General features: G+C 36.1%; 3 protein-coding genes across 3 annotated transcripts in view; all 3 read left to right on the top strand.

The window, feature by feature from the left end:
• Positions 1–11475, top strand: part of LOC144440712 (angiotensin-converting enzyme 2-like) — a 12932-nt gene extending 1457 nt beyond the window's left edge. The window contains exons 2-13 of the mRNA XM_078130096.1: positions 1564–1725; positions 2413–2506; positions 2865–3008; positions 3863–4069; positions 4597–4694; positions 5311–5483; positions 6590–6813; positions 7664–7808; positions 8165–8263; positions 8875–8997; positions 9736–9959; positions 11393–11475. Of these exons, the coding sequence (XP_077986222.1) occupies positions 1564–1725; positions 2413–2506; positions 2865–3008; positions 3863–4069; positions 4597–4694; positions 5311–5483; positions 6590–6813; positions 7664–7808; positions 8165–8263; positions 8875–8997; positions 9736–9959; positions 11393–11475 (1776 nt within the window). The remainder of the gene's footprint in view (positions 1–1563; positions 1726–2412; positions 2507–2864; positions 3009–3862; positions 4070–4596; positions 4695–5310; positions 5484–6589; positions 6814–7663; positions 7809–8164; positions 8264–8874; positions 8998–9735; positions 9960–11392) is intronic.
• Positions 11476–20669: 9194 nt separating this feature from the next.
• Positions 20670–49973, top strand: LOC144440713 (transmembrane channel-like protein 3). Its single transcript, XM_078130097.1, has 19 exons — positions 20670–20905; positions 26974–27175; positions 33536–33673; positions 34985–35060; positions 36459–36540; positions 37345–37448; positions 38885–38983; positions 39670–39809; positions 40528–40675; positions 41061–41104; positions 42435–42591; positions 43617–43726; positions 44089–44158; positions 46137–46364; positions 46758–46886; positions 47570–47637; positions 48176–48415; positions 49284–49409; positions 49961–49973. The coding sequence occupies exons 1-19, from the start codon at positions 20887–20889 to the stop codon at positions 49971–49973; spliced, it is 2193 nt and encodes a 730-aa protein (XP_077986223.1). The 5' UTR covers positions 20670–20886.
• Positions 49974–50258: 285 nt separating this feature from the next.
• Positions 50259–56639, top strand: LOC144440714 (uncharacterized). Its single transcript, XM_078130098.1, has 4 exons — positions 50259–50336; positions 51667–51709; positions 52744–53131; positions 54213–56639. The coding sequence occupies exons 1-4, from the start codon at positions 50259–50261 to the stop codon at positions 55588–55590; spliced, it is 1887 nt and encodes a 628-aa protein (XP_077986224.1). The 3' UTR covers positions 55591–56639.
• The last annotated feature ends 8161 nt before the right edge of the window (positions 56640–64800 follow it).

A 64800-nucleotide genomic window follows, 5' to 3' on the forward strand; every position in this document is an offset into this window, starting at 1 on the left:
AATTAATGTTTCTGTCGTGAGAGTTTTGGCAACCTCAAGGTGCAAAATAATTGCGTGAGGAGTAATTGTCATTGCTGTTTTAAAAAAAAATCCGTTTTTAGATTATCAACCTCAGAGAATAATGGCCATGATACAAAATTATAATCGGACCTGTTATCATAGACTAACCGTATCTGATAAAAAAACTCCAACCCAACAACAACATAAGCTTGTTTGCTCATACTATATTTTGCTTATTTCTTTGACTATTACAAACAATCTTGTCATAGACTAAATAACACAAGTTCCTTCATGGAATAAAACGCCATAGTTTTAAATATTTGCATGTATATTTGAAAAACAAAGTTTTATAGGGGGAGACCGGTTTTCTAGACACGTAATTTGAAGGTCACAGAAATTGCTACAAAACGTCTTATCGGTACATAATCCATAACTTAATCAAGTGTTTATTTACTCAAGACATCTCCTTCTTCTAATTCAAAATTAACACTTTTTTCGTGCAGGAAGTCTTTAACCTCAATGTTTCGATTTGTATGTTTTAAATGAAAAATAATATATAATACAACACGTTAAACCTTCATATATGTACAATTCAATTTTGACTCTGCTGAATCTGTAGATTAAAAATTTTAAAGTCTTTAAAACACTTGACTACATGACAAAGGTCAATATTCGATCTCAGACCGCCATTTTCTAAAGTGGTCTGAGAGTATATGCGTTTGTGCATGCGCATTAACAACATAAAAAATATCGTTGTATTTGTGTGTTCAGTGTCTGTTGACAGAGGCTAGTGCTCCACCTTAAATAATGGCAAATGTTCTTAGGATCCAAGGCCGCAATATCCAAACATTCATAAATACTGTTTCACTTTAATGCCTACGTCATTTATTTTGTAATTTATTTATCTGTATTTGAACATTTCTCTTCTGATAACTCTAGACATAAATAAAACGATGTTTCCGACACGTGAACGAGTTGTGCTCGCCAGTTTGAATTAAAGAGGAACACTAGTTAAGGAAATATAAAGATAATTTCATATATTTTGTTTTCTGGAAAGTCATTTCACGATCTCACATCACATACATTTTTCGCGATGGATTACCACAAAACACTGAGTTGAAATTTGTTTCCCATTCAGTGTTCTAGATGGAAGTCCATACTTACTTAAGTTAACTTAGGTATTTACCGGGTGCAGGCTTCACAAGTGTTGACAGTTCCTTTGAAAAATGGCTTGTATGTGTTCTGTAATTTGGCTTTGTAATCATATTTAATGGCTTGCCCTCTCCAAAAGCACTGTTCAAAACAATGAATCGATGGTACAGTAACTACCATGTTTGTACTGAGTGAGGCAAATTGTTCCAAATTTCTACTATGCAGTTGGTAAAATGTGTATTCTCCTGATATTGACGTGGCCGATATTGTCTTAGTCATGGACACGCATTGCTTCATGGGAGTAAGCAACAGACATGCATATGTAATAGCAGAACATGAATATTCATGAATGTTATATTTGACCCTAAATGTGTCTGTATTCTTAATGCACATTATATGATATTTTTACAGCAAGCTGAAGGTGTGAAGTATGCAGCCTTTGCCAATGAAGCATATCACAACGCGTCGTATTTTATGGACGATTTGGAATTTTATAGCGACTCAGTGGCCAGAGAACTGGGATTCCTCACCGATATAGGGGACTCAATTTTAGAATCAGATGATTTTGATAAAGTAGGTTAACCTTTGACCGTTAAAAAATGCGTGACTGTACTTATTAATAGTCAAAATATAATGTAGGAATGAAAATGTACCAAGATGCATATATCATATTGCTTAATGTAACTACGGTCAGAAAACAGGCACAAACTTTCATTGGATTTTTACATTTTCCCGTTATGAGATGATATCAATAGCGTCCCCACGTGTCACTAATTAGAACTAACTAGTAGGAAGGTTCAGCTTTACAACATTCATCATTGCGGAGAATCGTAGCATGGAAGAATGCCAGGCGTGGTAGGGGTAAAACGAGTCTGAGCAAATTCACATCACGACTTGATTCCAGGTTAATTTCCATATACACAAGAAAGCAAGCTGGGGACACCATTTCGTTCTCCTTTGGTGTAGAGATTTGCAAATTTTCAGAAGTGAGTTTTTCGGGTTGGTTTTAGGACGAAACCCGGATGAACAACTAGTGCCCCCAAGTGGCACTGTACAAACAGACGCATAACCATATCTTATGGTTATTATAAATTCATACCTAACACAATAGTGGGATTTAATGTAAAAATTTTAATGGATTTTATATTGTATTTATACTAATAATGCAGGTAGATAACGGTGTGAAAACAACCTAACGTGGTGTTCCTTGCCGCTTTTTCTACCTCCATGTATGTTTTCATATTTTGTTTGTTGACACAGTTACAGAATGTTTTGTCTAACATGAGTTTAACTTACGCCTTGGGAGAGGTGTGCTTTCCTTGGGATGACAATAAATGTTACTTACAAGATCCAGGTGAGTGAAATGTCAAAATCATATTAATTTCCCATAAAACGTATGAAATTCCTTTTTCTGTAGTATTTTTGATATTTTCCCTGCTTTAGTTTAGATCGCATATGTGAAATAACAACTCTGCCGTCGGTTATTTAGAAGGGTGCACGCTGATTTGCCATGTCCATACTGATGAGTCTATACAGAAACCTTTCAATGAAAGCCTATTCTGGTAGCTTCTTTGAATCCATTCTGGCTGTCAGAGTGAACGATTTACGGAATTTTACCAATCTTAATAGCAATCTCGATATTTAATGATGATAGGAACTCCTCTGTGTTATGAGAACAGGCGTTTATATTCGTATTCGTATTATACCCACAGAGCTAACCAGCATTATGGCGAATTCTGTTAACTACACTGAACGTCTGTGGGTTTGGCAACACTGGAGAGATGACTCGGGTAGAAAAATGCGTAACCAGTACGTCGACTATGTGACTTACAAAAACAAAGCAGCCGATCTAAATGGTAAGTGCGTTTTACATTTGCTTGTACATAACTCGTGTTACACTTATATTCGCGATCGTTTTGCGTAAGTTTCAGATTGCGATTCCGAAAATTGCCTTATAAAGTCGAAGAACGGCAATAATTTCTGGACACTGTACCCTGCTATTAAACACCAAAGACAAAGTAACGTAAACACTCGCACCACATCTTATACTGTTCATATCGAAGATCATCGAAGCTTACCTACTCAATGAAAAGTGGTGTAGGATTCCTTATATGTAGATACAGATAGATCTATTTGAAGTGGTTTATATTTTGATGATTTAACAAACTATATGAAATTGTAACATTTAAAGGACTAGAACACGAAACATGGTAAATTTGCCTGATAAATTACTCCCCACACAGTTTGGTACAAGACACTTTTTTTGTTTTGAAACCAATGTTGCCACTGAATCTGGCAGACTGCCTGTCCTGCTGTGTAAAATGTTTTACTTTCACTTTAATAGATGTAGCTGCTTCATGGTACATGGGTTTTGCTTTAAATGTCGAATTATAAGGGTGCTTTGTCATCCATTTGATCCTAAGAAATGAGAAACGTCAATAAGCCTACTGTACTCAAAATGTACAACCTCTACATGAAATGGTTTCTTCCGGACTTGTAACTTGATTCATGTAGTGACTCCGCATCCGACAAAACTGGTATCAAAGTGACAAAGTGTGTACCTAGCTATATATCTAGGTATCATGCTACCTTAGCGCCTGGATTTCTCATGCTATGACAATAACTGTAAAGAAATAAATTGGTATGATGAATCTGACAACCACTGTAGTACTAGCAGAAACTACATATACATTTGTATATTGTTATCCAGGTTACGACGATTACGGTGCTTATTGGAGAGCAAACTACGAGAACGATATGGAAGAAGACGAAGATTTAGAAGCAGACATGTGGCAGATGTACATGGACATATTACCACTCTATGAAAAACTACATACATATGTACGTTACAGGTTGAAAGATGTCTATGGAGATAAAATAAACAGGGATAGAGGATGCCTTCCAGCCAACGTGCTAGGTAAGCTGTCTGTCTGTCTGTCTGTCTGTCTGTCTGTCTGTCTGTCTGTCTGTCTGTCTGTCTGTCTGTCTGTCTGTCTCTGTCTGTCCGTTCATCTGGCTGTTGTCTTTGTCTGTCTGTCTGTCTGTCTGTCCGTCCGTCCGTCTGCCTGTTGTCTTTATCTGTCTGTCTGTCTGTCTGTCTGTCTGTCTGTCTGTCTGTCTGTCTGTCTGTCTGTATGTCTGTCTGTCTGTCTGTGACCCTCTCTCTAGCTAAAAGGTTTATTTTAAGTATATTATTCTATAAAAAAAATTAGAATGCGAGCCCTTCCCAAAAAATAAAACCCAAAAGAAGGACAAAAAATTAATTTGTTGATTCCCATTACTCAGTTTGATCAGAAATTCAGGGGGCGTACAAATATTGAATTGTGCTATATGATTGAATCAAATAAGCATAAGGTATTGTCAGAATGAAATTGACAATTACTTAACAGATTCTGACATTTGTCAGAAGTCAATCTGAAACATCTATCATGATCATTTCTTCAGGTGACATGTGGGGGCGCTTTTGGACCAATCTGTACAGTCTTGTGGTGCCATATCCAGATGCAGCCAATGTTGACGTCACAGATGCCCTGATAGAGCAGGTAATGTGAATATGACATTAAGTTTGTCACTTTACTGTTTATATGATGCATTTTAGTAGGTTTAGTAGTTTCGAAATGATAAATTCACCGGGCGCCAGATTTTACGTCGGTGTGTTCGGGGACCTTTATACAAAGACAGCCTTGCATTTTCGTTCGAGGGAACTTTGGTCCACCCGACGATCGGCACATCAAAACACCGAAGCGTGGTTGTTGAAAAGCCGAGATCATATCAGCCGAGGTTCTCCATCCTAAGATTTACGTGCTTAGTACATACTATTAGGTTATTAGTAATTTCCGATATCATGTCTAGATATGATGCCAAGGAATCCCAACATTGTCATTCTACGCGCACCTATATTTCTGGTCGTTACTTTTGATAGTGTGAGTACTTTTAGGGATACGGGGTTTGGGTTGGGTTGGGGTTGGGTTAAGGGGGAGGGAAATTATAACAAATGTTATAAGTAACAGAAACAAAGTTGACGACTTTTTGCTACACGTCACATGAAAATAAACAGCTTGAGCTGGAAAAGCAAAGTCAGTTGAACGAGAATCGTCTGTTCTGTTTGGCAGAGAAATGTTCATTTCGTAAACAAAATGTATTTTCTGCTTTTTATAGGGTTACACACCTGTGAAAATGACTGAATTAGCCGATGACTTCTTCGTTTCCATGGGATTAATACCAGCTCCTCAGGAATTCTGGGATGAGTCTATGCTGACAAGACCAGATGATGGTAGACAAGTTGAATGTCATGCAACAGCTTGGGATTTCACAAACAAAATAGATTTTAGGTAAAACTTTTTTCAAAAACCCGAGGCGACAGCACTGGATATTGTCTGTCTGTCTGTCTGTCTGTCTGTCTGTCTGTCTGTCTGTCTGTCTGTCTGTCTGTCTGTCTGTCCGTCCGTCCGACCGACCGTTCGTCTGTCTATCAGTCAGTATTAACATTGGTAACCTAGTCATTCTTCTATGTGTACGTGGTTCTTATTTTTGTTCATCCTCTTTTTAACTTTACAGTGTACCTTTATGCCACTCGCATTTCACCTAATTGGCTTTATGAGAACGCCTAGCAACCGTGCTATATCATTACCTTGCCAACCAAGGGAGCCTTCAGTAATTAAAGTAAAGCAGGAATAGTTAGAGGGTCATATTTTACAAAGTGATTCGGGGGGACTATATTTTAGAAAATAAAATAGGGGGGGGGGTCACAGTTTACTTAGGTTCCTATTATCTAACTTAGCATTATTTTGTGAGTTTGACATGATCCCACCATTGCAATATCCAACCACTGCCACTATTGTACAATAATTTTAGAACATACCAGTCTTATTACTGCTGACAACCATGCAGTGAATCCATTGTTAGTTGTGGCATCATGGGGAGAGGTGAGGTGTCACCGGATGGCAGGGGAACAGTGTGGTAATTAAGATACATGTATATTGGTGATAGTGTACAGTTGGGGATTATTATCTATGTCTAACAGTGTTGACATTGCGCCCACTATCATTGAGTTCTGGCCAGCAGCTCTGCCATTTAGATCGAAACACAAGAATTAATTAAAGCATTTCCTCACACAAATTCACTGTGGCGATAGTTATGAGAAACAACGAATGCCTTTCATATTTTCAATGTGGTGGCAGGATGGGCAGGAACGGGGTCAAGTCCTTACCATTTATTCTGAGACCCGTGTTTCTTTCCACGTCTTACAGTATTTGTAACCCATATCTCTGAAATATTTGAGCAGGGGAGGCTTATATTATAGAGAAAGGAAAGAGAATGATGTCTACTTTTTAGAAATCGGGAGAAGGTCACAATTTATTCTTGACCCCCTCCCCTCCTTTGAAAATTGCACCCCAATAAAATGTTTTTGGGTAATTTTTTTTCTTCTGAAAACCAGGATCAGGATGTGTTCTGGTGTCAACATGGACGATATGATGACACTTCACCATGAAATGGGCCATATCCAATACGATCTACAATACAAGGAGTTACCTGTGTCTTTCCGTGATGGCGCTAATGAAGGATTTCACGAAGCGGTCGGTGAACTTATCGCTCTGTCAGCAGCAACACCACAACACTTGTACGACGTGAATTTATTAGATGAACTACCTGACGACTACGGTAGGAAGGAAGACACTATACACAATCACTTGCATATTTATTTTCTATTTGCGTAAAGTCTTCAAAATATTTTATTTTCTATGAAATTTTATTTGTGTCATATTCTGAAACTAATTTTAAATTTCCATACTTTGATCAAAACTTTTTCCTTTAGAAAATACGATTTAGCTCTGTCAGATTTTCTTTCAAAACCACGAAAACGGAAAATTCTTAAAAAATAACTTAGCCAAAGTGTCAATATGATTTCAGACTGAATATATAATCTGTAAGTCTAGAGATATGCCGTCGGATTTCAAATCTAGCGATCCTACACCAACGCTGGGTAAGAGAAGTTTGTCAGCATCAAAATCAGTTCTTAATTTGAAATTACCATCGAGAACTTCTGAGCGTTAATATCAACTGTCCATGTGTACGTGACATCCATCAGACTAGAAAATGAAGTTAGGTCGTAAACATAGCCATTTGAATGAAGTAACCCGTCAAAAGTGTCTGTCTATGGGTGATGGATCGCTACTGGCATGACGTGTCCTGTTGTTAATATGGTCATTCAGCATTTACTAAGGCGTATTCATCCTGGGGCATCAAGTGGTGAAAAACTCCTAGAGCTAAATAAGAGTTTGGGATAGATATAGAACCACGAAGTTAGAAGACAACAACATAACAGCTCCCACAGCTACAAATGAATAAACTTGGAATTTCTCTCTTTCCGTCTCTGTTTCCCCTCCTTCTTTCTGAAAATCGTTCCCCATATTCTCCTCGTCCGCTTTCTTTCCTGCTTTCTCTCCTCCTCTATTTTCCTTTTCCCATCATTTTTATCCTCCCCTCTGTCTTTTTCTCATCTCTTTATTAGAATCCGACATCAACTTCTTAATGAAGCAGGCACTGACTATGGTTGCAACTTTACCGTTCAGCATCGGTCTGGAGAAATGGCGATGGGAAGTGTTCCGTGAAAATATACCCAATGAAAAATGGACAGAAAAGTTTTGGGAATTGAAGTAAGTAAACTAGACGTTGGTAAAAAGGTTTGTGAGACGATATATTACTTATTTCAAATGATTGTTGAGATAAATAATAATAAGAATGTGCCATGATTTGTAACGTACCACAGATAAGTACTTATTTGTCTGTGATGTGCAGAGGAAAAAAGTGCGTTGAAAGGCGGGAAAATGGTTTATCACTTTAGAAAATAGAAGGGAAGAGAAATGGTCGGTCTACTTGTCTTTTTTATATTTACATAGTTGTGATTGAAAACAATTATTATGGTATGGGTGTGCTATGATATACCTCGTGCCACTAAACAAAGTGAAATGTTGTCAAAATGTGTGTAATATGTTATTTTTTAATTCTTAAGGCATAATATACTTGGTGTGGTTGAACCAGCTCCACGAACTGAACAGGACTTGGACCCCACTGCACTGTACCACGTGGCTAACGATTATTCATTTTTAAGGTAATGCAATCAACTGTACCGCAAACGTTTACGGTTGGTAGGGGAAGCATACTGACTCATCAACCATTACACTATCACATACATGATGTTACCACTGAAGCTGCCCTGAACGATTAATTAATAGATAGTCAATGCGTTTTTTGGCACATGACCCTACCGAACGAGTTGTCTGTCTTACTTTATACTACGGCGTGATTGGCTCAAACGGATATATAGGCCACATCTCTAAGAAAGAGTGGGTTATGTCTTCATATAACCAACCAAGGCCTCTGATTGGCCAAGTCGGTCTAGCCGTACATTATAATAACATTTATTGAACTCTGAAAGTAAACTACATGCATTGTAAACTGTTTGTTTTACAGCCTCTCATCTGTACTTCTCAAACTGTTTGGTTTGACCATCGATATGGAAAGTAGATGTTAGCAAAAACGGGAAAATGAAATAAAAACGTATGACGCGCATGATTTTTAGATGACACTCGCGAATACGAGAAACAAATCCCTTTATTTATTTATTTTTTTGGCATTAGTTAAGTTTGACAACTATTCTGAAAAACCGTCGTTGAGGGCGTCAGCGCAAAATACCCGTTTATTTGTCCCATGTCTTTTCAGATACTATTCCCGTACATTTATCCAGTTTCAATTCTATGAAGCCTTGTGTGCTGCCAAGGGATGGGAAGGAGAATTGTACAAATGTGATTTTTATAACTCTACTGAAGCTGGTCAAGTACTTGGGTAAGTATTAAAACAATATAGGATTTCTATATGGTTGTCTTCAAATGTATTAATTTACCTATTTTCGCATTTTTGTTTTGACTTTCAGAAATTTAGATATTTTGTATCAAAAGCTTTCTCGTAGAGCTGATTAGTTATAGATAGACAGGTAGGTAGGTAGGTAGATGGATGGGTGGATGGATGGATGGATGGATGGGTGGATGGATGGGTAGATCGGAGAATGGACGAAATTGTTCAAAGACGGGTTGCCCGCTTTGTTCTTAAACACTACACCAAAACAGACAATGTTACAGCAATGCTAAGGGAGCGTCATATCGAAACCCTTAGAAAACAGGCGAAAGTGTTCCAGGCTAACCATGGCATATAAAACACTACATGGAAAAGTTGAATTACCAACTGAACAATACTTCAGAGAGAGAGAGAGAGAGAGAGAGAGAGAGAGAGAGAGAGAGAGAGAGAGAGAGAGAGAGAGAGAGAGAGAGAGAGAGAGAGAGAGAGAGAGAGAGAGAGAGAGAGAGAGAGAGAGAGAGAGAGAGAGAGAGAGAGAGAGAGAGAGAGGGGGGGGGAGGGAGGAGGGAGAGAGAGAGAGAGAGAGAGAGAGAGAGAGAGAGAGAGAGAGAGAGAGAGAGAGAGAGAGAGAGAGAGAGAGGGAGGGGGGTGAGGAAGATAGACGAATTGTGAAAATGATCGAAGAAAGAACCACTTTCGATTACATTAAATTTTGCTATTTTTTTCCAGTGACATGTTACGGCTTGGTAAAAGTAAACCCTGGCCGGAAGCCATGATGGCTATTGCTGGCACAGACAAAATGGAATCCAGAGCATTTGTGGAATATTTCAAACCTTTGGATGAATGGCTCAACACACAAATTGCTGACAACGATCTTTTTGGAGAACTTGGATGGGATCGTGACTGTACATGGAGACCATATGCAGATGACGTTACACCAACTGACCCTGCAGGTAGTGCTATAGCTTAAGCAAACAATGTGACAAGTTGAAGTCATGGACTGATTATAACTGCGGACAACCAGCTTTCAGTTACCTTCAGACAATCAACACAACTAAAACTATTGTTGTTCAATGCAGTGCATCACACAAGTGCGTGATGATGCAATCAAGATAGCGTAAACACCGAAATGTTACCCTAATGTGAGTGTGTTAATACCTAGTGCAATAAATTATCTCAACATGTTACAACCATACTTTTAGATTGTATAATAGCTGGTTCTCCAAGGTCGTAAGTCCTCAAACAACATGACCATTTATAAACGTCATAAGTCAACGGTGATGTCATTGTCAACATTGCTGTGTATAATTGTTGACATCAAATACATGCATTTGACTTTGAACGTGTAACTGTGAATTGTTAGCTACGCATACAAGAATGGCTGTCATATAATGGCATTTTGTTTGCTGATGAATAAAATTACATGCATGATATAAATGGCTAATGTAGTTGTAAAATGATAGTTCCATTAAAATTGAATTAGCATTGATTTTTTTCCAATCTTCATTTTGTAGATGCATAAATCTCTTACTTATACACTGAAAGTTGATTTGATTCCAAAGCAACATTCGTCTACGCTATGTCTAAATTGAAACAACAACAAGTTGCCGCCCACGGGTAGCGATTTATTATCCGTCTGTGGACGTCTAAGACATGATCCTAAAAATTGTGTACTATAGCAAAACTTGTTTTTACCTGCACGTGATTATTTATTAAGGATGTGAAAACAACTATCACTTTATATTCTGAAACTTTGTGTAGTATCTTCTCAATTTCTGTATTTTATCAGTCGTTGAAGGTGGTGAGGGCGTATTTTATTCTACTGCTCAGTATATCACATATTACTTTCAGAGATGTAGTTTTACTAAATTAAATACATTAAGTTCTAAAATATTAAGTTCTAAAATATTCTCATTTTTCGCAAATTTCATTTGTCTAAAACTTTTTCCTTGATATTTTCCCCTAACGTTGCGTGTTTGAACACTTTCTCAGTAAGTAGTCCATGAAATACATCTCGTGAAATAAATGCTATGTTGGATAGCATGGACGATTGGACGTCATTCAGAAGACAGGGAGATAATAGATAGACAAAATAAAGGTCAACAAATGAATATATAGATAAATGGATCAACACGTTTATAGATATATATTTGTGCTTACGTAACACCAATACCTTTACGTGAATGCTTCAATAAACAAACAAACATACATACATACATACATACATACCTACATACATACATACATACATACATACATACATACATACATACATACACACACATACATACATACATACATACATACATACATGCATGATAAATGTACTACTTCCCTATAATTATACGATATTAAGAATACATTATTATTTTTCTTTATCCATCAGAACCTGCTGATGCTGGTTTCACTACTATTGCCTCAAAGTTGGTGACATTCATTGGTCTAACATTTGCAGTTCTCGTGATGTAGAGAGGTCAGAGGTCAAATCCAAACCAACTACAACAGCGAATCCTTTTTATCTCGTCTAGAGTTACAAATATCCATAATTTCACCCGAAGTGTAGGAATTCAGTTGTGCCTGAAGTCTGTTAACTGTTACCTTCAAAGTGTACTGATGTGTTCAATTTTAGAAATATATTAGTCAATGATGACGTCACTGGCATACCCTCTGTTGTAGCTTACACTTTTTAAATTTTTCCAATCCATGTTTTTCGATGAGACAAATTTTTACCACATTCAAATGTTGCTATGACAACATTTTTATACGGATAATTGTGTTTTTTATCTGAAATTTGTAAATAATTAAAAATTATGATAATAACAGTGGTCGACTTTTATATCGTATAATTTACACATGAAAATTTCAAATTTTGAATTTTAATTACGATTGCTATGAAAGTACTTGATAAACAAGACACAAATTGATAGATAAATACGTCAACTTATTCCTGATATCCACACCGGCCGAGGATCAGATGAAGGAATGTCGTGACGTTGGCAGACTGATTACGGATTTGGCAGACACATTTTCTGTTAAGCATTTTTGAATTAAACTTGCGATACATTTTACTTTTTTTTGTTTTGTCTGATTGGACGATAGATGTTATTTTTTATTTCGACAAATAAATGACGAATCACACTAATGAAATGCTCCATCCGCTGTAGTATTTTTGTCAGGAAGCGTAGTTTGGTAGTTTTTAGTATCCACAATTCAGGTTGGGATTCCTGTGATAGCTGTGTGTGTTGTTTATAGTGTATAGACGTGACGACAGCTCTTTGTAAACACATCAATAACAATTACTGACGAGACGTCAGCGAAACTTTGGAATAAATACTCTTCCAAAATTGTTTAACTCTATGAATTGGAGTCCATGAACAACAATTCGAGTAACGATGCCAAACGTTGAAACTCGGGATGAAAAAAATATATTTGTTTTGCCCAAGAGGACAGTGGTAATATTATAGTAACCTTAGACTGATGCTTTACACTTTTTTCTAAGTACCGCACCCCCCCCCCTGAGATTATGCAAATCAACTGCATCATCTCACTGTCTGTCAACGATGGTGACGTTACAAGGCAAAAATTTCTCGAGAATCGCCGCCACAACTAACATGAAGAGCTTTGTATTTGGAACTGAATAAACAAATTATAAAAAAAATATGAATGTTCCAGGATGTTTACATTTTCATAATGATTGATTGCTAATCAGCTCTACTAAAAATATTACAGCGATTTCCTCTTGATATTAATAAAATTTGCCATTTCTTAGAGAAAATGTAATTTTGTTTTTTACTGTATGCGAAAAACTCATCTCTGGCGTAAACATAATTAGCGTTGACATCCGGAGATCTCCTCTTCTTGTACGGGTACTAGACTAGTATATACATATATATCGAGGTATTCATTGCCATGACAACGTGAGCATTTGGAGATTCAAAACACGGAACTCGCGCATCCGCCAGAGTTGACTTGTGGATTTCAAAGTGTTCACGTGTACTGGAAACAGTTTTGAAAGCGAACGTATATTTACCTTTTGCAGGTGAAGCAACAATCGACCTTCTAATAGCTAATTTCAACTTCCCGTCTAAAGCATTTAATAAGCTTACTGAAGCGATCCATCTGTGTACGCCGCCATCATATATGTATTATGTATACACAGACACAAATACTATTACCCACTTTGCCGTGAGTAAGTGGACTGCTACTACTGTTCCCGTGTCTGCCTTGTGTACATCGCCACTTTCATAGTACACACGGAGCCACTTCGAACAGAGATAGGATACAATTTCTCAATTTCCTCGAGAAAGCAACATAAAAAGTATGTGACATTGGCAATGAAGGACGAAGACTTGCTGTGAGTATATGGTCAGTTCCATTGTCATTATCATTGATATATCAGTTATTTTTTATTGAACATGCATGTATGCATGTATGCATGTATGTATACATGTATGTATGTATGTATGTATGTATGTATGTATGTATGTATGTATGCATGCATGCATGCATGCATGCATGTATGTATGTATGTATGTATGTATGTAGGTATGTATGTATGTATGTATGTATGAATGCATGTATGCATGTATGCATGCATGTATGTATGTATGTATGTATGTATGTATGTATGTATGTATGTATGTATGTATGTATGTATGTATGTTCATCCGATCGCGACATAATAAGTGAAAGTGGTCATGGCGTACATATACTTCAGACGAAAAGAGGCTAGATGCAAGATTATAACATATATTCCGAAAAAAAAACCCACACCAACATGTTTACTTTCTGCGCGATGCTACTGCCGCTATATCGCCATGTACGGACACGTACGTCGCAGGCCAACACAAACCCAATTATTAGCTCGATAGGCGTTCACGTTAATCCCTCTATCTTTCCTCAGGGGAATTATTCTTGACTGATTATATATTCTTCTACTGACGTTAATTCCATCTGATTATGTCTCTTGATCACTCATATACTCAACAACCACTGTATTATAGAAAAACGGAAACGTGAATGGCCTTGTTACATTTGACGCTCAATTGGAAAGACGTTGATATTAATACTCGTATGATATACCCTTTCACATCTTATGGACTGCTCAATTTCATCGGTGGGGATGGGGGTGCAATAGTAGGGAGTCGCCCCGTAAGTGGGGTTGTCATCCTATTTTGAAAAAAAATTGAGGAGTCACTTCCTTCGACTGTGATGGATTCATTTATATAATGGTATAACCTTGTCTGAACTCTGGTATTTGTTCTTATCCTCATTATTTAATTGCGTTCTTTATCCAAGAGTGACGTTGAAACACTGCTTATCTACATATCCAGATATTACCTACCGTACTAGTTACTGTACATGTACTGTACAATACTATTAAAACCCGCACTACATTTAGTTTTACGAAGCTATAAATTATTACCTAATAAAGGGTTATGAATGACCTAAAAAATGCCTTAATAGAGAAAAAAAACCCAGAGCTTCCAAAGGGAGACCCCTAGGATCCCCTCCCCAGATGTGTTAGATGCACATAGCCAAGCAACATTCAGATACACTACCTTTTACTCATCAGTCATGATGTTATTAAGATTTTCTTGGGTATTGTTATCCTATGTATAAATGTCAATTGCTAATCTCTTAGATGGTACTGTCTTTTAAACTTGAGAAATTAATTCAAGACTATGGACAGTCTGAAAAGTAAAGAAACTCGTCAACTCTATCCCTCCCGATCACACAACCATCAGGTGCTCTGAACATATACTGCAATGCAATGTTATTTGAGTTTTTAAAAAGTTTATTTCTAGTACACAATGAATCTGTCTAACAATTGCAACCAAGAGTAAAATACCTCCAAAGCTTCTAGGGGAGCCTCCTCCCCAAGGGACCCCTCCTCCATGAGAGGTGGTCATATAACTGTATATAGCTATAGCTATATAGCTATGTATGTATGTATGTATGTATGTATGTATGTATGTATGTATGTATGTATGTATGTATGTATGTATGTATGTATGTGTGTGTTTGTGTGTGTGTGTGTGTGTGTGTGTGTATGTATGTATGTATGTATGTATGTATGTATGTATGTATGTATGCATGTATGTATGTATGTATGTATGAATATATTAAGGGGTCAAATGACATATACATATATCTGTTATATTATTGACAATCTATCTCTAAACATAGAATAGACTCAATTTACCTTTGCAAAGAGTATTTATCATACGTGGACGGTATTGGACAAATGTGATAACCTAGCATCAAACGACCAACTCCATGAAAAAAAAACACACAAAAGTAAAATAACCTAACTTACACATTTTTTAATTAAAAAGCCGTGTGTGATCAGGTGATGAACGCAAGCAGCTTAAAAAGTCATTTCATTGATTCTTGCTTCATAATTGTAAGGTAACTATAATAGCAATATCATGTTATTTTAACCCTTTCTATTCACGCCAATACCCAATGGTTAGTATGTAAACTAGCACACACACAGATGTATCAATAACATGTGTTACATTGCAGTCTCCTTGAAACTCACTCTCCATTGTTCACACCATTCAGTTGTCAGTCGTCAACATTTCATTAGTTTTCTAATCCTCCATAGCATTTTCTTAGAAATAAGTCCTTTGGATGTAGACACATTTAATTTGATATCACATTTCTGTATACTTTATTTTACTTTATTCATATGTTATTGATGATTGTAAAAAAATGTACTGTTTTGTATATGACCAGGCAGTCGTTCATAACGCGCGTCAAAATGTGGAAGGGTAATCCACTTAATAGGCATTACTAAAAAATCTCTCGCGTATGGCAACCTGACTATAGTTGGCATGGCAACCGACGCTTACGACGCTATTTGACTTATTGGTTATAATTTGGTATCTTCGCAAGGTTTTTTTTTTGACTTGCAAATAAGATGAAAGTGAAATGCTTTCAAGTAATTAGGGGTTTGAAGTGAATAGCGATGAAGCCTTTCATTATAGAATTATGTTGGGTTTTTTTCGTTCTTTTTTTTCTTCTGAAAATTAACTATGATTTAATCAGCTTATTATTTCAAATGTGTCGATACGTTAGACAATTAAAGCTGAATCGCTGCCACACGCTACCTAATCATTACGTGTATGAAGAAACCGAGGTGAATTTCTATAGCAGGCTACCTCAATTTCTGGCAGTTGCATTTTTTTGGCTTGAAAATTAAGGGTGTTTTTCTGTTACTTTTTGGAACATCGAAACTTTGTTTTAAATGTAAGTGATTGAAAGTGTTATCAATGTATGTGTTGGTGATAAAATTGCGGTTCTTTCCATGACAAAAATTCTCGTTTATCCGCGAATTGTTTGAAACACTCAAATTATTTAATACACGTTCTAGTTTGGCTATGACTTTTTGGAACATATTATCTTTATTGTAGACTGGAATGATAGAAATAATAGTTATTTGTGAATTAGTAAAAAAAATCCCGCCAAAGTTAGTTATCCAAAAATATAGTTTGGCTGTGACTTTTTGGAACATTTTGACTTTATTTTAGACTGGTTTGATAGTTAGTTATGAATTGATGAATAAAAAACATATTTTCCCGCCAAAGCTGCATATCACAAATTCTAGTCGTCTATGACATTTTTGGAATACAGTAAAATAAAAATTGATACTTGGCGCCACTTTATATATAAGTGGTAGTAGTAGTTATTGGAATCTAGTTTTGGAACATATTATCTTTACTTTACACAGGAATCATAAATAGAAATGAGTTATTTGTGAATTGATGAAATACAAAATCATTGTTTCCCGCCAAGGTAATTTTTTATTCAACACAAATTGTAGTTCGTCTGTGATTTTTCGGAACATATTATATTAATTTTAGATACGAATAATCATATCGACTGTAAATATATCGGATACGTAAATTGACGATAAAATTCTAACATTTGACAACAATAATCGTTTATTCGTATTTTTGATCATTCCAAATTTGTTATGGAAATAAAATAATTTTTATTCCAAAAAGAATTCGATAAAATTCTAGTTTTTCTGTGATTTTTCGTGACATACTAACTGTGTTTTAGCCTTGACGTTTATTAAAGCTTAGAAATGATAGATATTTGTGAATTAAAAAGAATATCAGTTCCCGCGAAAATTATTCATCAAAAAATATATATTTTACAAAACTTTTTGCAACGGAATGATTGAAATGGCACTTATGAATAAATTGGTGGCAGGTTTTATTTTAATGTCACATTACCTTTAAGTGATAACATTTCCAATCGAACCGCATACGTCGATTGCCTGAGGGGCTAAAGCAACACGTCGAACATAATGACGGAATCAATCGCCGCGTTTGTATTTTGGGTTTCTGAGTGAATCGTTGAAACAGATGGTCTGTTCAATCAACACTGAGCACACCAAACGAACCGACAATACAACACAACTAACTACAGTATGCTGCTTCATATTTAGCACACACACACACATAAAACATCATCTACTCATCTCAAGAACTTCAAATATTGATCTTTTATATTGTTCCATTCTGTAGAATGTGCCTACTCATCGCAGTAAGCGATTGACCGGACCAAATATCTCTACATCTCTCATTAACCTGTAGCGACAATATTATATTACAAATCATGTAAAATTAATCACAAAATTATTCGTTAAAAAAGGACGGAGACATCATAAAATCTCGAATAGTTTTTTTTTTCAAAAAAGAAAGAAAGCATAGTTTCTGAAAATTCCTTTTTTTTTTTAATTTTATGTTTATCATCGGATCGATACCGTCTGAATTCGCTCCGGGCGACGTTCATTGAGCTTCAGTATTCGTATACGAACACACTACATACATTACAACAGCCCATGCGGCACTATAGTAATGTTTACTTATCTTTCACTGTGTTTATTCCCCTTTTAAGTCGCCCATATACTGTTCACACTACGCATACAAATTCATATCTGAAATGTTTTCTTCAACGAGCTATTAACAGAACAAGTATATAGCTAGTACGTCACGCTCTAACGACGGAAGTTTGATAAATACAGAGTTTGGACGCAAACGTGCTGCGGAAATTGTATTGTTAGAGCAGTGAACCAAAACGTGTAATAAGGTATTTGGAATTCTAATTCATATTTTTTTGTTTGGTTGAAGGGCGTGGCGTGCTTTTAGCCTTAATTTGTAATACCTATCAATTTTCAAAACACACCTAAATTTTTTTTTCTCTCTATATAACACGAGCAAATGTTAACCAGAATAATCTGAAGGGATAACGAACGCTAAAACAGGTTAAAGTCTATGGCCCCGAAAACATTGCCATAAATTGACGGAAATGGTGCACACTCACTTTTCAAATTGAGCTCTCGGATGAGCACTTCATCAATTAAAGGTAAAACACGACTGAAAAGCGATCAGACTCGTGGAAAATAACTAAAAATTAATTAACAATTTTAATTTGTTCTAATTTCATGTGTGTTTAAACTATATACAACCTTTTACTTTTTCAATTTGCCTGTCTCACATCACTGGTCTTGACCTTGGTCTAATTTTGTTAATTCATCAATTAGTCTCTTGTTCTACGCAGTTTATTATTTTAAGCATAACCTCGTTACATTAGTTTGGAATAGTATGACGTCACACCTACAGTTACCACGGTAACCATAATATGTAAATCATGGGAGTTGAGATATTCTTTTCAGTGATCTTTCTCATTAAGCAGTATCACTTGACTAAACATAATTGCGCCCTAAAGCTTCCTCCAAGGCTGACTCCACACACTGTTCTACTTTTGACCCCAGTCACCATGTCATTATGGCAGGGGACATGATGCTGTTTATTTCCCAATTAGGCAGGTGGTATTGTTTAACAAAAATGACAACATTTGGCTCTTCTTTGACCAACTGAAATGTTGTTATGGTCATGATCGTGGTGGTGTTCATTATTATTATGATCAGGGTAATAACAACCAAACAAATATAACAAAACAACTAATTATGATGGATACATGAAATTGATGATGATGATGATGATGATGATGATGATGATGATGATGAGATGATGATGATGATGATCATGATGATGATGAGATGATGATGATGATGATGATGATGATGATGATGGTGATGATGATGATGATGATGATGAGATGATGATGATGATGATGATGATGGTGATGAGATGATGATGAGATGATGATGATGATGATGAGATGATGATGATGATGATGATGATGATGATGATGATGATGACGACGACGATAAGTTTCTGTTGGTGATAACTATTAAGTAATGTCAATATATTTGAGTGTGCTGACGTCACTTAGCAAATTGAGTCGATACGGCTCATTACCGAGTACATTTATAGGTTTTATTACATTTTTTTTTAGTTTGAGTCTTCTCTCATCATAATCCGACAAACCTATTGATAATGAAGTTAATGTCATAGAAACAAAAAAAATGAATTGGTGACAGTGATGGAAAGGCAATCATAGGTAATCGGACGACGTCTGGGCCATAGAACGATTATCAAATGTCACAAGAAGGGGGGGGGGAAGATTCTCTGTACGTACGTGGAGTCGTGTTTTTCAACGGTTTTGAAGCCATTTTGGCCCATTATCCTAAGTCCAAAAGCATCTTTGCAATACCTTTATTGCCCACTGCATAAATATGATGTCGTTGTATGTATTAGTGGTATGCTGACGGCGTTGAAGTGAAAGATGATTCGATTTAGCTCCCCCCCCCCCAGTTATCGCTCTCCACCTAAAATTAAGCCCAAAATTGATGAATTCAATGGTTCCCTGTAAGATAACGAGTATGACACCGCACCGCATTAGCTTTGGAGTAAAATTCAGCATTCATGTTGCAGTTTCGAAAATGGATAAACAATTATTAAAAAGAAAAATATCCTTCAGTATTTGCTAGGCCACCTCGTTAAACTGCTAATATAGTTGATTTTTTGCTATTGTTCAGATAACAAATGCAGGACGCCGGTGGCGACATTTCGATATGAGTCGATATAATTTAGTATTCACTATTTCCTTACACATATATCACAGGCAACATCACCTAGACACATCCGTCAACCGGAAAGAGTCGACTGGCCAAGAATTGGAAGGAAAGGCATGGTGTTGTTTACAGGACGCCATTCTGAATTTCTGACTGTTCTGGGGTTTTTTTTAACATGGGTGTTTACTTGCTGCGCATTACTGAGCAGCGAGGGCTTAATTTCCACGTGTTACTAAAATTCATTGTCAAATTTACACTACAAGGGTTGTCAGCCTGGGTAACTAGAAATGTGAAAAGAAAAGAAGAAAAACATGCCATTAAGTGATTAATGTGTGTAAACTGTCAGCTATCCATCTTTATATCGTCTACCATGACAACAGCTTCAGGCACGGAAAACTCGGGTTTCCTGCACTGCACGATGTACGCTATAGACACCTTACTCCCGACTCATAAATTCTACCATTTTGTCTGCATATCACTGATTTTATCAAAATGATTGAAGACTGTCGTTTTCATCATTAAAAGCTGAAATACATCTCGAATTATTCTCTCGTTTACTAAACCCCAACTGTTGACACTTGTTGACATCACACTTTCGTCATTACCCATGAACCAATGCGTTTGCAATGCAACCCACATTGAAACTAAAATGTTACTGAAGCGCGGTGGTTCGGTTTAAAATTGTGTACGCTAGGAGACATTTTAAATGACACACAATGGATTTGATATATCACTTTCTCTTTTTTTTAAGAATGAAAGACTAAACAAGCGAACTTTGTGCTTCTCATTTTGTGCTACAGCTTCGGGGAATATTTCGGATAACGGCTTTTACACAAAAAACGAAAGTTTAGAGAAACAGGTACGGGACAGAAAGGGCATTCACAATGGCGATATCAGCTCCGGGTAAGTTGACAATTCAATTTATTCAGTATAATATTGAACTGTTTTGAAATAACGCTTATCGCGGATCCCCACAAAATGGCGCTGCAATATTAATATTTTTTTATTTCCAATAATAAGTATACAGCAATTTCTAACCAGTTACGAATCAATGATGGCAATTAGTGAACGCGGAAATGTCTTAATTCATTTTCAATAACCAAACCAACATACCGTAAGTGTTATTTCGTATTCGTGTAATTACACGTCAACTGTGAAATTCGATCGAGTCAGATTAAAGCTGTGATCTTACCACCCCAATAGGGTAGTAGGAATATTGGATTTTTATTCACAGACGAAACTGTTTGTGAATTGCCGGATTTCATCAAAAGATCTCGGTTCAAAATAACAAAGTCGGTGCTGTTTTACCTCTAATTAGATTTTGTAATGTAACATAATCCCTTCCCTTTTCAAGAAAAAAATCTCCTTGGTTGATCAAACTAGATTTCTTTTTCAATGACACAAAATGTCACAATCGTTCATTACTTTGCGTATATATATATATATATATATATATATATATATATATATATATATATATATATATATATATATATATATATATATATATATACAGGTTTTGAAAATTTGAACCAAATTATATGCTATAGACCCTACAGAACTGTTTCGTGAGGTGCGTATTCCTCACTCATCAGGAATTTCACTCTACCACTGATGAGTGAGGACTACGCACCTCACGAAACAGTTCTGTAGGGTCTATAGCATATAATTTGGTTCAAATTTTCAAAACCTGTATATAATTCGCTCTACTACCCGTATTGAGCACTTTTATGTGGTTTTATCTACATCCAGTCAATTATATATATATATATATATATATATATATATATATATATATATATATATATATATATATATATATATATATATATATATATATATATATATATATATATATATATATATATATATATATATATATATAGCCAAAGGCCGAGGGAAATAGCATGTGATTCTGGTAACTCACAGTCACGAGGGGGTAATGAACGGGTGCTATAGCCCGAATATAGGCCAGGCAATATGTGTTTTATAATATACCTCATGCTGTGAACTCGCGGTGGCAGACGACATCGTCAGAAGCTGTCATTTTGACCTGCTGTGGACGCGCGGTGGTCACGTGACCATGTAAAAATCGATGGAACTATTTCCCTAGGGAAATAGTCATTCTATTTTCCTATCACGTGACTGATTCTAGCGAATCATGGCACAGCATTATCACTAGGTATATCATAAATATGTACTAGTATATCGTACAGCGCATAGCAGATTACTGTTCCCAGGGATCTGTTTGATATAACCTAGCACAAACCAATAAGTAACTACACACTCTACTGAGATTGCAAGATCACAATGTCTTGCTGTATATTTAGTGGATAACAATAAACCATCTAAACGTACGTACTACAACTAGATACAGACACGTGGGAGACAATATGTTGAAGTCTGCATTTGATGTCTAGACGGTGGCACTTTTATATTAGTTCATTTCATTTCGACAAAATGTTGCAAGAAACTGTATTCACGCAATCTTGTTATCTTAATAATGTAGCATGTGCAGTTTCTCAAGTTCTTTTTTTTTTAAACAATCTATTTACAATACAACATCACAACACAAAAACAGCACAATCCCAACTCCTCCGAAATTTTCTAATAGTATTTGTGATACTAGACTTGTGGCTTTCAGCTTCATACTGGTATCGGCGTGGTTTTTATCAAACACAGCTAGTGAACAGTAACCTGCAACACGCTGTAAGTGTGATCAATTTCATGCCATTAAATTAATATTAATCAAAACACGTTCGAAAATGCCTCACCGTCTCATTATTATTCATATTTTTTTCCGATATTTTTTCTATTACGCTTCATATGCAAATTGTTGTTTGCAATTATAAAATGCATACCCATTCAAGCGTAACTAAGCAATGGTCACGCCAATTAGAAATAGTCATGTTAACCTTTGCAATTTAGTCGTATTAAAATTGCGCTGACTATAATTTTTTTTTCACAATCATTGTTGGCAGAGCACAACAAGAAATTTGTGACATTTATTCATAGATTACACCGCAGGTGAAATTGACGTTAAAATCAGACTAACATTTGTCAAGAAATATTACCATGGTAATTGATGATCGCATAGGGTAAGATTTCTCTTGACCTAATCAATTTTGATAGAAAATGATAAAAAGGTATTTTTTGTAATAACATTTATACGCCCGACCCGTCACAATGTAATTGTATTGGCACTTCAGGAGAGCTCAGTTACCATTATAATCGCGTTTGTATGCTGTATTGACTTAGGACTTTTAACATACGAATTTCCCTGCGAAAGTAAACGAAACAAGAAGGGTGCTTGATATAGCGGACCTTTTGCCATCCTATGTGAATTTAAAATAATCTCTCTCTCTCTCTCTCTCTCTCTCTCTCTCTCTCTCTCTCTCTCTCTCTCTCTCTCTCTCTCTCTCTCTCTCTCTCTCTCTCTCTCTCTCTCTCTCTCTCTCTCTCTCTCATATGTGATTATGTATGTATGTATGTATATATATATATATACTATATATATATATAAATAAATACAACCCCCTCCACACACACACACACACACACACACACTAAGCAGTTTCATATATATAGCTAATATAAATCTATAACACAGATCATCAGAGTCAACAATATAAGCCTTAACCATTATCTGTGTCTGGTCTGGTTTTCCAGCAAACATCTCCACTCCCACTGGTAACTTGAGTCTAGTGAAAACTTATATTGTGTTTAACTATTTAAATATTGTCACTACCTCCTACAAACCATTCTCAACTCCCGCCCCCAAAAGAAACCACTCTCAACCCCCCCCCCCCCCTCCTGAAACCATCATCAATTCGATTCATCCTTCTAATTCTGACTATTGCTAGAACGGAGAACACAGAGAAAGCATCAACGGTACTGATTTAAATAACTCTGTCTTTAGTAAAAACATTTCCCCGTCATAACTTCGATGTGACCTGAATATTTATCTCGTTTTGAGTCATACTGATATAGCCGTGCAGACGTTCCCCTCCCCGCTAGAAACCAGACAGAATCGTTCCCGTTGTTAAATATAGTGCGAGGTTGGGTCTGTGACAAATGACTTTAAATGCAGTATGGTGACAGAGATGTATGGTGCGTGCAGCTGTAGTGACAATGTAACATTGCACCCGGAATAAGAGAAACTCGCAGCCATGAGTGATTACTATCAATTTATTACTAAAGACACGAACATTTATAACTAAAAATTCAATTACTCAATGACATTTAAATGCGCCTGTATTCCACCGTTGTGTTGTATTTAAACAGCGTTTACCATGAGTACTGGTCGTTAGCTTACAGAATAGTTACACATTGGTTATTTGTTGATATAAAGTTGAAGTGTTCAATCTCTCATACTTATATATGCCACACACCCCTTCAACTACTTTAAACCTATCACTGAGTGTTGCCCTAGCCTGCAACTTGAAGTTTTAGGCGCATTTCAGATTCGAACCATGCTTAGACAGGTACGAATAGAAGGGCAGCAGGGCTCCTTCCACAGGAGTTGGGATACCTGGTATGGCGGGTAATTAAGGTCAAAATTGAGACGGGACAAGTGATAAGTCAATGGAGACGACTCCACTGTCTATGGTCACTGTGACATACTGCCTGTGTGTATACACAAACGTGTAACAAAACGTATTGAAAACGGGAAAACACGTGTTGAATCTGTTTGTGACGAAATTTAAAAAAGACTGATTTTTTTCTTCTTCCAATAATGGCGACCGCACTTAATTCTATGTTTCAGCCCTATTTTGCTTTAATCTAGTGAAATAATAAAAAAAAGGTGACGTCCTCTACGACAGGATTCACAAAGCTTAATTCGATGTTGCTTATGACCTTGCTGGCGCTACATTTCTTCAAATGGGTGAAACATTTAAAAAAAATTACGCCATCTACGATAGGATTCACAACGTCACTAAGTTTACGATGGTGACACAACAAGAACGTATCTGAGCGAAAATTATTGTTTATCTTTGACATTTTGGATTTTTAGCACTAAAACAAATGGTTCAAACTTTCCTGCTGACTTTAATTGTCTTTTTTAAGTCATTCAGACTATTGAAGTATGATTATGAAATAAAAGTATCACCAACATGTACACATACACTTACATATGTTTTACTTTAAAAAATGTTTTAACCGACCGACACATTATTTTTATGATGTATGATAAGAAAAGTGAAATTAAGTACCTTTGACAATATTAGCATTTGTTTAGTCATAGTCGCTGGAGAGACACTCTAACGTCTACAGCCAAACCTATGCTTAGTCATAGACGCTGGAGAGACACTCTAATGTCTATAACCTACCCTATGTGTAGTCATTGACGCTGGAGAGACACCCTAATGTCTATAGCCAAACCTATGCTTAGTCATAGACACTGAAGAGACACTCTAACGTTTATAGCCTACCCTATACTTAGTCATAGACGCTGGAGAGACACTCTAATGTCTATAGCCTACCCTATGTGTAGTCATAGATGCTGGAGAGACACTCTTACGTCTATAACCTACCCTATACTTAGTCATAGACGCTGGAGAGACACTCTGACGTCTATAGCCTACCCTATGCGTAGTCATAGACGCTGGAGAGACACTCTGACGTCTATAGCCTACCCTATGCGTAGTCATAGACGCTGGAGAGACACTCTGACGTCTATAGCCTACCCTATACTTAGTCATAGACGCTGGAGAGACACTCTGACGTCTATAGCCTACCCTATGCGTAGTCATAGACGCTGGGGAGACACTCTAACGAATATAGCCTACCCTATACTTAGTCATAGACGCTGGAGAGACACTCTAATGTCTATAGCCTACCCTATGTTTAGTCATAGACGTTGAAGAGACACTATAATGTCTATAGCCTACCCTATGTGTAGTCATAGACGCTGGAGAGACACTCTAACGTCTATAACCTACCCTATACTTAGTCATAGACGCTGGAGAGACACTCTAACGTCTATAACCTACCCCATGTCTAGTCATTGACACTTGAGAGGCACTCTAACGTCTATAACCTATCCTACGTCTAGTAATAGACGTTGAAGAGACACTCTAACGTCTATGGCCTATCCTATGTGTAGTCATAGATGCTGAAGAGACACTCTAACGTCTATGGCCTATATTGAGATTGTGTATGGCTTTAAACCCCAATCTTTGAATCCCATGAGTTTAGATTACAATTATCCTATCAGTGGATCTATGTGGACTAAGGATTCTACTTTGTTCAGGATCAACGTTAACATCTGCTATAGCTCTACCAGATAACTGTTTTTCACACCCAAATCTTAATCTTAATAATAAAATAATTTACCCTTTTATGGGGAATACATTATTCATATAAATGTCTTACGGGAGAGAGAGCAGTTCTCGGTGCAATAATATTATTAGTAGCAGTCTGGAGCATTATAGACTTAATCCAAAAAAATAAGGCCTAAAAAATAATTGTTTGGTTCCGGTTCCTCGATCCAACCTAGCTAAACCTTGCCAGACCCTAAACTTTTTTTTATGTATTCAAGAAAAAAAATAATAAAATCGCAAAAAATTGAGAAGTCTCACGAGAAATAGTCGATGCGGTAACTGCCATTAACTTGAAAAAGACACTCTAAAACTGTTATTCCAAATAATAATGGCTGTACATCTGATAGGAAGAAGTAAGAACACAGAGACCATTTGGAAAACAATGGAAAACCTGAACTAGACACTCACACAGAAAACAATCCAATAATAAGTAAAATCTACCTACCCCCCACCTATTCTAAAATTGAGGATAGCCGGAACTACATAATTTTTTTTGTTACGCTTCCTCAGCGATCATCAGGCGACTGGTAAAATTCGAAACGTAAAGCTCCGCACATAGCTTGCAGGTATAAGCCAGGAGTATCGCGTTTACAATGTGTATAAAATATAAAATTTATTCTAATTTTTTTTTTTGAATCACAAATCTAGATGATATAGCTATAGTGGAAATGGAAGCACCAAATCGACGTCACTCCGTAGCCAGTCTGTCAGATATTGATGAAGATGTTGTGTACAAGAGTTTTACCCAGTTGAGACAAAGACGAAAATCTCTGACACAATCAGTGGGGAAAACTAAGAAAAAGGGCAAAGCTGAGAAAACAGAGGATGGATTTGATATAGACGACTACAGGTAATAACTTGGCATTTATATTTCTCTTTTTTAAAACCATAAGATAGATTTGTAGTTTTCAATTAACGATGATAGAATAATATGGATTACAGCGAAATTATAGTTAGCTTGGCCTTTCAGTTGTTTTTTTTTGGCCTGACGTTTCTTACACAAAACCAGATAACTTCAACTACAAAGTCTTTGACGAAGTAAATGACTGTAGAGGTACCCGTATAGTTGTGATGTCTAAACAGACAAGCAATCTTGTTACTTATCTGTAGAAAAGAAAACCATTAAAATCATCAAGTCCGCATGGATGAGCGTTTCAGCAGAATCCTTTTTCTACTAACTGTACTGTATAAGAATAGCAACGTGTATCACTTTTCAATATGATTTGGGTAAATGATCCTGCTGTGTGTGGGGTGTCTTTGTTATTGTTAGTCTGGATTGAAATGTGTCTATATTTTTTGCAAACAATGCTGTGTCCCATGAGTGGAAACACCAAGACAGCTCAAATTACACTGTAATTTTAGTAACATGAAGTTATTATTCATCCTCCCTAATACATGTGAAATGACATGTATCTAGAATGAAAGATCAAAGTTGATATAAATAGGACAGCAATTTATTTTTTTTAAATTTTATTGAGCACGCAATTTCTTTCAATCTTACAAAAAAGTACTATTATATTAAATAGCATTTTTTTTTTCAAAATGGCGAAGTAGGAGCAGCCATTACAGACTTTGAGTAAAATAATACAAAATATTTCAGTCAATACACTGGATTGTATTGTAGGCAGGTTATCATAATGATTATAGGGAGAACACGTCACTTCACATTCTCTGGATAGGCTACAGACATTCGATGTTGAAAGAGTTTTTGACAACTTATCGCATGCCTTTCTTGGATTTCTTTTCCCAAAAGTTAAACCACGTGGTTATCACTTATCGGTTAACAAATAGCTATAACACATCAACAATCGTTTGACGACAGGGCTACATGTAAATATCGAAATGTCTCATGTGAAGACGATAATGCAAACGTTATCAGACAACTGGTTGTCTTTTTGAAGAAAAAAAGATAATGAGAACTTGATATGAAAATGTAAAATAAATTATTCAGTCGACAACATGCAACATCCCCATTTGACTGTAATTTTCTTTTCATTTCATGAAGGTTAGGCGAAAAATTGCAAATTGTATGTGAGAAATTATAATATTTCCTTAAAGGTAGTGTGATAAAATGGTCCATCGAATTACCACGGTCATGTGAAAACCGAACCATCGCTTAGTTTTATTCATGGTTTGGGAGCATTTTGGCATTATGTTACATTATAATTATCGCGTTACATGTCTGGAATTTAAATGTTGCTTTTCTTTCAATGTCTTCGGGAAAAAAGAAGGACAATGTTGAGGTTAACAAGATAATATTTTCAATATAAAAACTGATCTAAGAAATTTTGAATTTCTCTCTAAATATTATATTCCTATTTGAAAAAGAGCTTAACAAATAATTGTATGGCCTTTCATACATATGACAGAATGTTGAAGGGTTGAATTGATAAGCAGTAAATGTCTCGAACTGTATTATGAAGCAAAAATGATCTTGAATTGAATTATAAGCATGATTTCCTCTGATTGAAATGGTAAATTGACAGCAGAGTTTTAATCAATTATTTCTTTCAATAGATATATTATAAGATGTAGAAACGTTTCATATATTCAAACAAAAAAGTGGGTTTTTCCCTTGCTCTGGAATCATATCTTTTATTATACATTATATTGACTTCATTTCAATGTTGTCACTCCTTACGTTGCAACAGTTCAGGTACATTTTTTATTAGGAATCTGTGCGCTTTATATATATACACACACACACACACACACACACACATATATATATATACATATACATAATCAAAGTGGGTTGGTTGGAACTTGAGGTGCTTGGTTGTAACTCCGAGTTATATATATATATATATATATATATATATATATATATATATATATATATATATATATATATATACATATATATATATATATATATATATATATATATATATATATATATATATATATATATATATATATATATATATATATATATATATATATATATACAATATAAGTGACTCGATGGATAGATAGTGAAAGTTCGAAGTCGTCCTTACTTCCAATCCCAAGTTGAAATCTTGATAGCGACGTTTCGGTGTGTCTAGCACACCTTTATCAAGCTACAGTACAAGGATGACTAATAAAATAAAACCAACAGCGCTCATACGAACGACGAAAAGTGTTAAGTGAAAAGTGACACATATATACACACATACATACATATATATCATATTATGTGTTTCATGTCAAAGGTCAAAATATTTCAATGAAAATACAGGTTCTTAACAGTTTGCATTATGCAAATGATTTAAAACTGTGCTTGTTTTCATTACGTGTTTTTGTTGGTCTCTTTATTTGCATAAATTTGCACAAACAATATAATTAAAGACAGTCCCTCACTCGTTTATCAATAAATGTTTTTTTAGTTGACTTTTATTAATGATTCTTACACTGTATCTTGTCTAGATGTAGCCCGCAGATATTCCACGTGACTGTTTCTTTTATCTTCAGTTTTTCTTTTAGTTTTGATTGAATGTCAAATCATGTTACTCCTGAGAACCAACTCAAAAAAAATTCAAAACCGTTCAATTTATTTCACTCGAAAATATTACGTCATGGAATATTAATGACATCATTTCCGGTGATAATCAAGCGTTAGGAAGCGGGCAATGGCAAACCTACACTTGCATTTTTAGAAGGTTTTCACTCGAAAATAACAAATCGAAGATTTTAACTCAAGTTCCTACCCTCTAAAACAGAATTTGCTACTAGTAGCTACTGTGTACGAAGTGACGAAAAGTGAATCAAAATGGATGACCGAATTGAAGGGAAGCATACAGCGATTACAATTATGTTCATTCAAAGAGGTCTAGTTCCGCATAAAAGGACAAGTTGAGATCGATCTTGTTTAATATCCTGTGTGTATTGTACAGTCCACAATGTACAGTCTTACTACTCTCACACAAATGACATTTCCTGATTCATTCAAGGAATAGCCTCTCACCAGTACCTGTAATAACAATACACACAACGTCGGCTGTGTCTGATCTTGGTCCAGCAAAGATCGCGTGACCAGGTAGCAATGAATCAATAATGATAATAAATAGATAAATAAAAACATAGATATATCATTGTACCAAAATGCACAAATAAATATATTGATAAATAAATAAATAAATAAATATATATATATATATATATATATATATATATATATATATATATATATATATATATATATATATATATATATATATATATATATATATATATATATATATCAATATATATATATGCTGCTCTTGCGGCGACCATTCAAAACAAATTTCCGAATTTATTTGGACGAATAAAGATTATTATTATTATTATTATTATTATAGAGCACTGTCTTAGCAGATTGATACTCACCGAGTTATATATATATATATATTTTTTTTTTTTGGTAGTTCTGGAACTCTGTCTTGGTTGTAACTAGGAGTTTCACGCATTGTGCGATCATCAGACAACATAGAGGTATATATATATATATATATATATATATATATATATATATATATATATATATATATATATATATATATATATATATATATATATATATATATAAACTATTACGCTCTGCCACTGCGGTATAGAGCACTGTCTTAGCAGATTGATACTCACCGAGTTATATATATATATATATATATATATATATATATATATATATATATATATATATATATATATATATATATATAAATTGAATGAATAGATAAATAAATAAATAAATAAATAAATAAATAAATAAATAGAAATCTCACGTGCGTTTGCCTACGCGGTTCTAGTTTTGGTGACATTATTGGTAGGACCTTCAGCAATATAGTAAATGCCCGTCCATATCGAAGTGTTGTTTTCATAAGATGGATGCGGGATCCCACGCGGGTGAAGGTCATGTAAGGTCATGCAATATACAAGGTCATGTAATATAAAAATACAAATGTGCTCGTGTAATATTCCCGGCAATGGTCTTTAAATGTTTTGATCAAATAATTCAAAATTTCGATAAGCGTTCTCTTCTTATCGAAGCATCGTTTTAATTTGATGAGAAACTGGAGCGGACCAATTCCACTGAGAACAAGATAAACAGTTTTTCCTATAGTTCGACGGAAATGTTTTTTAAGAGAAGCTGTAAAAGTCTTTCACGACAGAAATGAGGATATTTGTTTGACTAGAATAATAACATTCATTATTATAATCATATAAATGAATAAATAATAAGTAATTTCGCTATCCCAGAAAAACCCTCAGATGCACCTGATCTAATTCACTATAATTGTGACTTCGCCTTTAGTGTTTGACATCGCTGTCGTCTGCTTGCGAGTTTAATTTCGGGTCAAGGCTACACATAATACAACAAACAATGCCCGCCATTAATTTTTACCTCCGGCAGTCTCCATTCCCTTAATTAGATGGAGGAAATTAATGAAAAAAAAATGCATTGTCTCGTGTTGACAATTCTTTCACAAAAAATTAATTTGTCACTGTCCTTTCACAAAAAATTAACTTGTCATCACTGTCCTATACCTAGCGATGTCAGGTAATTTCATATTTCACAATGCTGGTACGTGTACACACTTTTTAATCTTTCATGATCAAAATGAAATTAACCTAAAGGTTTTTAGTCGTTACACTCTCTAGAATTTGAAGTCGTTGTTCCAAAATGGATGCCAATTTTGAAATTCATTACAAAGCCAATAACATTCTGAGCAACGAGAATGGAAATTTCCATGCTAACAAATCCTTTTATGGAACGTCACCAGCTTAATCTCCTAACCCAAAATTCAATAAAAAGGAGTGACCCGGTGTAACATTTTTATTTGAGCATTTGTTTTTCTTGTCAATGAAAAGTGTTGTTGTTTATCTCTACAGTTGGACAACGTATTATATAACTGAGGGGGCTACGGACGGAGACAACCGTCCTTAAAATAAGGCATAAGAATCATGTGGTGACGTAATTCCTTAACGTAAAACAATTACGTAATCCACTAACCTCTACATCTTACGTATTGATCAAATATAACTGTGATTAATCATTTGTAACAAAATTCATAACTGTGATATAGTTTCAGCATATCAAAAAAAACCCACACAATTAATGCATTCTCAAGTTATATACTATTGAAGTCCCCATTGACTAGTTGACGGGGTCCATGACTGGCCACAGTAGTATAATTACATATTCTAAGCATGAACATAGACAGGTGGAAGACACGCCAACAAAAGCGTTCGATAACAGATTGTTGTACGTTTGCCATTTGTTTTTGTGTGTGTGAAGGGGTGATAGACGGTCACCACCCTGTCATAATGAGAAATCATGAGTGACAGAGTGTGTACGAATATGACGCCTTGATGTGAACATCTGCACTTCTCCGCGTACGTTCTCTTCATGTGAATTACACCATCAACGGAAATGTGTCACTCAAATAGCAACTAACCTAATGTAAACAAAAAAGTATACAGATAGAATTTGAACGTATGGTTATTTGCAAACATAGCCTAGCTACATTTACCTAGCCTAAATAAATTCATGATAGAGTCGTCATCATTGTTCGAATGGTTAGAGTTGGCCGGCTTGGAATCTGCATGGTTGTAGGTTCGAGCCTCGTTGTTGTCATTTGTTTCTGAATGGCTAAAGTCCTTGGGAAAGATTTGAACCACGATTGTGCCGTAGTCCACCCAGCTGTATAATTGGGGACCTGGTAGGATAGAGGTTTCAATGTAAATGTGTTAATCCAACACGCTAATAAGGACTGCAATGGACTGTATGCTGCCCGGGGAGTTGATTAAATATGAAGAGGTCATTGTGTTGTTATAGGTCCGTACCAGGGGGGGGGGGGCAATAATTAAAGTGCTTTCAACACGTGTACAGTGTGGGAAAATGTTATATACAAACTTGCAGTTTAAACTAACATTATTACACACACACACACGCGCGCGCGCGCGCATGCACGCACAACATACATACATACATACATACATACATACACATACATACATACATACACACACGCACATACATACATACATACATACATACACACATACACACACGCACATACATACATACATACATACATACATACGTACGTACATACATACATACATACATACATACATACACACATACACACACGCACATACATACATACATACATACATACATACATACATACATACATACATACATACAATTTTGTGACAAGTGCATATTTTCAATCACCAGGAATGTACAGAATGATGGTGATTTACAGCTATTCACCACCCCTGGTATGATATTTCAGCATATACAGAAACAGAAGCAAGTGATTCAAAATGTCAGATTCCAGCCATGGCCGATGAGGGTGAAGAAGAACACAGTGAAGTAAGTCTGTTTTAGACTACATTACATGTAGTTAATTAGTTTGAAGAGTTGATTGTAGTAATCCTGACCTGTGAGTTTGAAAATATAACAACTCGGTGTGTTGAAACATTTAGGTCTAAAAATCTCCCACAAAACTAAAAAAACGAGAATAACTCATTATGTGCAGTTAACAGCAGACGACAACGTCCATACCGCTATTTTGGTGACTGTGCAGACCGTGGCGCTGTACCGTTCGAAGGGAGATGACATTTATTTGCACAATCTAAAGCATGCCTTTCTAAAGTGTTGATTCCTGATACATACATGTATATCGCGTGACAAGGATCTATCCCGACGCCAATCTGCTTAGTTCATAAAATCACCAAACAATCACTTTAGTCAGTCAATATACAGTCTCTATATGCGATGTATTGTTAACTTTCCATATGTGCAAAAGTATGCGTACTAGGTAATATCAAAATAATAAAGTCGAAAAAACCTGGCTTACCTAATAAAAACGCATGAAAGAAACCACGAAAGGTGTTATGATTTACAATATTAAGCTTATATGGACGGATGTTTTGATTTCAAAAATTGTGAAGGCACTTTATCGGCTAGCATACACACAAAGATAACAATGAATTATCGATAATTACGTATAAAACGACATTCATATCTGTCTCAAAATGATATATTACAAAATGGAAACAATATGTAAACAATACACAGCTCGACAAAACACAACATCTCACAATGCAACACATACAACACAGCACAACACAGCACAGCGCACCACAACGCAACATAACACAGCGCAGCGCAACACAACACAACACAACACAACACAACACAACACAACACAACACAACACGACAAAGCCCATTGTAACACAACACAACATTAATTTAATACAATACGACATCACACCACACGGCACGACACGACACAACTAACACAACACAAAGCAATACATCACATCACAACACAAGTTCCAACACGACGCGATGCAACACAACACAACACAACACAACACAACACAAGTTCCAACACGACGCGATGCAACACAACACAACGCAACACAACACAACACAACACAACACAACACAACACAACACAACACAACACAACACGACACGACACGACACGACACAACCCAACCCAACCCAACACAACACAACACAACACAACACAACACGACACGACACGACACAACACAACCCAACTCGACACAACACGACACACATATTAATGCATTTAAATACGACATGACATGACATGACAAACTTGAACCATTGATTATAATTAATGTTCCATGTTTCTACTCTGCCGTAGAACCGCCCAGTCTTACGTCTCACAATATGAAGGTCAACTCAGTAAAAGAGAAGGGTACCAGGAACGAGGTCAACAGGTACGGTCAAGCCTCCATTCTTGTCATTTTATGATGAGAAATTGGACAGACTTTGAAATGTGATATATGGTATAAATTCATGATTTATTGTAAGTTTATTTGGACAACAGAAAGACATGTACACCAGACGAGATTTGAAAATACACCAATCTGGGTATAAACCTCAAAACACCAGCCAACTATTGCAATTACATTCATACCGTGACTGGCTATAATTTCCGACTTCATTCAAAAAAAAAAATTCAGAGATGTTGCAAGACTTTCAATCAATTATCAAAGTTAACCTCTTTCAGCTATATTTTTGATGTGCTTTGACAACAAATCAAGGGACCGGACATACATTTTAATGGGGGGGGGGTAAAGAGTTTTTTGTCGGTCACTTTTCGCATTCAAGTGTTTGGAGGGGAGGGTCAGTATTTTTCGTGCAATCATATTTTTGATCACATATTCCAATGACAGAGGAGAGGACCGTCAGTTGGCTGACAATAAGCTCACTCTTTTAGCAGTTATTTGGTAGATTTTAATATCTGTCGATGTATTGCAGTGTTTAGACGAGTCACCTAATAACGATGGTTTATTGTATTATCGCAATACATGTTAAATGCCCATGGTTAAATTCGCAGCTTCTTGCATCAGTGTTATTGTATCAAAGCAGCCATAACCAGGATAAATATTATCAATTGTCATTTCAGAGCCACTTCTTCTCTGTCAGCTGTATTTATACCTAAATTTTGATCCCAATCCTGTCAACATTTTCATTACTGTCCCCGATCTTTCTTGCGCTGGTATAATTACAGCTAAAATGATCATGACGTTTGCTTGGTGTTTCACTCATGGGACATAGTGTTATTGACTCAAAGATAGATGTATTTCAACTCTAGACAAACAATAACAGAGACACAATAAACACAGCAGGATCCTTTGCCCAATCACATTGAACACTGATAAAAATTGCTATTCTTTCACACTGCAGTAAAACAGGCTTCTAGATTTTAATGGCTGCATTTGTTTATTTTCTAACTGATAATCAATATTTCAACTTGACTACTTCTACATCCCCACTGTGGACGCCGGGCAACTGTGTAATTGTTTCTTTTGTATTAGAAGTTGTCTGAGGTTGTATATCAAATGTCACTTTACATGAGTGAAACACCGACCAAGCCAACATCATTTTAGCTGTATATTAATCCCAAAAGTTTCTTCATTCAGCCAGAAAATACTCGTGACCTAACGGTTATCACTACGAGTCGCTAGATGAGTAGTGAAAAAGTCCCCTTATAGGTCACTGGTGTATTCCATGGCTGATGAACGAAGACAAATATTGGGGCATAATATATAATTACCACCGCTTTTCCTTCAAACATTGACACATCTATACATGTTTTTCTCTCGTTACAGTACTGGAGGAAGTTTCAACGAATCTGGAATAACTTAGTCGTTATATTTCTTCCTTGGGAACTACGAATCAAGACCATTGAAAGTGAGTAGAAGTTCACAGTACATCTTGTTTGCAACTGTTCGCGCCACCTTTTCATCGTCAAAAACTAGTAGGCCCTTTTACGACATCGTCCAAGACGTGTCCTTTGCATCGGCGGAAACGTGAGCTCTAGCTTCGAGAATGCACCTTCTAACTTCAATGCTTTTCCGAACTTGTTCGACGTATATATGTAGTAGGCATTACAAAGACCACATTTTAATTAGTCTACCTTTCTATTTCTAGAAAAAAAAACTAATCTGTATAACAACCATTTTTAGTATTAATACATTTTCCCGCCAAATTAAAAAACGAAAGTTGTTTACTCAGAAAATTACGAACTTCAAGATAGGTTCATCCTGTGCTTACTTGTTTGACACTATCATATGTTGCCGCCAAATTTAGTCACAAGCGAAACTTCACTGTCATAATATTTTCTACGCATTACTATTTTATTGCTTACTTGAATTACATCAACATTCTACAATTATTTGATATTTTGGTGAAGATGTGAATTTAGAAAATTACGAAGTTAAAATATAATGACTTGTATTTATTTCTCTAGTATAACCATTCTTCAAAAACTTGTCGTTTCTCCCTCCCTCCCCTCCCTGCTTGTTTGTCTGCCTGTGTGCCACTCTCTGCCTCTGTCTGTCTGTCTCTGTGTATCTGACCGTGTGACTGTCTGTGTGTCTGTCTGTCTGTCTGTCTCTCGCTCGATCCCATTCGCGCACGTTTATCTGATAGAAAAAGAAAATTACTGCAGTTTACCAAATCGATCAACGAATTTTACATTGTCTTATATTTCAGGTCATTTTGGCTCGTCCGTTGCGTCATATTTCGTCTTTCTCCGATGGTTGACAGCCGTTAACCTGTTGTATGCGTTGCTATGGTTACTTGTAATCTTACCAGAGGTATTGTATATCGCTTAAGTAGTGTACACTAAAACCAATCAATGACAGATTTCTTATTCCTTTTAACTTATTTAAACACCTTAGGTACTGTATTTCATTCAAACGATTTCACACGTACTTATATCTATATATGTTAACGTTAAAAAAGATATTAATCATAGCTATTTCTGTTTTTCGTGTTACAACTCTCTGTCTGGCTGTCTGTCTGTCTGTCTGTCTCCGTCTGTCTGTTTCTTTTCTCCCACTCTATATCTCTATCTCCCTATCTCTATTTCTCGTAGGGTGTTTCTGTCTGTCTGTCTGTCTGTCTGTCTGTCTACACATATCCCTAAACACAGAGAGACACACAGACACAGACGGACACAGACACAGACACAGACATAATATATAATGTAAACCACACACTCTATTTCTCGATACATAATCCCAGTCTTCCATCGTTCCTTTATCATTATCTTTCCGTATCTCTCTATCTTCGTAATCTCCTTCTAGGTCTCTCTTCTTAAATAATCTCTTGCTGTTTGTCACACGTGTTCATATATATACATATATTTACAATAAATTGCACAATGTGACTGTGTGTGTCATATTGTGTCTAAATCCAGCTTAAAAAACACTGCTAAGAATTACGTGTAGAACTACTAGTAATCAAAGGGGGTTCGTTATGCATGAGACACTCACCCCCACCCATAAACTTACATGTTTGTCACTATAAATTTGGTTAAATCACGTGAGAGTTGCTCAGGGCATGTACTAATCTTGGACCATTAATAACAATTTCCACTCCTGTCAAGTCAAAGGTCATTCAAGCTGGAAGATGAATGGCTTGCCTTTTTCATTCAAAATTACTTGCGTAAAGGGAACCCTTGAGTAAAATACAGTGAATTTCACAATACCGTGCAGTTTTCTGTTTCCTGCAACGGATGTAGACACCAATGCAATAAGAAACTGGACATGTTACACTTTAAGATAGCAAGATTGAATGAGTACAGTTTCTTGCTACATTTTGTCTAAGTGAAACGATCTACACATGCCACCATACAGACATCAAATGATCAACACCGCAAAAGACATTTTACGCGCCCTTCATGGGGTGTTTGATACTAAGTAAAACATTGGCGCCTGAATGTCTGCATGGATTTGTAATACATTTAAATGGTGTATTTCATTTAGACTAAATGTCGCAATAAATTCCTATTGAAGTGTGGCAAATTCGGTTTCTAGTTGGTTTCTGCGTTGTTGCATCAAACAGAAAAGCTGCACGGTATTGTAAAATTCACTGTACCTAGGGATGAACTGTAGTACTAGTAGATGCATGTCTACCTGCTTTGTACCGCCTGCAACATGGACGCGATGAGTGAAGCACGAACTTCAACAGGGTCAATATGTTTTTAAAGGAACATTTGTTTTGGATTGAAATTGGTGTTTTTCCCCAGATTTTTGTTGGTGAAAAACCAGGAGAGTCTGCCAGGAAGACTGTGCCAGTTGGAGAAGAAGGCGTCGCTTTGGATTTTGATACGATTTGGGATTTTAATGTAAGTATGATCATGATCTAGTCATTGAGTTATACATTCTTACTTGACTGAAACAATGGCAGGTGTAATCGTGGAAATGATCACCCTATGCAGTGGACACACGATTTTGCACACAGCACACCTTAAGAATGTGTGGGGGGGGGGGGGGAATGCAAGAATCGAAATTGGTGATTTTGTATTGTATTCACAGTGAGATACATTGTGCCAATTATATGTAGTCCTATCCATATACTTGTTGTAGTTTGTTTAATTATATGTATCTCATATCGTGACACAATAAAAATGCTGGGTCGGACGGTCGAAAGTAAAAACTAGTAAGAGTATGTGATGACACTGCTGCACAATTAAAGTCATTGGAGTTTAAACTATATACCCATTTGTTAAAGTTCCCAATATTCAGCCATAAATGATAATTTTCGTTCAGATACACTCTTTTTGGGGTCGCCATCTTACAATCGGTGACGCTGTGATTTTTGTGTCTAATCCTTTTAAAAAAAATTTTTTTTCGCTAGATTGAAGGAATAGAGGGCGATGTAACATAGAAGTAGGGTAAGGTCGCCCTAAAGCCAGGTTTTGGTGTTTTTAAACCTTTCCTACAGAAAACGTGATACAAGTCAGCCACGTCTGCTGCACGTAAATCTCCTGTAAATCTACATAACTATTTTTTTTTAATAATTATTTTCCAGGGCTACGTGAAGTACTCCGTGTTATTTTACGGTTACTATGGTAGCAACCCGTATCTTGGCAACGGATATCAATTACCCCTAGCATATTTGCTTGTTGGTCTCGCTACCTATGCCGTTAGTTTTATTGTCATCCTGAGAAAGTAAGTGATTCCGTTACTGTTGCGATAACAACCCTGAGGCAATGTTATATGAATTCTAACGAAGAGTGATCAGGGCTGGGTGAAAATTTGAAGTTGAATGGGATAGAATATGTACAGAATGCATCGATGTGGAGAAACTTTGATACAGGTATTGATTATATTTACGACAGCGAAAACTGTGGTTTCCCAGTAACTGTAGTACACACAAACTAAAACTTGTTGTGGCATGTCGATATAAAGCTATGGTGTAGTTTTATTGTACTCACTGTGACAGTAGAGTGGAGTTTCTGACGACGTTTGGTGATCTCGCAGTGTATATTTTTAGAGACTTCTAGTGTTTGTGCACTATCTTGATTACATTGTCATTATATCTTCACAACGCAAGGCACCGTTATCACCCACTTGTGTAACCAACCACATCAAACAACAACGGTTGTAGTTTGTGTCTATATTAGAAGGTCGACAGTTCGCTTTCCACAGTAGTACTTTCCCCGCACACTGAATGTTATTCAGACTAGAGTGTTCCATTAATTCAGTTAAAAATAACCATGCTGCAAAAAGGGTATTGAGACAACATTCTTTTTAGAGCTAGCCATAGGTGACAAGAATCTCATTTTCTACAGTGCGTTGAGTCCAAAATTAGTATTGTAAACTATGTGTAATGTCCCATGAACACATCAAACCATCCTGCTAGCTAATTTATTTTTTTAAACTTCAGAATGGCGGCAAACTCAAGAATGAGTAAAATGTCAAGCCCGAATGAACAATTTACATTTTGTTGGAAAGTCTTCACAGGATGGGATTTTATGATAGGTAATGCAGAAACTGCAGACAAGACAGTGGCTGCCAATGCTACAGTGTTAAGGGTAAGGTCAACTTTCAATATCAGTGGCATAATTCCGTATTTTGTTATGGGCTGCTCTGACTGGTTATTTTGCACACACGTGCTTTCTCCAACCTAATTTGGACGGGGATGGGTGGGAAAGTGTTGAAAATGACCCCATCTTTATGATACTGTCAGAACAGGACGAGCCTAATTTACAAAGTCAAAACCAGGATAGCCCACCCCCTCCAGCAATCTATCGACTCCCCTTTCTTACGTCGGAGAAACCGGCCAATTTGATGATCAATTATATATTTGTCGTATCATCATTTTCTGTCTTGCAGCGCTAGAATGATGTAAAATCGACAAGTCCTTATTAGGAAATACTCAATTACATAATTAACATAATTACACGTGATTTGTTTCAGGAAGCGATAATAGAGATGGAGGAAAAAGAAAAAGAGAATGAAAGGTACATGTATTGAAGAGACTTCAGTAATTACAAGAGGGGAGGGGAGGGAGAATATGGGGGGGGGGGGTTACTTTATACAAATCGGTTCTCGAGGAGGACCATATTTTAGAAAATAGAAATTAAGGGATGGTCACACTTTCCTTTGACTCATTTTTTTTTCTCTAACTTTGCATTATTTTTGTGATTTTGGCATGATCCCACCGCTGCCACCGGTTCTGCTACCACATTCGTCCACTGCACCCATATTAAAATAATATCACAACATATCAGTGAAATGCACTGATTCAGAATTAAATTTTAGTTGTGGTGTGAGGAGAGGAGCCGATCTCACAGTAGTAAAGAGGAAACAGCAAGGCAAGATATTGGGGATAATGTGGTGGAGTAGATGGAGATTTTGACCTCGGTCCTGTCAGTTGTGCGCTCATCTAGTCTTTTTGGAAGTTCTGGCCTTCACTGAGCTCAGCCAATTCTATCCAAACACAGGTGAATTTAATGCAAACACAATATTCACTGTGGTGCACGTGGTAATAGTGGGAAAAAACAAATGTCTATAAAAAAACTATCAATGTGATGGAAACTTTCGACTGAAAAATTCCCTTTCTCTAGGGGGATTCGAACCCAGGACCTCATAACTACTAATCTTGAGCTCTAACAACGGAGGTGGTGTTAAAATACTTGGTTTTCCATTGAAATACTTGAACAGAGAGAGTATCATATTTTAGAAAAAGGAGATACAGTGGGGGGGGGGGGGTCACTTTTAGCAAAACGGACTAGAGGGGAGGGTCACATTTTATGCTACGGACTGGGCTTGATATCCCCTGGCCTTCCCCCTTGTAATTACTGAATCTCCCTTAGAATTATACTTATATTGCCAAACTCAGTATTAAACATCACAGTTATATGAGTTCTATTCGAATTGTAACGGTAGGTTTTATAAAACAATAAATATGACTTGATGTACGCTACCAAGTATGAGATGTAATGATTAAACTATTTAAATATTACCGAGTGTTTTTTGTGTTCTCATATAATCACTGGGATGGAAATGGTTGCAAAAAGTATCACTGGAGATTTTGTAAACTTTATTACCGATTTCATATGTTTGTTATTCCTCAAGTCTAACACATCACGTTGTATATGCTCGAACCTGCTTACTACAATGCATTAGTTTCTACATTAAGAAATCGGCAATGTACATAATGTTCCTGTGACCAAGATCTAGACATTCTCTAGATCTGTCGCTTTAATAGTCCACGTAATACTCCTTATTTCTGATTAATTTGCATTTCTAGGGATTTTAATGATTTAAATTATTTGCTATATTTTCCAGAAAACCAGTGACTGTGTTTCTGCGTGTTTTAGCCAACTTACTGGTGATAATTGTTCTCTGTGGTAGTGGGTATGCAATTTACCAGGTCGTCTTACGATCACAGGAATTCGAACAAGTAGAGGACAAGTCGACACTAAGCTGGTGGGAAACTAATGAGGTGGGTAGGCAATTAGTATGTATGTACATGTATGTATGTATGTATGTATGTATGTATGTATGTATGTATGTGTGTGTGTGTGTGTGTGTGTGTGTGTGTGTGTGCGTGCGTACGTGCGTGCATGCATGCATGCATGCATGTATGTATGTATGGTATGTATGTATGTATGTATGTATGATAACAAAAATACAAATGTAACAAAATACAGAGCAGACACTGTGTAAGGGATGTGTGTGTTATCTTTATTGTGTATATCTCAACATGAAACCTGGTGATCAGTCTCACTGATCTTGATGAATCGAATATCATTTGCAAGCTTAAGACAAGATCTCCTGTAAAGGGTTACAGTCTGTGTAATGTTATTGTTCTTGGTGGTTAGTTTGTTCCGTAGTGAAATATTTATATTACATTTCTAGCTTGTGAAACAAATTGAATCATATTTAGGCGTAAAAAAATTGCGTGGTTCCGATTACATTCAATTTTTTTTAGAATAGGTGGGGTAGGTAGATTTTTTATTTTATTTTTTAATTTTTTTTTATTTATATGTGAGTGTCTAGTTCAGGTAGTTATGTTTCCATAGTTTTCCATATGGTGTCTATATTGTTGGTGTCTTCCCATCAGATGTACAGCCATTACAGATTGGAGGAGCAGTCACTTTTATATTGTCTTTTTAAGTTGATGTCAGTTTCCATACATCCACTATTTCTTGCGAGATTTCACAATTTTCGCGATTTTATTATATTTTCTCGAATACGTAAAAGAAGTTTATGGTCGGCGTGAAAAACTAGGTGTGGTTGGGTAACTGGAACCAAACAATTATTTTTACTAAGCCGTAACAACTGATACAGTTCTCACAAGGTAACAGGTATAAGCCTGTCATACTCTGTTGCACTCTATCAAAGCAACATTACACTGTATATTTTCTACTTACACATTTATATACCTGTATTGTGGAATAAAAAAACTCATTCGCTGCTATATATAATTGTTGGAAAGCACTAACCACAATAATTTTCATGCTAAAGGTATCCATTGTGGTAACCATGATAACGTTGGTATGTCCAAGCCTTTTTGAAATGATTGGTGCAATGGAAAGTTATCACCCACGTGTTGCATTAAGATGGCAGCTCGCCAGGTACGTACCCATAGGATGTGTGATAAAACGAACGAATTGGCAGTTTGCTAGGGATCGATGCTTCATTTTATATATAATACTTGTCAAAGTTATAAAATAAAATGTATGAAAGTCCCATTTTCGAAACAAAAAAATGGTATGGGATGTGTGTGTGTGTGTAGGGGGGGTTACACATAACATACATGTATGTCGGAGTTTGATGTTGGACAACGTAATGCCTATACACAGGTTTGCCGCCTAGAGTACTTATTAAATTGATTTAAATGCTTGTTGAACTTCACTTGTCATTGTTATGTGTTCTAGTTTTATCAGGAGTAAATTATAAAAACCAGGTACAGTGTCTGTATTTCTTTTTTTTACAGGATTATGGTATTATATATGGGGAACTTATATACACTGATAATTGCACTGCTAGGAAGAGTCTCTGACATGGTGAGTGAGTCATGATCGCTTCGTAAGCCAATTTTAATTCAATGATAAAAGTATTGCGATTGTATTACGGTGGTCCCATGGTGCATTGTTGGTAATTTGCATAACAAAGAATTTGAGACCTTGAAATAATTTGAATATTTCAAAATAGGTTATTTTCATCCCCGTTTAATTATAAATGTTATCTGGAATATATTCGTCCACTGGGATAAACGATAACTGAGAGAAGTCGAATTAGAAATCAGTCTAATGTCACGTATACCCTAAAGTGTGATTTTGATATCTTTCTCCAAACGATGTTGCGCCATATGTAAGCTTCTGTCGACTTCGTAACGGAGATTAACGTATTCGTGCCTTCATACATTGTTAGAGTAGTCTAGTTGGTATTTGAAACCGTGATTTTTTTCATCATGTAAATCGATAAATTTGAATTGATATTGTTTCCTATAGAAAATCAACATTTACATAAAAACAAAAACAAACAAATAAACCGTGATAAACTTCATTATTATTATTATTATTGTTATTATTATTATTATTATTATTATTATTATTATTATTATTATTATTATTTATTGAATATATACATTTAATTGAACACTTACAGATACAAAAATATAACCATATGCATGTTACAGGAAGTTCTAAATGTTACGAAATGTTGCCAACCTTGGTACACTAGGTTTCATTTCTTGTTCTATATTAAACCTCATATTAAATTCACTTCTTAGCATAGCATGTAAAGTTATTTTACTTTCCACTACCCAGAATTTCTGTATGGCCCATTTGCCAATTAAGATTCAAAGGTTAAACATAGATTTGTCCTTTTCATACCATCTGTTCGGGGTCCCTTGCAAGTTACAATTAAAGGATAATATCTGTGTTTGATTAACCGTGATAACCTTTATGTTTATAAACTTTACATGTGTTTGTTTGTTTGTTTGTTTGTTTGTTTGTTTGTTTCGGAAACCCTCGTCACAGTGAGACAATCATTTAAAAAGAACTAATTATTTCCGCCAAGCATCGAATATTGATATCGAACCAGAGGAAGGTTTTGACCTCTTTGAAATGATTTTGTAAAACTGTTCGTTAAAATAAATGTTACCGCGAACTCTTCGAATGTTTTCATTTTGTATTACGCTGTCCCACAGATTTGAACACCACATTAGTTCAATCACCTTGAGTATTGTAGACTTTGTCGTATCATGGCAGACGACAACTTTCCCGCTGAAAAGTTGCAATTGTGCAACTCAGATCGCGGTAGAGATATCGTTTACTATAACTGGTAGGCCTTCAGACTTTCTTGATACTACAAGTGACCAAATGTTGCTTTTGCACCGAAGGTTCAATCGATGGCCACACGAGCACTCTCATCCTTCGGCTTTTGTTTGGCAACTTGAACCTTCGAAACACAGAGCTGAGGTCATATTGCAAGGCAGTAACAGTCATAGACGCATTTTCACATCCATCGATTCGAACATATATTTCGTGTACAGTACATACAGTATATAAATACCCGCGAGAACAACATCGCTTTTCAACATATCACTTTTCTTACTGTGAACGTGGCCTTATGATTGCATGTATCTATCTGCATTCATCGACATAAACCATCTACTCTTAGGCTAACAAAATGTCGCTTTACTTCCAATTCAATGTGGTTAAACATGTGAAAGGGTTACGCAGTTCGGTTATAAAGGCATACAACACACCTGCAGTCGATGTTTTTTTCAATGTTTTCCACATCATGAGTAGCTAGCAATTCTTGTAAAGATGAAAACGTCATTTTGTCTGACTTATTAACTGCTTGATAAAGCTACAATAAAAAAAACATACAATGCAGCTGGCATTATGGAAATAGCCGTCTTTGTAAGTCAGCTTTCATTTCCCATCAAGTTGTGTAATGTTTGAAACCATAACAACGACATTAAATAATCTGGACAAGTACTTCTATATCACCTGTTACCATTTTTCTCGTCAGACAAAGAACTCAAGAGCCAGCTACGAGGCAAACATGGGAACGCTAGCAGCTTTACGAGGAGACTTGTGGGACGTGCAAAACCAAACAATTCACGATCCGTATAATAGTACTGACATTTCCCGGAATAGGAATGGCTCTATTTCTGAGTTGATAAGAAATATCACAAACGTGGAAGACCAATTGAAGATGTTAGGACCTGACGATTGCTGGGAGACAGTTGTTGGACAGGTAGGTACATACATACATACATACATACATACATACATACATACATACATACATGCATGCGCATGCATGCATACATACATACATACATACATACATACATACATACATACACACACTATATCTGCGTGTAGGTATATATATGTATATAATATATATATATATATATATATATATATATATATGTGTGTGTGTGTGTGTGTGTGTCTAGATCTGCCGATATATCAGTCTGTCTGTCTCTCAGTGTCAGCAGATCTGTGAGTGTCAACGAAGTTAAGGTATAATGATTAAATATGAAACGCCTTGTCAATCATCACAGTATACTAGTATAATTATCACGTCATACACAAATCTATTTGTTTTAAAACATTCGATATCATATGTTGTATTTCATAGGAATTCTTCAAGCTGGTGTTTTTTGACCTGGTAGCTGTTGTACTAGGAACTCTGTGTGGTGATTTCCTACGTGCAGTCTCAGTTCGTTATCTAAACTACTGCTGCTGTTGGGATTTGGAAATGAAATTTGTGAGTTCAATTCTCAAACTGTTACATTATATGTACTGATGTAAATTTCAACGGAGCGTGTTGATAAGTAACAAAGTTGAAGTATATATATATATATATATATATATATATATATATATATATATATATATATATATATATATATATATATATATATATATATATATATATATATATATATATATAACTATAGATATTTGCAGACAACATGAACTTATGACGTCGACAAAATTGTGCTTCTTAAGTGGAATGACGTTTGTGATGTGGTGAAACACATTAAGTATCGTCATGAAACACGAAGATAGAATTCTAATCACAAACAGAGGTTATTTTATTATTATTATTATTAGGTACTAGTGTCGGTTTTCGTCCTCATGAACGGTTAAGGACGCCCTCACACAGTGAAGTAAGTATAGAGCTACGCAACGACAACGACCAACTAATCGACCAGAGTTGCAAACACACAAAAGAACTTGAATTGTCAACGAATTTGAAACACTCCGCTATTTACTAGACAATCAAGCTAATCGCAAGCAAGCAGTCAACAGATCAATGCTACAAATATAAGCGAAGCACTATTTTAGCTTTGTTTAAGACCACTAGTACTGCCGTGGAAACTCTAAAAATTAAATTGATGTTTCATAAGACCAAATGCGTGGTATTTCAACTCTTGTGTCTTTCAGCCTGAATATCCAGAATTCAAAATCGCCGAAAACGTACTACATCTGGTGTACAACCAAGGCATGGTGTGGTAAGACATTTTTTGATCACACATTCTCTCATAATTGCAAATCTAGATTTGCAGTCATCTACATGCCTTTCCAGAAATAAAACCAAATGTTCACCCGTCGGACAGTAAGGTCAAATTGTAATATTACACAGCCCGTTTCAAGTTACCATTCACCGGATTTGTTTGAAACAGCCACGGAGAAACCTTTAAGAAACTGTATAATTATTATACACTAAGATTGCAATATCATAAATACAGGTAACATGTAATGTTCAGAATTTCAAAAATTAGATATATCAAAAATCGAAACTAATTATTTGTTGTGAGCTTGTCGGCCATATTATATATAGTGCGTCACCGCTGGCACACGAATGATAAATTACTAAATACGAAATACAGAGTAAAATATCATCTGTATTTTATGAGTAGACAATCCCCATGCTTTCGTATTTGCTGATGAAAACATACAAATATTCTTCTCCCAAATAAAGTCAATCAAACAACCCAACGAGAATCTCGCGAGATTGTACTGATTATTTTCTCATATGTTTGTTTGCAGGATGGGTTGTTTCTTTTCTCCATGTTTGGCAGCATTCAATGTTCTCAAGTTGGTAATAACACTATACATAAGAGCCTGGGCAGTTGTCACGTGTAATGTACCTCATGAACGAATATTTCGAGCTTCAAGATCTAACAATTTCTACCTGACATTGCTACTTGTTATGTTATTCTTGTGCGTCCTGGCCTTTGGATATTCAGTGGTAGCCATACAACCTTCTCACAACTGTGGGCCATTCAGGTACTTCCAATTTTTCTACTTGCCTCAATTTTTTGTAACAGTACTATGCACGTCGGGGGGGGGGGGGGGGGGGTCAAATTATAGTTAAAGTGTACCGACACCCTTGTAAAACACGGGTCCAGAATAAAAATTTAGGCTAAAATCTTCTCACGTCTAACAATTTTGTTTAATTTCACTCGTCTTTACAAGAACAATGGTGTTTTAAAGTTGTCGGCCCCACTCAAACCGAAAGTGACGGCACAACCTAGCCAGCCTCTCTCAGCACATCGCATTCTGAATCACTGTGTGTAAATATGACTGAGTGTTATGTATACTGCTTCAAAAATAAAATCGGCCGTGTTCCGGGAGAAAAAAAGTTTTTTTTTTTTGTTTTTTTTTTGTTTTTTTTTGGGGGGGGGGGGTTATTACAGGCAAAGACACCTTACCTCTTGGGTAAAAACTCGACAAGTATACATACCTTTTTGCCATCTATAGGATATTTGTTTGCACCGTTACCATTTTTTCTGACAAATAAATATATTAATGTAATTTCAATTGTATTTTGACTAAGATAACTTATCAAACTCATTCAAGCCATCAAAAGTGATGAGTACGACCGACCAAGGTAGTATCCAATCATAGGTATATACTTCTTCTTGTAGAAGTTTATATCTGTTGTGTATTTCCTTGGACAGGAAGACTCGTCGTTCATGGCCTGTGCTCCTCTTATAACCGTACGCGTTAGCTAAACACTTCTTCATAAGGAGTGGTTAATAAAGGAATGTGCACAAGTTTATTTTACAGGGACCGGGTGACATCGATGAATTATGACAAGATCTAAAAGCCAAGTTTTATCCTAGCGACCTAACTCTTGAACTTTATTTTACAGTAACTACACAAGTATGTTAGATGTCATAGGTCAAAGTATGGAGAGCTCTTTCCCGCATTGGCTCAATTCTGTGATTGACTACATGAACACAGCGGGCGTAGTTGTACCTCTGCTGTTATTTCTATGGTAAGTAGAGAGGGTCAGAAGGGTCGCGTGACTTTTGACCTTTTGTCGTGCGTTGTGCAGTGAGACAACTCGAGGATACATTATATAATTAGACCAAGACACTTACATCTGCGTTGCCTTTAAGTTGTGTGAATGATATGTTTTTAACAAGATGCATATTTCATAAAAATCATTGGCTTTTCATAGATTGAATGACTGGACACACACACACACACACACACACGTTAATATACTAACACCTAAAATAATGTAGGCTTGGTGTTTCAATCATAAGACATGTCATTTATTACACACCCTCAGACAACTTTTAATGCAAAAGAAACAATTGCATAAGTGCGGTGTGCAGTGGGGATGTAGAAGGAGTCAAGTTGAAATGTTGATTATTAGTTAGAAAATAAACAATGGCAGACACTAAATTCATCAAGTCCATGTGTAATGTTTTCATTAGAGGCCTGTTTTTTACTGCACTGTGATAGAATAGCAATGCTGACCAGTGTTCAAAATGATTGGGCAAAGGATTCTGCTGTGTTTATTATATCTGTTATTGTTAGTCTAGACTTGTAATATGTCTAGCTTTGTGAGAAAAAACATAATGTCCATCCATGAGTGAAACACCAAGCCTACATCAGTTTAGCTATAACTATTATTTTGCTATTGGTAAAACACAACCCGCTATTCAGACATCATTTATAAATAATTCGTAATTTTCTCTCCAGTAATAAAGCTTGTAAACACAGTTTGTGCCACTTTTAAGGTCGTCCGTAATTTTGTTTTTAACTTCCATGAGATTTTAATCCTCCAACTACATTCTTTCCCAATGGTGCCCCCCCCCCCCCTCTCTATTCCAGGATGGCTATTTACTATTTATGGGCACTGCAGGGATCACTGAAAGATGCCAATAACGATCTACGCATACAGTTAGAATACGTAAGTATAAATATGGATACATTCAGTGTGTATATAGTTTGTTTAATTTTGATATCATACTGTATGAGACCAGTATACGTTGTGTTTTTCAACGTCTCAGGGTATCATTTCATTTACAGCAATAACTAGTACCCAAATTGAAATTATTTTCGTAAGCCACGGTACTTAGGACAGTATATCGTCTGAATTTATACAAGTCTGTTATAAATTATTCTGTTTATATATTTATGACAATGTCTATTTACTTCTGGAGTAAATTTACGGCAATATTTTATGAAATCACGCCATGGCATCACCTGGATACATTTACGACAATATCTTACATTATATTATAGCATTACCAATTCCAGTGAATTTTGTGACGTCATCGCTGTACGTTATTACTGATAATGTACTCCATTATTGGGCATCGCGGCCCCGGAACGAGCATAATAATACACGCTTATGTCCGTAAGGCAATAACGGTGTGGGTATTTAAGAACAGGGAAATTATGGGGTAAACACCATAAGAATTTTTTGATTGAAATTAAAATGAAACAAATTTGTGTTCACAGCAGTTCATTGAAGTGTATATGTATATGTGTATGTACGTGTACGTACATGTGTCGCTATGATTAGTATTCAGCTTCCGGGCCGAACATGGCAGACGATGTTCAGCGCTGTGTATATTATACGTTGTTTTGCGTTTCTCGGTCTACAAATTCACTGGAATTGGCAAAACTATAAAATAATAACAATAATGTACGCCCTCCCAGTCCATAATGGACTCAAGCAAACTTTGCACTCCATAATGGGCTCGGCTGTCGCCTCGCCCATTATGTCGTTCAAAGTTTGCTTTCGTCCATTATGGGCTGGGAGGGCGTACATTATTGTTTAACTATTACATCAGTACCCCGTATACTCATTTACAGTATCTTATAATTTTACGTTAGTGGTCATGTACCCATTTACGACAGTATCCTATACTATTACGCCAGTACCTCATACTCATTTACGACAATATCTTATACTATTAGGTCAGTACCTCGTATACGACAATACCTTATACTCTTACGTCAGTACCCCGTACACCCATATACGACAATATCTTATACGATTACGTCATTATCAGTATACTCATTTACGACAATATATTATACTATTATGTCAGTGCCCTGTATACTGATTTACGACAATATCTTATAATATTACGTCATTACCTTGTATACCCATTTACGACAATATCTTATACTAGTATTAAATTCAGTATAGGTTCATTTACGATGCGATATATTATTTTACGTTAGTGTCTCAAGGATGTATTTACTACCATCAAATCATATATTTTCAGGAGCGGACAGAGAGCAGGAATAAACTTTATGAATTGACATCAAGTAAGCAATTTTTAAAAGAAAACTTATGCCAGTCAGACTTATTTCTGAATATGGTACAATTGTATTGATTACTTAAAGGAAAAGTCCAGTGAGTCTTATTTCACCCTTGTATTGATTACCGCTTTTAACCTAAAGAAAAAATCCAGTCACACTTATTTCACTTTCGTATTGATTATTTCTGTCAACTTAAATATCATTCTGGGTGATAAAGTACCACTATGGTAACTTACACAACTTTCAAATTGAAATATATAAACTCTTTGTCTTGACAGAGATTGTGGTAACTATGAGTTCAGTACAGTGTCCTCTTTACTAGATTTCATATGTTGAATAACTTACCAAGGTGCTATTTTATCACCCAAAATCATACTTAAGCTAATAGTAGTAATCAATACAGGTGTACTAAAGGCAGTAATAACACTGGCTGTACTTTTCCTAGAGGTTGATAGCAGTAATCAATTCAGGTGTACTAAAGGCAGAAATAAGCCTGACTTGACTTTTGCTGATTCACCGAATGAAAATCCAAGCGATATCATAATAATAGGTGATATCTCACTATTTAATAAAAGAGCCTTCAGTAATTACATGGGACGGGGGAATTAGGGAGGGTGTGTGTGTGTGTGTGTGGGGGGGGGGGCTTTATTTACCCTCCCCTCCCCTCTGTAATTACTAAAGGGTCCATAAGATCGTTAAACTTGATCAATGCAGGAAGACCCTCACTGTGCTCTGGGTTACGTCGAGGAAAATAACCAAGCGATTTTGTGTGTGTTTTGATCATGAATATGTAATTTATATTATGACTTGTAACTTGGAAGTCACAATGTTTCTGATTTCTTTTGTTAAGTTTATAAAATGTTTTAACTTTCGAACATGTTGACACCAAGTAATCAGCGGACAGATATATTACTTTACATTAAGTCTAAAGTTAATTTAGGACAAAAATTGCCAAAAAGTCACAAATTTCGTGCCATGTGTTTTGACGGGAATGTTGCAAGTCACCTTCTGATTTGTCGTGTATTTATTGTTCATTTCAGCTAAAAATAAAGACACCAAGAAAAGTAAACCTAAAATTCAACCAAAACATGGTGTTCCAGTATTACCGGCAATACCATCTGATTACCAACTTAGGAAAACAACCAGAGATAGTCGAGATGATGGGAATGTACGTCAAGAAAATGGAATTGAAAATCATGTTCGGAAAACGACGGCATCTTCAAATTCCAATGGTGTAAGATATATACCCTTGCCCACTGGACAGGAAATTGCGGTTGTTAAGAGAACATTGACCCAAGATCAAAACCAACACATGAGAATAAAACTGGCTGTGGACGAGGATGTGATTGTGCCAGACGGGATGAGGGCGCGCTACTATTATAGGGGCCAACCAGTAACTAAGGAAGTGTGGATGCATCTAAAATCAAGGTAGGAACATTGTTTTGAGAAAATCTGTAAACTTTCGCACGCTTCTTTACTTACTGGTAGGAATAGACACTTACTTCAAAGATCTTTAAATGGTTGAAACATCAACAGGAGTGACCCAAATGTAACATCATAAGTTAGTTGTACGTCATCGGAAGTTACGTCGACGTCATACACACTGATTATTCAGTGATGACAATATGTTTGACCAAATGGCCGCCAATGACCACGGAAGCCGGTGTCATAATGGCAGTTTATTCACACAAAATGAATGAAAAGACTAGACTCCTTGACTATCCGATTTTAATAGTTTGCTGACGAGTCATTTTTCGCCGGAAAAGAAATGTAATTGGTGCAAACTTAGTACATACACATTTTACATCGAATAGGGAACTTGCAAACCCACCATATTGAATGTTGCATCATGGGAAATATGATAATACATATCAATCGATTTTAAATAATATTTATTACATAGTTTGTAACCAAAAATAATTAATTCATGGTTACCCTGACTAGTATAGGAGGCTTATTCTATAAATAGCTCCATATTAGGTATTACGCAATCTGATTAAAATCCGATGGAGATGTCGGCTAATTGTGCATTGCTATCTTACCATCGTTATGCACGATTAGCCGACATCTACATCGGATTTTAATCAGATTGGGTATTACGATAACTACGACAATCTCGCGGTCCCGCCTCTGAGCATGCTTAGTCTGGATTGCAAGTTCCCTATTTGTTTATATTTTTTTAAAGTTTGATTAGATCTTGATAGTGTATATCTTTAATAGCGATGCATTCCTCAGTGGCATAACACACAGTCGTCTGGTGTTGTTAGCCGCGACAGTTGCTGACGTAATCGATTTTCTCGACAGTTAAGTACATTATATTTACTAATTTAATGCATTGACGAGTTTACATTATTATTCGTGGGGAGGGGGAACGTCATGAAAACAATGTGAAGGCATTAATTTGCGGTGATGCGCATAATTCCAAATCTTATTACTCCAAAACATTTCTTTAAATGCTTGTAGTTGCCTTGAATTGATAACGAGAAGGTGAATTTTCATTATTTTTTAGGGCCATGGAAAACAATCGAAAAAAATTAGCCAGCATCAGTGTCATTTCAAGTGCGTCTACAACATCACATGATGATGTCGCCAAAAGACAGAACGGGTGGTCACAGAACATTGTTGATAAACACAAAAAGAAACGAGAAAAAATGAGATCATCAAAAGAAACGCGTCATCGTCCGACACCACCTAAAAGGGATGACTCTGCAAAAACAGACACAAAAAGCGATGACGAAACACATGGAAATCGTAGGAGAAAAGTCAATCAGAGAGAGGGAGGTAGCGACCTTAGGAACAAGGGGACGGCCGATGAAAAGGTACGAAGGGAGAGAATACAACAATGGATTCACGAAAGTGATGCTAGAAAAGCTGTGTCAGAACAAATTGATACCGTCACCGATGACGATGTACCACAAAGCACAGCTCCAATAAGGAATGGGCGTAGGGAACCAGACGGCCAGGAAAGTAACAGGGAAAAGTTAAAGCTAGCATTACTGGTTGCCAAGGAAGGGGATAGTGATGATGAAACACAGAGCGAGGATCTTAACCAAGGAGATAACGTTGAAGAGGAAAAAGATGCTGTTGCTGCTACTGCTGGTGGTGCTGCTGCTGATGATGATGATTACGATGATGACGGTGCTGGTGCTGGTGATGTTGCGGAGGTAGGGTACGAGCAGGGTGAAGAGATGGAAGATGAAGAAGTTGATTTAGAGCGGGAGGATGCATCGAATGATGAACAGGATCCCCTGGAGAGGGATTTACAGGAACACTCGGAGTCTGAAATTGAGGAGACTGACCTCGAGGAAGAAATCACTCATGACAACGAAGTTTTAAACCCCATTGATGTAGGCAATGGCATTGATGTGATGATTCAACGGAGTAATAAACCACTAAGAAATGATATAGAGTTAACCGATGTGTTACTCAGTGAAGAGAAGATACGAAGACAGCGTCAAGGTTACGCAGAACCGTCTACATCACAGGGGCAAAAGAAAGACCTCAATCCCGCCGCCACCTGGGAGGTTAACACACTCAAAAGGCGTGCCAAGCTATTTGAAGTCGAAGTGACGTCAGAATATGCCGAACCGTTTGAAGATGCCGACGTTCCGATACTACCACAAGAAGATGACGAAGGAGGGGGTTTTATCAATCCTATATATGCAAACGCACGGCTGGATGACGAAACTGTAACACAGACACGTTCATTTAGCGATTTCTTCATCAGTGATGAAGTTCGATCAGGTTTTGGAGAACGGGACAATTTGCTCCAAAACATCAGATCTCTGAGACACAATGATGGCGACGATGATGAAAGTGACAGTGGCCATTCTGAAAATGCGATCAGAGAAACATTTAATGCAATGAGAAGAGGGGCACGAAAGTAGGTTTTGTCGTTACCGAACAATGACTGCTTGAATTTATAATCTCCTCAACTTCCTGTGCCAAACTTTTCATGATGCGTTTTGAGGGATGGTGGTATTAGTCCACGAGGATAAAATATGCACAATTCAATACTTCTAATATTTATTACTTTACCATTAATTCAAAACATGGCAATTTTTTTATTTATCTCCCTTGAATGTCAGTTTAATTTCAATCACTACGGGATCAGCTCTGTTCCATTGAGGGGAACATGGATAGATGGAAGGGGTTATACTTCCACGCGGGTATCGAATATGTTTAATTCAAACAATAACAGTGGCCATATGGCTGAGAATTTGTTATTTATTCTGGAATTTTGATTTATAAGACAATTTTATCATGGCTTCCTACTAGAAGAATCAATGTGGTTCAACATTGACCAAGTTTGTTTGTTTCTCATTCAGTACTTTACAAGAGTAATTATTACATCTGAGTGAAGTGTAAAAAATACGTTTCATTTGAACGATTTGGTGGACATGGTTGTATTATTGTGCCTTACACATATACTGAGCTCAGAGCACTATAGAAATAGGTAAGACCCGTGACTATATAGAACCTCAGACTACTGAGATATAACTTAGTGGGCTGAGTAATGAGTGACGAACGACACCTTGTAAAAACTTAGTACTCAAACACATTCTTACAATACAGAGCATGTTATTTTTCCCTGTCGCAAAGAGGTGTGGTCTTTAAGTGTGTCGTAAACAGGTATGTAGTTTTACGACGATGAATAAATAGATTAGTAAACATACAACTATGAAGTCTACCCAGAATCATATCAACTAATAGTTTTACAATTCATATTTACCTTGCTGTTTTTACTGTTTTCTATTTGTTTAATACCATACTAGTGCCGGACGAGACATTGTATATCATTTATTGCCAACATTAGAGTGGCCATAGGGATGAAAACTGGGGTATTCATTTTGGATTTAAATAAAAACAACTCTACTCTGTTTCCCTACTTTTAAAAACAGTGTGAAGCAAGCATTGTACAATTCAAATCCGTGTTTGTAACTCAATAAATGACAATAAAAAGTGTGTAAAAAATTTAATTCTGCATATAATAACAAATTAATTTTTTAAACATATTTGTAATGTTTTGCATTTTTTTGATAAACAAGGATTTAGAATCGGCTGTTTCATTTTTAAAAACTTTTAGTATAAAAATACTGTGAAAGTAGAGTTGTTTTATGCATTCAAAAAACTGAAAATGAATACCCCATTTGTCACCCATATGGCCACTTTCATTGAAATCTAATAATGAATGATAATGATCTGAAGTGAACTTATAACAAGGAAATCCTGTATATCTTGAAATATGAATGCAATTTCTTCATATTGATAGGATTTCTTTTATTTTATAATAATTTATGTAAAATTGTGATTTACAGACGACAGCAATAAAATAAGCCATGATTGGCTGCTTTGAAAACTGTTTTTACCTTCCGTAAGGAAGGATATATATTGGGGATGAAAAATCTGTGTGTGTCTGTGTCTGTATTGTCATTTTCTAAAAATACGACTGGCTCAAAATCAAACTACATTTGGTGCCCATATTCTTTAGGGTAACATCTACAACTGATTAGGTTATGGTAAACATTCATGGATATTAATTAGCTACTTACGTATTTGATTGTTTTTTTGGGGGTAATTAGGCAATATCTTAAGAATGCATGCTTCAAACTCAATACAATTTGATACATACATTTGCAATACCAAAAGCACATATCTTGAAAATATTATTGATGTAGCTTTTAGTGTTGATTAGTTTTTGTCATATTTAATTTGTATGTCGCCTATCACAACATTGCCAAGGAAATTAAAGGCTGCCCTCAGTGGTTGTTAGCCGTGTAAAAGAACCGATCGAGTTTATCAGCACATACCTGCATTCCAACTTTGTTAGTGATATTCAAAGGATTTGGTGAGTATTCGTTACATACATGTTATCAATGTCTGATTTACCTTTGTAACCCAAAACAAATTAATGCTAAGAGAGAGAGAGAGAGAGAGAGAGAGAGAGAGAGAGAGAGAGAGAGAGAGAGAGAGAGAGAGAGAGAGAGAGAGAGAGAGAGAGAGAGAGAGAGAGAGAGAGAGAGAGCGGAGACCAAACTAGAGTCGGTACTCACCCCACCACGACATATGCATTTTTGTGATTTTGAAACGATAAAGAATGTTAATATGGATATTGGGACGATTGGAAATCGGACGATGTGAATCGTAATCGAATATCTCAGACCATCCACAATATATGTCGTGTTGACTTAGGCGATCCCAGAAACCATTCTTAGTTTACCCCTTTCACATATATTATCAACCATGCTAATGTTTTGAAACAAATCTCGATTAACAGGTAATTTAGCGCTTTAGAGAGAGAGAGAGAGAGAGAGAGAGAGAGGGAGGCGTTAACGAATAGCTTTTCAAACACTTAGCACTGAACATATTTTACAAAGCTAATTTGCCTTTTTATAAGCTGAACTTGAAACATCATTTCATAGGCGGAATTTTATATGTTTTCCGTCGTTACGGTGATCAGTGGCCACGTTGTGTCGGTGGAGAAACTACGGTAAAATTGATCATGGAACCCCGATAAGATTTACAAACTAAAAACAGTACTCTTTTAATAGCCTAAGGCTTCCAAAGCTTATTCCTTTTATTCGGCATTCTGCTCATCCAATTCAGCCACTATGATACATGGTATGTGGTATGGTACAATGTGACTTGTTTGGCTTCGCTAGGGGTCTAGGAGTGACAGACATGACACATGTATTCACTTCCACTGGAACCCCCCCCCCCATTATAAATCCCTGTATCAGTGTAGTATTAGTAATACATTTATCCTGCCACTGTAAATTAATGGATGTATACGTTATGTTTTTCAGTAGATATATTCAACCATAAACTAAAATGTATTATTTTTCATCTCTCAGGCCAACTATGACACTGAGTGTTTACGTATATCATAAAACTCCTGTTCAAATTGCAACAATGTATGCAAGTTGTATAACAATTTCCTAGATTGTCTCTCCCTGAAAGACGTATCCATGGTATATTACTATACAGTTTCCATTTTTGTATCCACAATCAATAAATACATCTAGCGTAGCTTTTGTTTACAGTGCTAGTGCGTGCTGTGCCACTTAACCACTGTCGGTACGTATATTCTTATTTAGTTATTCCACAAGCTAAACTTTGATGTTTACGACTTTTGAAAAGAATGTAGTTACAAACATATGAATTTGGTCTACTATGTTTCACATACTTCCAAGTAGGTAAATATGGCAAGCCGTTCAGGCAAAAATTATTATTTATTTTAGCTGTAGTATTTTATATTTTTCGTTCTTACAAACTAATTTTAACCGTTTATGTACTTTTATTCCATGTTCACATTATTACTGAAACAAGTTTACATTTATTTGAGAATATTGTTTTATTTTTCGTCAAACCAGAATTTTTTTTAAAGGATTACATATAATTGAAAGTCAAAATATATTTTTTGTTAAAGGGTTTTTTTTCAACTTTTTTTTTTTTTTTGCCCAACTTTTTTTTGCCGACTCTGCTGACAGGCACCGGTCTCGAGCACATGACGCATGTATGATGTAGTACGTAGGACACGATCCATGTGCAACGGGTAAAGGCAGTTAATCTAAAACAACTAAAGTAAAGCCGAAACTAGCCAGAATTGAGCTTTAGGAACAAAAACGTGAGGAAAAGTGAAAGCGTATTTCCAATGGGTCAGTCAGGTACTACTTCTAACACATTAAGACGTCGACCTGCTGTATTACATACGTAGACGTGTTGTTCTCAACATTTCATGATACATCATGTGTAGTCAGACTACTAAAAGAATGTATACTACGATGAAGTAAACAACAACAACAACAACAACAACAACAATGTTACAAGGCGATATAGAAAAGCTGATTTAGGTTGTTCAAAAAGAAATACACCAGCTTTTCTACTCCCGCGACTCCCTGTGGTGGTTAGCGCACAGGATTAGCAGTCGGGAGGTCACGGGTTCGAATCCCACTGGATATTGTCTGTCCAGGGGATTTTTCTGTGACTGACCAAAACCCAGGGCGAGTGTTCTACAGACTCGATGTATCACTCAGCCGTGTCTCACTCACAAGCCGAGTGCGAATTTGGGGGACTCCTGGAGTAATGACTCGAAAAGTCGGGGATGATTACTCACACGGAGGCCGCAGGGCGGCAGGTGCTATGTTTGCCAAGCATGGGTGACTCTAGCCTGCGGACTGACCTTGACAGTTCCACAGCATACCCGAATGTGTGTATTTGTCTGCATAACAGGAAAATCGCTGTGAAGCAGGTGACTCGTGTTCGATATAAAGAAATGGTTGATATCTCACATCAGTATTTAAGGGACAATCAAAACCAGTGTTTTCAATTTAAGAAGATTGAAGGGCAAGCACGAGAACATGATATACAGACAATATTCAACTTCTCCCTGCAGGCCAACAGTCAGACAGGGACAACAACACCAGTCTCGGCTTTATTTAAATATAGTGCGGGTACAAATATTAAATTTCTATTCACATCACAACATTTCCTGAAATGTGAGAAAAATGTCATTAGTGTGTTATATTTTCCACATACCCTGTAAATATTTATAAAAATAGTCCAGTGCTTATTATGTCATCTTTCAATAAGTTTAGCATTTTCTTATTAATGAGACAGAAAACCTTTATTAAAACTATTGACTGCATTTACAATAATAATTCACAAAATAACATAACTCACAAACATATGTGCAAAAACAAAAAAAATTGTACACAAAGTTACCCAACATTTATTTAAATATAGTGTTCAGGTGATATGACCTAGTTTCGTCTCGGATAGTTATCAGTCTCTCTGACAACTTTTATTCACTGGCAGTGTAGGTGCTCGGCCATATTTAGTTCTACATGTAACTTTTTTTTAGAGATAAAAGCCCTGTCCCCATATGAATCGATTTCGAATCGAATCAAATTGAATCAATTCAGTTAAACCGGTTCGAATTCAGTTTATGTCCCAACACGAAATGTTAGAAATGGATTTGAATCGATTCAGTTTGGTGTACTTTCCCGACACGTGTAAATTTGATCCTGTTCAATAGGTTCGTTGACGTCGCCACAGTGCATTACTATGACAACACGCAATTCTAGGGAAATAACCTTGTTGAGTCGTTGTCAAAGTTATCCGTCAAAGCGTGGTAAAATACAATTTCCCGTTGAAAGCATGTTTTGCAGAGATTATACATGTAAAATGTTTCAAAATTTGAATGAATTTCATTGCAAGTTGAGTTTGTATTTATTGATGACAATGTAAATGGTACATGAGTTGTAGTGGGACAGATTGTTCATGTTCCCATTTCCTATTAGTATTAACAGTTGCTTTAAAAGTTAAATAATATTGAAGGAGTTTGTCATATCAAACAACAAGTATAGTCTAGGAAAACTAGACTGGCAACATTTCTTTTAATTTCTCGAATTACCCACATTTCATAGACTGCATGCACTCCATACAGTGATGTGATAATTCATGCCAGGTAAAATAAAAGTCTCAAAAAAAGTATTTTTGCATCATTTGGAATAAACCTAATCAGCTGCCAAATGTTTGTTAATTTTGGACCAGATGATAGATATGTGATCCGTAGTGTTACCATAACTTAAAATTCCAGTAGGGCAAATTTAAACTGCAGACTAGAGTAATTCCATCAGCCTAGTATTTTTTTTTAAAATCATGCTGGTCAAGCAGAACAGTCAAAATCTATTACAAATTACTAGTATCAACCACTGGAGAGTGCTAGTGTTATCATGACACAGGGCTTAACATTAGCTGTGGTCCAAGGTACTGAAATTGTAGTTTCCATCAGGACCAATGTATACACATGCACACAACCATTGGTAATCGAGTACTTAATGTATCTGGTTAACAACAGCTGGTCTTTTTTGCCTAGGTCAAGCTTTTCCAACCTTTCTTGTCTTGCAGTCGAAGGGACCAAAAGAACTTTTTTTATCAAAGTAAAACCATCAATAAAAAGCGAGCATTATTCCCTCTTTCAAAATTGGTTGCGAATCTGAAAGCGATAATACAACATAATCCAGAGGCAGTAGATGGTGTAAATGTAGCTGCAGAGTCTGAGCCTACAGATGATCTTAAACTTGTTATGGAAAGACGAGAAAATGTTTTAATTGCTAAATCCAAACTAAAGGCAAAAATTGAAGCAGGCAGAAGTAAGAGAGCTGTGAAAGCACAAAATTAGAAACTAATAGAGATGGAAAATGACCCCTCTTTACTTGTTGGAAAGAGAATAAAACATAATTGTATAATATGCATTGAAGAAAACGAATCACAACAAAACTGGTATGATGCATCTGTCATCAATATACACTCACTTAACACTAACATTGTAACAAACCATACAAGACAATCTACACAGTGAAATATGATGAGGAAGACAATGAACTTTGGAATTTTTAATTATTAAATTGTTACGTCTACATAATTCCCTACTGATAACGTATTTACAAATAAATTTTAGCACATGTACATTGTATATTAAAGTTTGTTAAACAAGACAGACGACGACAGAGTTTGACTTGCAGTGACTGATACATTCAAAAAAGAGTGTTCGGTCTTGCCATCATGTCGGACGACAGTGAGGATTATGCACAAACTGATAACGGCAAGCAGTGGATATCGCAGCAACTGTTTTTTTTTCTTCTTCTCTGTGACAATTATTTTTGCGTCTGCATGACTTGAACCAAAAGCAAGTTATCCTTCTGAGTTTATACCAAGATTTTAAAACTTTGTAGTTCATGCAACTGATTCATTACTATTCTTATCATCACTGACATTAGTACTCTCTGTAAGTAGCATAGCAATAAGTACAATGTTAGTTGCTTTCTATGCTTTTCTATTTAAACTTTTATTTGTGTGAAATATAATTTTTGATTATTCACGATTCCATCGATTATTTTTGTAATGTCACCATTATAGAGCACTGTAAATGGTCCCCTATGTTAAAATATTGATTTTGTCAATGCTTTTTGCATAGTAAACCCAAAGCATGTTTCCCAGGCCTAGGCTGTCAGTCACCTCAACAAAAACTTTGTGTGCAAGGAGTTAAAACTAAACTTTTGGTTTATGATGTATTCATATTTGTTAACAAAAAGCATAGGAATTTGCCCACAAATACTGAAACATTCAGTACCACCTACACCTCCAGAGAATCAGATCCTGTAAATTTGCTAATTATAGCACATTATGGCACCTTTTTAAAGAATTTGTTTTTTAAATTATAAATGCTTCTGTCTGTAGACACTTGACTTTCTCAAGGGATTGTGGGATAGAATTCCTTACCTGCAGTTCAAAATCCCCAGAAATATTTTTTTTTTTAAAAGTCAAGACAAACCCCATTGAATTAGATTCAAATTAAAGTAAGCAACAATTATTTACTGAAACAGAATAATTGTAGTAGATATTGGATTAATTCTCACTTTTTTTCCCCCATCTACTTTTCGTACTTGTCAACTGACGATTGTTATGTCTTTGTTTGAAATAAAGCATTGTCACTGGTAATGAAGTCAATGTCAAAACATTTTTTAAAGTATGTGATTTTTACATCATGCTTTGTGGATAGAAGGAAATCTCAACTTTTATATGAAGCCAAACTTAGCTGTACATTGTAGCTTGATCTGTCTTCTGATCCATCAGTGTTGTGGTGCACTGTATGTAAGAGATAGCCAGTGTTCATATGTGCATGTGTCTGCTAAAATACTCCGATTAGCTATTTAGAAGTACTTTTCACCGATATTATCAATGTATTAATTAAGAAGAAAATATTAATACTGTAATGAGGATTTGTTACATGTCACAACCAGACTGATGAACCAGTTATGACTCCTGCATCCTCAAAAGTTAGATTGCACTAGTAATGTGTGTATTCTATCATAGTATATGACAGGTAATCAGTATCTCTGTATTTTTTCCCCTGGATGTCGTGTCCAATGAAAGTGTGTTCGGAAAAATTTCCAGATGAACGATCCATGCGTTTGCACATGTCGCTGGTGCATTCTCCTTCACAATACATCAGTTGTCTAGTATGTGTCATTGATGTTGCCAGTGAGGCAATGATGGCCAGACATTTTATGGAATATCATCCATGTTCACCTCTGAGACTGAAATCAGAAGAAGCTGCCACTGTCAAGGTCAAAAAAGGAAGATTGCAGATACACCAAATGAGTTTATAGACCTTACTTTGTCACCTGATGAAGGCACATCCAAAACTCTGGTATCTACATTTCACAATCATGTCTTCTATGTAGATGTGCACTCTAGTATTCTGTTAGTTAATTACAGCCACTTCATCGTGCACGACAATCTATTGAAGAGAAACTGTTTGTTTGATGGACATTTGAAAAGGATATGTTAAAGTTAGAGGGAAGTGGGTCAGTTTTGGCAGATAGAGAGCAAGAAGTAGAGAAGAGACTGAAAGATTGAAGACAGTTGTGATAAGAATATATCAAAGTTAGAGGGAAGAGAGGCAGTGTTGGTAGATAGCGAAGGAACGACTGGAGAAGAAAGACAGAGATTTGCAAGTGGCAGTTAGGCCTAAAAAAATTGTTTGCTTCCAGTCGCCCGATTCCACCTAGCTTTGCACCAAACCTTAACTTTTTTTTTTAATTTCCTGGACTGGTGAAGAAAGGCATGCAGAGATTTGCAAGTGGCAGTTATGAAGATATTGATATTGTATTTATGGCAAAACTCAAGTTCAGTTTCTAGAACAAACAGAAAATTTATAATTACATAGATGAGTTCATGTATCATTTAAATGAATGTCTATTGAGAGCAAGAGTGAAAATTGGTCTTGGTGGTTCAATCTAATAAAGGCAAACTATGGATGTGACAATATTACAGACGTATGCAGAGGGTGGTGTGGGCAACATGTGGAAGATATTTGGATTCCAATCACTGAGCAGTTTTGAAAAATAAAAGATTGCTTTGTTATTAATGATAAACTAGTTTCATATTCCATTGTGTAAGTTTTTTTCTTTGTAGTAACTCAACTTTATTTGATAATACACATAATTATTTATATGGATTTCAAAGCCACACCATCAGTTTGTGTGCATCATTCTATAAAGCCAAAGCACACAGTTCTCCGCGTTGCA

This window comes from Glandiceps talaboti, chromosome 10 (genome assembly GCF_964340395.1).
Source record: "Glandiceps talaboti chromosome 10, keGlaTala1.1, whole genome shotgun sequence".
NCBI lineage: Eukaryota > Metazoa > Hemichordata > Enteropneusta > Spengelidae > Glandiceps > Glandiceps talaboti.

Coding starts and splice junctions, on each gene's coding strand:
- LOC144440713 (XM_078130097.1), top strand. Junction 39,810..40,527: donor TTTATTGTCATCCTGAGAAA/GTAAGTGATTCC, acceptor TTTAAACTTCAG/AATGGCGGCAAACTCAAGAA. Junction 41,105..42,434: donor AAAGAAAAAGAGAATGAAAG/GTACATGTATTG, acceptor TATATTTTCCAG/AAAACCAGTGACTGTGTTTC.
- LOC144440714 (XM_078130098.1), top strand. CDS start 50,259: ATGGCTATTTACTATTTATGGGCACTGCAGGGATCACTGAAAGATGCC. Junction 50,337..51,666: donor TACGCATACAGTTAGAATAC/GTAAGTATAAAT, acceptor ATATATTTTCAG/GAGCGGACAGAGAGCAGGAA. Junction 53,132..54,212: donor TGGATGCATCTAAAATCAAG/GTAGGAACATTG, acceptor ATTATTTTTTAG/GGCCATGGAAAACAATCGAA.